Below are 59097 nucleotides of genomic sequence, written 5' to 3'. Positions count from 1 at the left end.
ATGTGCATGTGTGTGTCATAGGGCACAGCCAACCCATAGCACCCCCTTCTGTGCAAACATGGTGCCGCTGGCCCTTCCTGCCTCAGCTTCCTTCCCTGAGGTGGGTCTCCTTGGCTTGCCCCACACAGATCAGTGGTGGCAGCCATGGCTCAACCCTCCTCCAGATTGCCAACAAACTTAACCCCTCCTGGGGGAACCAAAGTCCAATTAAAAATCTCAACAAACAAAAAGATTCTTCTGCCCTTCAGAGCTTCTCTTCAGCTCATCCAGGGGGCCTGTTCCCTGGGCTACCTTGGAGTCTTTCCCTGCTCTGGCCCCATGCTGGTTCCCCTGAAACATTTGGCTTCCTGCAGGCCCTAGCTCAGGGCCTTTCACAGGAACCAGCCAGCCTGCCTGGGGTTCCACATTCAGATCTGTGCTACGTCCCAGCTTTTAAATAATCCCTTGGAGGAACACTTCTGTGGGCCAGACCCCCAAGGGGTCCTGCTCTTCCTTCACGTTAGCCCACGTGGCCTCCCTGCCTCCGAGACTGAGCCCCTGGGCTCCAGTCCTCCTGCTTCACCCCAGGAGCTCCATCCGGTGCTTCCAGCTGAGAAAGACGCCAGTCCAGAGACTTGCCCACCCTGGCAAGGATGTGCAGCAACATCAGGCAATGTTTTCAAACAGAGTCAGGTTTATTAGACGGCTGGAACCCAGCCCGGGAAGTCCCCAGGTTAGCGCTGAGAAGCAAAGGCCTCTTTCCAGCCACAGATCAACCCCTGCCCCCATGTGGGGCTGGATCAGGCCCAAGGTTGCAGGGAGAGGGATGCCTGCAAGGTGTTCCCCCTACTCCCATGCTTCTCATCCTCCAGGCTCACACTGTAAAACAAAATATCCTCCCTCTGGGCACACCCCCAATGGCTGACATGCTTGGCCAGTCCGGCTGCTCCAGCGGATGCTGCCTGAGTCCAGAGGTGAGCACCGGCCCACTGAAAACCAAAGCCCTTCCAGGACCCGAGTGGGGGAGCTAGCCAGCCCCACAAGGCACTTGGGAAAATCTTGGCCCAAGACTAGGAAGTGCAGGCAGGTCAGAGCTAGGGGCATTCGAATGGAAATATGCCTGCAGACCTCCCGCCGCAGCATGGACATGCTGGCACAAGGACACCAGGGCTGCTGGATGGTGGGCGCCATGTAGGAAGAGCACAGGAGGAGCCCTTTGTCTGTTTCTTCACAGCTGCGACCTCCCTGAGAGTAGGACAGGGGAGCCAGTGTCTGGAGATTGCAGTGCTCGCTGCTCCCAGGCAACCTGCCTGGCCTGTGGAGGTGGGCAGCCTCCCTCTGGTTGCTGGTCTGGACAATGAAGCTCACTGCCAGGCTTCATTCTCGTTCTGCCATTTACTGGGAGATGCTCTGGCTGAGCCCTTCCAGGCTGCGGGAGCAGTGCGGGCCCCAGCTTCTCATTACAATGTTCAGGGCTAAGTGAAACTCTGCCTGTCAGAGACTCTCCTGGAATCCAGCCAGCTGGGCATCCTGGGGCTGCAGGTCTCTGCATCATCCCCACCCACCCTGCTTAGCTCCCTGCAGGGGCTCCCCTACTCTGAACCACCAGGGACTTGGCTCTACTCAGCTGGCATTTGGGGTAGGACCTGGCAGGTAGGAGAGACAGAGAGGAAGGATGGCCCCACTCTGTGCACCAGGGATGCCAGCCCTGCCCTGCCCCAGAGGGGCCTGGATCCCTGGGTGATGGGGCCAGACCAGAATCTCAGATTCCTGGGTCCCTTTCCTCAGGATCCATGCTGGGTTGGCGTTACTCACCCAACATAGCCTGGGGGGGTGGTGGGGGGTGTTGTCACATCTGTTGTGCCACGGCCCTTCCCTGCAAGGAGACAGCTGCTGCGATCTCACAAGAGTTTGTGTTGGTGTCACAGCAGCCGAACTGAATCCTGTGGGGGGCGGTGTCCCTAAGTGGTGCTGCTCCAGCTCCCTCTGTTAATCCAAAAGCCCAGAAGCATCTAGGCCCAGCTCCTCAGTGTGATGCAGGCACCTAGCTCCTGTTGAAGCGAATGGTAGTGAGCCCTGATCTACACTACTAAGCTGGGTCCACGTCACTTGCCTTCAGAGCAGTGGGGACAGGCTCCCTCCGGCTTAGATCCTCCCTCCCAACTGCTCACCCCTCCTTCCCCCACCTGGCTCCATGCTGCGGCTTCCCCTCCCTGCAGCCACAAGCCCCGGCAGGGGCCCCTCCAGGATGGGAATGCACCTGTCCTCAGGAAGGCAACTCCTACAGATGCTAGGAAACAGCGGGGTGACAGGCTGCAGCAGGAGTCACCCCAAGACCCTGACTATCATCCCACTGCAAATGCACAGGCCAGCCTCTGCAGACAGGCTGGCTCCTAGGGGCTGAGGGGCGAGCTGGCTCCGTGCATTGCTGCACTGTCATGGGAACAGAAGCCATCTGTAGCTCGGGGACGGCATGGTTTCCACTCTAAGGTTTTTGTCTACACAGGACTTTCATCAGTAAAACTTTTGTCTTTCAGGGGGTGTGAAAAAAACACTCTCCCACCCCGAACGACACAAGTTTTACCGACAAAGAGCACCAGTGTGAACACTCCCAGGTGTGCACTGCCCACACACTGGGTGCCAGCTGTGACGGGGCCTCAGCCCTGCATGCCTTGGAAGGTGTCTGTGCGAGCACCCTGGGGCGCAGGGAGAGACTTGCAGAAGTGCTTGGCCCCCAGCAGCACCCGCTGAGAACAATGTGAGCCGCACATGTGTGCGCACAGGTTGTGCCATGAGTGTGCGCACCCATGAATGTGTGTTGTTCCTGTGCTTGTGCACGTGTGTATGTGTGTATGCATGGACAGCGGGGCTCGGAGGTTCTCCATTGTTCTCAATAGGAGCTGGGCTTTTCTGAAACACGGCCCTGTGGCAAGAGGCTCTCGGCGCTTGGTGCCTGCCGTGGTTCCCTCTGAACCCGTGGGCTTTGGCCTGTCTGGTCCCATGCGACGAGTGCCCCAGGCTCCGACCCACATGCTCGTCACAAAGACACCATGTTTACTGCCAGGCTGCAGGGGACCCTCAGAGATGAGGAAGGTTTTGACAAAACAGCTGCTGCATTTCTGGCTCTGCAGGGAGTCGTGGCCAAGCATGGACCTGGAGACAAGCTCGCTGTGACAGCCCAGCCCCAAATCCCCCAAAAGCCAAATGAGGCCTGAATACTGGTCCGGGGGCATCCCTTCTACTCAGCCCCCTGGCCCAGGGCTGGGCTTGCCAGCAGTCACTGGGCAGTGGCCCTGGGCAGCTGGTGCTACGCAGCAGCCAGAGCCCCAGGGAAGCCTGGGCATGTTGGGGCAATGTTCCACTGCTGGGATGGCAGCATGGGAATGATGGAGGGGGCAGCAAGGAATCAGGAGTGTGGGGGGTGGGTTCAGAAGGAAGCACCCAGGGACAGTGACCTTTGGATGCAGGGTTAGGGAGGGGAACCCCAGCCGGGCTGAGAGAGGGACTGAATGGGCCTCTCACAAATCCAATCACTCTCCACCCTCCTGGGGAGTGGAGAGCTGCAGGGGATTCACAGAGGCAGACGGCAGCTCCTTGGGGCTCCATTATCTGGAACAACATCCCTGGCAGACTCAGGACCCTCCTGGGCTGGATTCGTAGCAGGAAAGGGCTGCTGGGCTCGGGTCTGTGACAAATTTCTAGAGATAAGGTCTGGCTGGCAGGGTGTCCGAAGTGGATGGCAGCTGCTGGGGCGGGGTGCGTCCCACGCAGGGCCCGGGGCTGGCCGTCTGGGCCCACCAAGCTGGCTAAACCTCCTGCCAGTCCTCGGCCCCGTCCTGTGGCCCTGGCCTCAGCATTGAGTTGGGTGGCTTGTCCTGGAGTCCCCGGCGCTGGCTGATGGCACAGAGCAGCTCAGCGTGTTCCCGCTCCAGGGCCGACAGGCGGCGCTCCTACAGGGACAAAGGGCTCAGTCACCCCAGCCTGCTGCCCTGCTCCCCTAGCCAGGTGCCCAAAGCCAGCAGCACACCCCACACTGCACAGGGCTCTGATGCCAAAGGCATCTAGCACCATCGCCCTCCACTCCTGGGCAAGGTCTGGGGCAGCTCCCTTCATTCCCAGGGTCTTCCACACTCCACCCCAGGAGAGACTGCCCTAAGGGACCCACCCCAACCTCCCCTATCCCCTTTAGTGCTGCCTTCTTAGCCATCCTTCCACTCTGCCCTGCAGGAGCTGTGGCCGGACTTACCCCACTCCCATGAGGTCTAGGAGACAAAGAGTATCAGCAAAAAGAACAGGAGGACTTGAGGCACCTTAGAGACTAACAAATTTATTTGAGCATAAGCTTTTGTGGGCTCAAATAAATTTTTAGTCTCTAAGGTGCCACAAGTCCTGTTCTTTTTGCGGATACAGACTAACACGGCTGCTACTCTGAAAAGAGTATCAGGTGGGTCAGAGTGGAGGTGCTGGGAGTCAGGACTCCTGGGTTCTATTCCCAACGCTGGTAGAGAAGTGGGGGCTGGTGGGCACAGCAAGGACTACTTCACCCCACTAATATCTGCCCTCCCAGCTCAATGGCTCTAGGTATTTTCCTGCTCTCTGAGCGCTGAGCAGGGATTGGCCATAAGGGTGGAGGACACTGGTTCCTCTTGTCTGACTTACTGTGGGTGTAGGAGGAGCTCAGGTGCTGAGGGTCACCCATGGGCAGCCTTGGGCCCTGTCTGACTGGGAGCGGGGGGATGGACATCACACACTCTTGGGGCTAACTCCCCCTGCCTCCCCTCCTCCTCCCCACGCAGTGAAAGCAATGGGGCTGCACAGGCTGGAGCTGGGATCCAGCGTGCCCCATAATACATTGTGCATAGTGGCTCCCAGAATCCCCTCGGTTACTCCCTGATAGACCAATGGGGCGGAGCTGCTGGGCTCGTCAGCCCCAGGGGGCTGTGGACCTTACCAGACGCTTAGCCCTCTCCTCGCTGGCCTTCAGCTTCTCCTGGTCCTTCCTCCGGCCACCCTCTGCCGCCGCCACCCTGCAGGAGGGAGGGTGTCAATGAGCCCGCAGCACTGGGCACCTCCCTCTGCCCTGGCCACACGCACTTCACCGCCCCTGGACACCTCACTGCCCCATCCCCGGGAACCTCCCCGCCCCGGGCACCTCACTGCCCCAGCACCTGGCACCTCCCCGCCCCATGACACCTCACTGCCCCACCCCCAGGAACCTCCCCGCCCTGAGCACCTCACTGCCCCAGCACCTCGCACCTCCCCGCCCCATGACACCTCAATGCCCCACCCCCGGGAACCTCCCCACCCCGGGCACCTCACTGCCCCAGCACCTGGCACCTCCCCGCCCCATGACACCTCATTGCCCCGCCCGCAGGAACCTCCCCGCCCCGGGCACCTCACTGCCCCAGCACCTGGCACCTCCCCGCCCCATGACACCTCACTGCCCTGCCCCCAGGAACTTCCCCACCCCGGGCACCTCCCTGCCCCAGCACCTGGCACCTCCCCGCCCCATGACACCTCACTGCCCCGCCCCCAGGAAACTCCCCACCCTGGGCACCTCACCACCCCTGGACACCTCACTGTACCTTGCCCTGCCTCTAAGCAGCTAATCGGGCCACCGCCGGGCACCTCACTGCCCTGCCTTCTGGCACCTCCCCTTGCCCTGCCCCCAAACACCTCATCGCCCTACCCTCGGACACCTCATCGCCCTACCCTGGGCACCTCACTGCCCTGCCCCCCAGAACCTCCCCCTGCCTTGCTCTTGGGCACCTCCCACTGCCCTGCCCCCAAGCACCCAATCACCCTGCCCCTGGGCACCTCACCACCTTGATACCTCACCGCCCTGCCCCCGGCACCTCTCTCTGCCCTGCCCCAAAGCACCTCATTGCCCCACCCCCGGGCACCTCATCACCCAACCCTGCCCCCAGGCACCTCACCCCCTCTGGACACCTCACTGCCCTGCCCCCGGCACCTCCCACTGACCTGCCCCCCAACCACCACATCCCCGGGCACCTGACCGCCTCTGGACACCTCACCGCCCTGCCCCCTCCCCCTACCATGGCCCCAAGCACCTCATTGCCCAACCCCAGGGCACCTCACCACTCCGGGGGACCTCACTGCCCCACCCCCAGGCACCGCATTGCCCCACCCTGTCTCCGGGCACCTCACCGCCCCACCCCCTGGCACCTCATTGCCCTTCCCCCGGGAACCTCACTGCCCCGCCCTTGGACACCTCACTGCCCCATACCCGGACACTTCCTCACCCCACCCTGCCCCTGGGCACCTCACCACCCCACCCCTAGGCACCTCACTGCCACACCTGTGTGAATCTACCCCTGGCCCCCTCACCCTGCCCTGCCCCATGCACCTCCCCTGTCCTGGCCCCAAGCACCTCACTGCCCCGCCCACTGACCCATTACGGTCTTGCCCCTGGGCACCTCCCCCTGCCACACCCCTGAGCACCTCACTGCCCCACCCATGGGCACCTCGTCATCCTGCCCATGGCCACCTCGTCCTGCCATACCCCCGAGCACCTGAACACACCGCCCCTGGGTGGTGGAAATCCTGCTCCTGGAAAACCTCACCCCACCTCACTCCGCACTGTTCCTGGGGTACCTCCCTATATCCCCTGGTAACCTGCCCCCATTCCATCATGGGGCACCTCCCCCCACCTCACTGCACCAAATGGAATCAGAGTGTCCGAGGGCCCTGACAGCTCCAGAACCCGCCCCGAATTGTGCAGGGGCGGGAGCAACCATCCTGGGGCAGGTGACAGCCATCCTGCCCCTTCCCGGCCACTGTCAGCATCAGGAGAGAGCTAGCCCCGCCCTGGTGGGAACATGTGGGCCAGCTGCCATGGCCCTCGGCTCGGCCAGACCCACCTGGGCAGCATGTTCCAGAGTCCCCTGAGAGCCATCAGCAAGTGCCCAGCCCGTCCTGAATCAGCCAGGACCCAAGCTAGGGAGGGGCCTGAGCTGCTCCTGGGGACCCACTAGAAGCTAGTGCAGTGCGTGGAGATTCACTCTGCTCTCCTCGCGGCCTGGCTGCCCAGCATATGCCTGGGCCACGGAGGGGCACCCAGGGCTCTCTGCTGAGCCAGCACCCAGCGTCACCCAGAGGCTCAGCAGGGCCATGGTGCCACTGCACTTCCTTTCTCCCCGACGGGCTCCCTTACCTGGTGCTGAGGTTTGCCAGGTGGGTTTCCAGCTGCTCCAGCTGCCTCTGGAGTCTCTCCTCCTGCCCCTGGCTCTTGGCCTGCTCCTCCAGCAGTGTCTGGTTCTGGGTGACCAGCATTTCCAGCTGGCTCTCAAAGAGCCTCTGCTTCTTCTTGGCTTCCACCAGCTCCTTCCTCAGCTCCTCAATTTGCTTCCCATGCTAGGGGAGCCCAAGACAAGGTCAGCTCATTATGGGGCATGCAGCACTCTGCTGGCACAGAGTGGGCACCGCTCTGCCACCTGAGCTCCTTACCCAGCTGCACAAAGGCGGAGAGTCCAGCACAGGCTGGCAGCAGGAGAGGGGCCTAGTGGTTAGAGCCGTGGGGGCTGGGAGTCAGGACTCCTGGTTGTGTGTGTGAGGCGCTCTAGGATCCTGGCCTGGAGGCCATAGGGCTGAGGAAAGGATGGTGACGCATTCACCGCCCCCTACCAGGCTAATGTGGTGAGGTTGGGGGGATGGCACTGCCCTCCCCATTGCAAGCATGGAGGCTGGTTCTGTGGGCCGGGGTGGGTAGCAGTGATGCACCAGCACCCTGGCAGAGACTGGGCATTGAGGTGGGGAGAGGGACCCTGGCATGGCCCTATACTTGAACTGCTCTGGAGCCTATTCTGGAGCCTGTATTGCCTGGGGGTGCAGAGTGTTACCTTCTCCAGCGGCCGCATGGCGTACAGCTCAGTCTGCACCTTGCCCGCTTCCTCAGCATGGCGCTGCCAGGGCACCGTGGATTTCCGGGGCAGCGAGGCAGATTGGCGGAGATTGGATCGCCCCTAGAACACAAAGCACAGAGCCCTTCAGGGCGCTGCGGGCAGCACGGGCTGGCAGGAGGCCATGGCTCTGCCTATCAGTGACATGGGGCCAGATACCTCCCGGTTCCTCTCCAGATAGGCTGGAACAACTGGTGATTCCCGCTGGAGCCCATCACCAGACCCTACCCAGTGGCAAGGGAATGGGGACAATGATGGCTCCAGGCCCAGCCCTGCCCTGCCCCTCTCTGCACAGAATGGGCTCCGGTGCTGGCTCTCCGGGGCTGGGGTGGGGCCCTGGCACTGACAGTGCCCCAGGAAGGGCAGCCCTTGTGCTCCGGAGAGCAAGCTGTGGCTGGCCTCTGGGGGGGTGGGGGGGGGCACGAGGGGCGAGTGTGCTCAGCTCCATTCCCCCTGTCCTCAGTCCCCAGCAGGCATCAGGCAGAGCGCGGCCTCTTTGGGGGTGGCTCTGGCAGTGATCACTTTGCAGCTTGAGCAGCCTGCATGGATTGGAGAAAGTGCAGGCAGCTGGGTGCCAGGATCCCCTTTCCAGGTGGACTTGTACCCCCTTACCGGGTGGGCTCAACAGTCCCCCAGACTGGGGGCTGCTGGGACCCCCTTATCGGGAGAGCTCGGCCATCCCCCGGAGTGGGAGCTGCCCAGACCCCCTTACCAGGTGGGCTTGGATCCCCTTACCGGGTGGGCTCAATGGTCCCCTGGGGTGGGGGCTGCTGGGACCCCCTTACTGGGCAGGCTCGGCTGTCCCCCCGGGGTGGGGGCTGCCCAGTACCGCTTACCGGGTGGGCTCGGACCCCCTTACTGGGTGGGCGCTGCCCAGACCCCCTTACCGGGTGGGCTCGGACCCTCTTACCGGGTGGGCTCGGCCATCCCGTGGGCGGGAGGTAGAGGGGCGAGGGCTCCCATCATGACTCTCTTCTCCCTGGGACTCAACCAGATGCTCCATGCTGCTCTGCTTCTGCAGCCTCCGTCCTGCCTTGCTCTGGGCTGGCACGCTCTGGGTGCGCTGCACCTTCTTCCTCTCCCAGGCCTGGAGTGGGGAGGAGGGCAGCTGCTGTAGGTGCTGCTCGTCCTCCTTCCCCCGGCCCTTCTGGATGTTGGTCATGGAGTGGCTCTTGATCAGCGGGCTGTGCTTGCTCAACTCCCTCGGCGGCAGGAAACCTGGCTTCTCACTGGGGCTGAAACACAACGGTTGGGGCTGAGCACCACTGGACAGAGCTTGGAGCACTGTGCTGCTCGGGGCCCACAGCCTGGACCAGATTTCACAACCATCCCCTGAACCAGAACCTAGAATCGGAACTGTCTCCTGAACGTCAATCCAAAGCAGAACCATCCCCTGAACCGGAACCTAGAACCGGAACCATCCCTGAACCAGAACCAGAACTATCCCGACGCCCAAGCCGAACCAGAACCATCCCCCAAACCCAAACTGAACTATCCCCTGAACCCCAAACCGAACCAGAACCGCAATCCTCACCTGAACCAAAACCATCAACAGGTTTCAGAGTAGCAGCGGTGTTAGTCTGTATTCGCAAAAAGAAAAGGAGGACGTGTGGCACCTTAGAGACTAACCAATTTATTTGAGCATGAGCTTTCGTGAGCTACAGCTCACTTCATCGGATGCATCCGATAATAAATTGGTTAGTCTCTAAGGTGCCACTAGTACTCCTTTTCTCTTTGCAAAAACCATCAACGACACCCAAACCGAACTGGAGTCATCACCAGAACCAGAACCATTCCCCAAATTGGAACCAGAACCGTCAGCCGAATGCAATCAGAACCATTCCCTGAACCCAAACCATCACCCAAGCCCAAACCTCAAACTGAACCGGAGCCATCCCCTGAACCCAGCCTGAACTAGAGCCAGTCTACCAGCTACACTCACCCCAAATTCACACCCGGCCTGTCACCAGCTCTTCAAGCAAACCCCTGGACTGGAGCCATCTCCTGAATCTCCAACCCAGCCTGTCGCCTGAGTCTGCGCTCCCTGCTGTCCTTCTTACCTGTCCACCTGGCCCAGAAACCCAAAGCCACAGCCCAGCTTTGGTCCTGAGACTGCAGACCCAAACCCTCTCCAGGCCCGACACCTGAGCTGCCTCCTAGCACCCCACATAAGCTCAAACCCTCCCCTGGGCCTTATGATGGCCAGGCCCCACCCCCATGAGCCAGAGCACCATCACTTGTCTGATCCCCACTTGCAGGATCAGGCCACTCTGGAGCACATCTCGCAGGGAGTGGATTTCCCAAGACCCATCTCCCAACATTACCCCACAATGCTAAGCCCTTCTGGCAGCTCCAACAACCCTGTCCTGCTCCTGCTGCTGTCAACGACAGAACCCCCCAGGCCCATGGAGCCCTGCACTGCCTGGACCACCGCTCATGGGGAGAGGAGGTACCTGTCCATGCCGGGGCCAAGTCTGATGGAGACGGGCACTGGCGTCCCCTCTTTGATGGCATTGAGGATGGTTGGCAGGGGCTCTAGCTGCTCCCTCGTTCGCTGCCGGGAAACACAAAGGGAGAAAATTCACCACTAGGGGTTTGCCAACAGCAGTGTCCCTCAGTCTCGTGTGAGACAAACCCAGCTTGGCCCTGCCAGGTCTGTTGGAGGAGCTCTGCTCAGCACAGCTCTGACCGGCAAAGGCAGGGGGCGATGCCCAGCTGGGACTGGCTCAGTGCAGCTCTGACTGGCACAGCCAGGGGGCGATGCACAGCTGGGACTGGCTCAGTGCAGCTGTGACCGGCACGTCAAGGGGGTGATGCCTATCTGGGACCAGCTCAGTGCAGCTCTGACTGGCATGGCCAGGGGGCGATGCCTATCTGGGACCGGCTCAGTGCAGCTGTGACTGGCATGGCCAGGGGGCGATGCCCAGCTGGGACCAGCTCAGCACGGCTCTGACCGGGAAGACCAGGAGGCGATGCCCAGCAAGGACCGGTTCAGCATGGCTCTGACTGGCACGCCAAGGGGCCAATGCCCAGCTGGGACTGATTCAGAGCAGCTCTGACCGGCACGGCAAGGGGTGATGCCCAGCTGGGACCAACTCAGCACAGCTCTGACTGGCATGGCCAAGGGGTGATGCCCCGCTGGGACCAGCTCAGCACGGCTCTGACCGGCATGGCCAAGGGGTGACACCCAGCTGGGACCGGCTCAGCATGGCTCTGACCGGCATGGTCAAGGAGTGATGCCCAGCTAGGACTGGCTCAGCACAGCTCTGACCAGCATGGTGTGGTGTTTAGATGCTGCTTGTAAGTATTAGAGCTGGGAGCATTGGCTGTTGGGAGTCTGAAAAGACAGGGAACAGGAACGGGGGATGGGGGGAAGTTGAGGAGGCAGAGTGAGAGCTACTGAGGGTGCAGCAGCAGCTTGGTAAAGAGGTTTCCACTTTAAAAATAAAGTTGAAGTTTGTTAGTACCTTGCCTGGTTGCTACAACATTTTGGTGACAAGGATGGATCTTCTGCCTCTGAACCCACCTGCACCCTTTTTGCAAGGCCCAGGTGAGCCTCCAATTGCTTTTACTGCCTGGATCCATATGTCTGAGACTTATCTACTTGCAATCACTGCTACAGAGATATCTGAAGTAAGAAAGCGTTCTCTGCTAATCCACTGCCTTGGAGCAGAAGGGCAATGTATGTTTCACACTTTTCCCCTTGCAGACGATAAATATGAGATTGCACTCACTGCATTAAAGAACTTTTTTGTGCCAAAAGTGAATGTAGTAGCTAATCGCTACAGATTTTGCCAGCATGAGCAGAAAACAAGGGAGACTATAATGCAGTATATTGCTTCCCTGAGGAGTCTGATTGTAACTTGTGACTTTGGGAATACGGCAGATGAGATGATTAGAGACCAGGTCATTGAGAAAACAACCATGCTTCGTGTAAGAGAACGCTTACTTCTAGAACCACAATTTACACTAGAAAAAGCAATAACCATTGCTACCCAGATTGAGTCAGCTACAGCTGAAGCCAAAATAATGAGCATGGATACAGGAGGCACAATCCAGGCTGTGACTCCTTTGCAGAAAAGTTCACTATCGCTGCAGACAAACAATTACAAGAGGAAAACTAATGGAAAACCACCAAATCAGCAAATTCAAAATACAGTAAAAGTATGCTTTCACTGTGGATCCCCACAACACCTTGCAAGCTACACAGGATGTCCGGCAAAAGTAGCTCAGTGAAATCATTGCAAAAAGATTGGGCATTTTGCTAAAGTATGTCGCAGCAACCAGTTCAATCAACAGGTGCATGCAGTTACAATACCAGATGTTACTGTGCTGAGCGTGGACAAAATCACTACTGCACATATTCCAGAACAAATAAAGTGCACTGTAAACGTTTCCGTCATACCCTTAGGCAAATCACACTCTGTTCAGCTAATGTTGGACTCTGGCTCAGCAGTATTTATACTACCTGATTCCATCTATTTGCATTACTTTAAAGATGTGCCTTTTACTGAACCCAATCTTCACTTGGTGTGCTATTTGAAAAACCATATTCCAGTACATGGCTGCCTGCCAGCAATAGTTACTTTTGGTGATTGCTGTATAACTGCAGAGTTCTACATTGTCCACAAAGGCACTCCTATCCTTGGCAGAGATTTATTGGCTGCTTTAAATCTCAGGGTAGTTAATGGACGAATTGATCTTCCTCAGCAAAGCACTCTTGTGGTACACACACCAGTTTCAGCTGGGACCCAACACCAGGTTGAGGAGAAACTCGGCTGTGCTTATGGGTTTCCGCATAAAGTTAAAATGCAGAATAATGTGATGCCTGTACGACAGAAATTACAGCGCTTACCATTTTCAGTCAGGGAAGCTGTTTCAGAGGAACTTAGAAAACTTGTTCAAAAGGACATTATTGAAGAGATTAACCCCTCGGAATGGGTTTCACCTATAGTAGTGATGTAGAAGAAGGGTGGAGGCATTTGCCTTTGTGTGGACTTAAGGGAGCTAAATAAAGCTATTGTGATTGACAGCCATCCTCTTCCTCACATAGAAGAAGTATTTGCAGAACTCCGTGGAGCAAAGATGTTTTCTACTCTTGATTTGCAGACTGCATACGACCAGATTATGTTGCATGAAGATAGCAGAGACCTCACAGCATTTATTACACGAAGGACTATTTCATTTTAAACGTGTTCCATACGGTCTCGCATCTGCCCCAAGTGCCTTCCAAAAATGATTTAATTGATTCTGAAGAATCAGCATGGAGTTCAGTGCTATCTGGATGATATTATCATGTTTGGAAATACTGGAGGAGCATGACAATAACCTGCAGTCTGTACTAAACTGCATCAGCAAAGCAGGCCTCAAGCTCAATAGGTCCAAATGCAAATTTAGACAAACTGAACTCTCCTTTCTGGGGCATACAATTTCACAGGCTGGACTAAAACCTGATCCAGATCATATCCTGGCAATTTCAAATGCTCCTCCTCCACCAGATTTGCAAACCTTACGTTCCTTCTTGGGTCTTACCTCCTGGTATGCAAAATTCATTCCCAATTATGCTTCGGTCATTGAACCGTTACGAGAATTACTACGGGGAAGTTCAACCTTAGTGTGGACAACGGATGCACAAGCTAGTTTCGAAACAGTGAAAGACTTGATTGTACATAGTCCAGTACTTGCACTATTCACTCCTGCTTTGCCCACAATTGTAACTACTGATGCTTCTGATTATGGACTTGGGGCTGTCCTCACACAACTTCATGAGGACAACACAGAGAGGACTGTTGCATTTGCTTCAAGGACACTAAGTAATGCTGAGAGGAAATATTCTACAGTCGAAAAAGAAGCACGTGCTTGTGTCTGGGCTACTGAAAAATGGAGAACTTACCTGTGGGGCCACACGTTCAAGTTGCGCACGGACCACAGCCCTTTGACGACGTTGCTCACCACAAAAGGACAGGGAAGAACAGGATATTGTTTTGCTAGATGGTCTGCAAGACTACTCTCTTTCAATTATGAGCTGGAATATAAGCCTGGAAACCAAAATGTGGTAGCTGATGGCCTTTCTCGCCTGCCTTTGCCTTCACCAGATGGTCCACAGGAGGATGAGGATGTAGTAGTTGAACTTATTACAAGCACTCTTACTGCAGTCACAAGAGAACAATTTCAAGCTGCTTGTTCAGCGTGTCCAATTCAACAAAAACTATGGGAATTTCTGACAAAGAGATGGCCCAGTAACCCTAAAAACCTTGACTCAGTTTTGCTGCCTTATTTTAGAGTTCAGGATGAACTTTCTTTGCTTGATGGCTGTGTGCTATGAGGTACACACCCGCTACTTGTGCCAGAAGAATTACAGCCAAAACTCATACACCTGGCACACGATACTCATCAAGGAATTGTCAGAACCAAACGACGACTATGGAATCTGTATTAGTGGCCAGGGATGGACTCTCAAACTGAAGCACTCATAAAATCCTGTGTCACTTGCCAAATGCATGATAAGACAGCAGTGACATGTACCCCTCCATTACAGCCTGTTCCTCTTCCTGAATCTGCATGGGAAAAAGTGGCAATTGACATTGTAGGACCCTTTGATACTGCTCCAAGTGACTGCCGTTATGCCATCACCTTAATAGACTATTTCAGTAAATGGCCTGAGGTAGCGTTTACATCACAAATCTCTTCTGCTACAGTAATTAAGTTCCTCTCTTCAGTTTTTAGCAGGGAAGGTAACCCCAAAGAACTGGTTTCAGATAATGTTAGTCAATTTACTTCCCTGGAGTTTGAAACTTTTCTAGCAGAGAGGAACATTTTACACAGAAAGTCATCCTTATATTACCCTCAAGCCAATGGGGAAATCGAACGGTTTAACAGAAGTTTGAAAGAGAGTTTGCAAACGGCTAAACTGGAAGGGCGATTGTCGATAACCTTCACTACTGATTTCTTGCAAACATACCAGGCTACACGACACGCCACAACGCAAAGATCACCCACAGAGTTACTGCATGGGAAACAGATGAATACTAAACTGAACATTGCTGGATTGTTAAAGGCACAACCTGAGACCCCAGCCGAGGATGATGTGAGAAAAACAGTTGAACAGAACCAAGCAAAGTCTAAGGCTTTCACAGACAAGTGGCGGGGTGCTAAGGAACCAAAGTTTGAGTGTGGTTCCTTCATTAGAATACGAAAACCTGGAATTTTACGCAAAGGAGACCATCAATTCACAGCTCCTCTTAAAATCATAGAGAAGAAGGGACCTTACACCTATCGACTTTCTGATGGGCAGGTATGGAATGCTTCTTATCTTGCACCTGCCTATGCACCAAGAGGAGATTACGCCAACGCCAAGCCTGCACTGGATGACTTCACCGTAGTATCAACACAACAAGACATTGCACTGGAACCGGGGCTTGAGAGACGGCCTGTCAGACCCAGACGACCACCTGTCTGGACTAGGGACTATGTTATGTAGTGTCTACAGTGTTTTCAGTGTAATATTTCTGCCAACAGTACAGTGTCTTGTTTCATATTTGTTCCTGTGGTTAGATCAACAATGTTTATTTTAACTGGGAGAGTTTCTTAAGAGAGGAGGGAATGTGGTGTTTAGATGTTGCTTGTAACTATTAGAATTGGGAGCACTGGCTGTTGGGAGTTTGAAAGGACAGGAAACTGGAAGGAGGGGGGAAGTTGAGGAGGCAGCGTGAGAGCTACTGAGGGTGCAGCAGCAGCCTGGAAAAGAGGTTTCCACTTTAAAAATAAAGTTGAAGTTTGTTAGTACTTTGCCTGGTTGCTACAACACATGGCCAGAGGACGATGCCCAGCCGGAACCGACTCAGCATGGCTCTGACTGGCACACCCAGGGGACAGAGGTAACAGATGCTTATCTCCCTGTCTGGTTGCAAGCGTCTGGCGTATTGTCTGCTTCCCAGAGGTCTATTTTCACATTTAACTGGATGCTAATCAAGATTGCAAAATCAAGGTGAGAGGAAAGCCATAGAAGAGTCAATCAGCAAGGCTGTTCTGTTTAGGAATAAGGATGAAGGACTGCTCTGATGTATCTAGGGGTACCAAGAGATGCCCTGGATCCTTCACTGAGGTGGCAATGTGGTTTGCTTCATGAAAAAAGGTCACAACCAGCCTGGCTGTCAAGCTCTAGTGAGCAATACTTGATTAGCCAGGAGAGTAGCTTGCTAACTAAGTCTAGGCCCTAGAATGTGTTATGATTGTATTTGATATGAGGCCATTAGTTTCCAATCCTTCTCCTTGCTATTACTCAAATCTGTGCTTTGTTAAGTGAAACTATTGTGGATTTCACTCTAGCTATATCTGTGCTGTGTGTTAAACAGAGCACTGATCTGAGGTGGGACTGGTAAGCAGGGGTGGATTGTTCCTTTGGAAGCAGTCAATCTGAATACTGCAGTTTCCAGTGGACCAGGGGCTGGACACTCCAGGGACACACTCAGGGGCTTTGAGGGCTGGGGTGTCCCAATCGCTAACCGGCAGAGAGAGCAGGGTCTTCAGAGGCCTAGAGGGCAGTGCTTGTGTTGCCAATGGCTGATGGAGTCAGGGAGCTGAACCCGGCAAGATGCCACCCAACTCTGGGTACCGGTGTAAAGTGTCACAGGGGCAATGCCCAGCTGGGTCGGCTCAGCGCAGCTTCCATCAGCACATCAAGGTGGCGATGCCCAGCTGGGTCCAGTTGAGCATGGTTCCAACTGGAACAGCCACGGGGAGACAGTTCCCAGCTCAGACCAACCCAGTGCAGCCCATGCAGGTCCTACGGTCTCCGCTGATGGAGCTGCTGGGTAGACCCCTCAAGGATGCTGGCGGGTTCCAGACATACACAGTGACACCGGCCGCTGGCTGTGGGACCCTGCCATGGATAAGCCCTTTCTACCTTTTGGCCACAAGGGGGCAGATGTGCTCTGTTAATGCACTCCCATCCCACCAGGGGCGCCATTTCAGATTTTGGTAGGGGCACGGGGGAAACTTTAACCGTGATTCCAAAGGCTACTTGGGCACCTGAAAACTTTATTGTTTTTTTGCAGATAATAACTTAGATACAAAAAGAAAAGGAGTACTTGTGGCACCTTAGAGACTAACCAATTTATTTGAGCATAAGCTTTCGTGAGCTACAGCTCACTTCATCAGATGCATACTGTGGAAAGTGTAGAAGATCTTTTCATACACACAAAGCATGAAAAAATACCTCCCTCCCTCCCACCCCACTCTCCTGCTGGTAATAGCTTATCTAAAGTGATTACTCTTGTAAGGAGAGTGATCACTTTAGATAAGCTATTACCAGCAGGAGAGTGGGGTGGGAGGAGGTATTTTTTCATGCTTTGTGTGTATGAAAAGATCTTCTACACTTTCCACAGTATGCATCCGATGAAGTGAGCTGTAGCTCACGAAAGCTTATGCTCAAATAAATTGGTTAGTCTCTAAGGTGCCACAAGTACTCCTTTTCTTTTTGCGAATACAGACTAACACGGCTGTTACTCTGAAAATTAGATACAGTGCTCCTGACATAGAATCATAAAAGGTCAGGGTTGGAAGGGACCTCAGGAGGTCATCTAGTCCAACCCCCTGCTCAAAGCAGGGCCAATTCCCAATTTTTACCCCAGATCCCTAAATGGCCCCCTCAAGGATTGAACTCAAAACCCTGGGTTTAGCAGGCCAATACTCAAACCACTGAGCTATCCCTCTCCCATCAGATAATAATATCTAATTCCTATATAAAGAAAGAAAATTTAATAAATATTAGACCCGCTCAGCTCTAATACTTGTTTTGACATCTTGTGTCAATTCACTTAAGGCAGTGGTTCCCAAACTTTAACAACCCATGAACCCTTCACTAAAATGTCTAGTCTCATGAACCCCCTCCTAAAAATGAATATTTCCAGGGATTTTCTCCCTTACCTCAGCATAAATTATAAAAGCAGTGATCTTGGATATTTGTTTTTATGACATGCTTATTACACACTATTTATTAATTATGATTTATCATCACAGTATTTTTATTACATTATGAAAATGGCAACTCTTCCAAGATCTCACTTTTGTAGCTTCCAAGATCTCACTTTTGATTAAGCCTGTTATAAGACAAGGCTCCTATCAGAGGCGCCAACAGAAAAAAGGGGTGTGGGGCCTGGGGGGGCACTGCTGAAAAAGTGGGGGGGCACAGGGGCCGAGGGAAAAAAGGGGAGGGACCTGTGGGGGGGCGCTAACGCGGGGGCCGCAGGTGACCCTCATTGCCCCCCATACTGGCACCTCTGGCTCCTATGTTTCATCAAGGAGTATCAGATGTGAAACAGCATGAAGGTATTTAAGAAGCCAACTCGAAGAGTTCTTCCTACACAAGCATTCAGGTCTTCAGCAGTCCAGGCAAACAATGCACGCTAGAACAAAGTTTAAACTTGTTCTTCATAATAATTTAAAAACAAGACTAGCAGCCTATTTAATTTTAAAAACAGCAAAAAATATCCACCTCCCTTTCTATTTCGCAAAAGGAGTCTTGAAGTTTAAATCTCCTCAGTGTGATAGATATGCTTGCTTTGATCTGCTTCACTCATGGAAGTCCCCAAGGTTCTGGGCTGCTGGCCCTGTGCTGCCTGGGGTCCCTAGGGACAGCTCTGTCCGCCATTAAGGAATTTTTTCTCGAGAACCCCCTGTAACATTTTGTTAACCCCCAGGGGTTCACGAACCCCAGTTTGGGAACCACTGACTTAAGGGACACTGGTCAGGTTTAAAAAATTAATGTATATGCTTACTTTGTTACTAACTTTTGTTTACAACAATTGAAACAATTGTAGAAAAACCTAGATGACTTTCTATCACTTTTTTCCAGTTCATCAAGCTTGGAATAGATCATTTAACTTTTGGAAACATCCTATTAGGGCAAGGCCCTGTGAGTTTATACTGCACCTGCCTGGGGCTCTAGAAGAGTTACCCCACTACAAATAATAGAGTAGAAAATGACTTTAAACAGGAGTGAAACTGACACTTTCAAGTCACTTTCATAGTATTGTCAACCCCAAATGTTCAAAAATCAAGAATTAGGCTCACCAAAAATCATGAGATTGGCTTTAAAATAATGAGATTATGTAAAATAATAGATGTGGAGTTCTTTTTATTCACATTCTGCTTTTTGAGCCTTTAGGGTGCACTGGGGTCACATTTTGAAGCTTTCTCCACAGCCACAAGGGCAAGAAACTTCATTTTTCTTTAAGAATGAAGGCTGAAATCATCACATATCACTTGACTCCAGGAGCTGGGGCTTTAAGGAAAACAATAATTATCATGAGACTCATGACGAAATCATGAGAGCTGGCAACACTGCACTTCTGTTTAAAGGCAAGTGACTTTCCAGAAGGCTCTGAAACACAACACTCCAGCAACTGAATTGCAGTTTTCACAGGAGAGTATTTTAAATCAAACACCAAGAAAATTCCACATTTTAAAGTCCGAGGGAAAATTGAGACTTCTGAGGTCTATCAGGGCCATTGCAGGTAGGAAAAGAAAATAAAGAGGCACTGGATCTCTGGGCAGCTCTTCCTCTTGACAGAAAGTTGGAGGATCAAATCTTCTAGTCCTTAATCAAGTACAACTTCTATTGTCATCAGCGCCTCCACTCCTAGTTATAAACATCACAGTGACCATGTGATAACATGTGGGGTCAATAACTACACACTTCATACTTAAATATCTGAGCCATCTATCCAGAGTTACACATCTGATATGCACTGGCTCAGGGACTACATTTTCTGGGATATTCTGAACAGTGCTGAGCATACAGATTGTGCCCAGTGAATAACACAAATCATGACAATAATGGTTGATTTTATGGACTCTGTGGACAAATTTCTGTTCTTTGTTCTGGAATTGGCCTGAATACAGCTGAAACCTTAAGAATTTGATATATAATCACATCTGATATTCATATGACACTTTCTCATTCCTTCCTTTTCTCAAACTCAGGACAAAACATGACAAAACAAATGGTTTTCAGTTAAAATATAAAATTGCATAGCAGCTATTGCTCTACAACCCAGCACAGCACAGAACCTGCCACCCCTCGGGGTTAAGTGTTCTCCTCTCACCTGAATCTCATTCTCTTTCTTTCTTCATCCTTCCTGACCTCTGTGCTGCTTTTGATACTGTCAACCATGACACTCTTCCCAATCACCTGGGACCAATTGCTGGAATCTCAGAGAACTGGCCTTCTTGGTTTTGCTCCCATCCATCAGAGGCCTCTTTTTTGCAGCATGCAGCAGAGAGAAACGCTGGTCCAGTGGATAGGGACCTAGCCCTGAGAGACCTGGGTTCTACTCCCCCCCAACCCCTTGGACTTCCGTGTGACCTCAGGTCAGTGCCTTAGGGACAGAGTTTCAAAGGTTTTTAGGCACCCAAAGATGCAGCTAGGCATCTAGTGGAATTTACAAAACACCAAACCATAGAATCATAGAATATCAGGGCTGGAAGGGACCTCAGGAGGTATCTAGTCCAACCCCTTGCTCAAAGCAGGACCAACCCCAGCTAAATCATCCCAGCCAGGGCTTTGTCAAGCATGACCTTAAAAACCTCTAAGGATAGAGATTCCACCATCTCCCTAGGTAACGCATTCCAGTGCTTCACCACCCTCCTGGTGAAAAAAGGTTTTCCTAATATCTAACCTTAAACCTCCCCCACTGCAACTTGAGACCATTACTCCTTGTTCTATCATCTGGTACCATGGAGAACAGTCGAGATCCATCCTCTTTGGAACCCCCTTTCAGGTAGTTCATAGAATCATAGAATATCAGGGTTGGAAGGGACCCCTGAAGGTCAACTAGTCCAACCCCCTGCTCAAAGCAGGACCAAACCCCAATTAAATCATCCCAGCCAGGGCTTTGTCAAGCCTGACCTTAAAAACTTCTAAGGAAGGAGATTCTACCACCTCCCTAGGTAACGCATTCCAGTGTTTCACCACCCTCCTAGTGAAAAAGTTTTTCCTAATATCCAACCTAAACCTCCCCCACTGCAACTTGAAACCATTACTCCTTGTCCTGTCCTCTTCTACCACTGACACTGCGCCTGCCCGCCTGGCAGGAACAGGTGTAGGAAGCTGAACACCGGGGAACCGCTGTGAGAGAGACCGCACACAAGATCATATATGCCCCTCATTTCCTCCCACACCTGAGCCCACAGGTGCCAGCTCAGCATCACCTGGCCCCAGAGGAGATGGCTGAGCAGCAACCCACAGGCACCCTGTGCCAGCCCACCAGTGGGCTCCTGGCTTTGGGTATGGGGCACATGGTGTGTCACACTGAGGTGTCCACCAGGGGGAGCTCTGCCTGGGTCAAAGACTGGTAGGGGCAGTGATCTGGGGCAGAAGCCAGTCAGACTCAGACTGAATTTTACAAAATTAATTTCATTCAAGTTCTGCCCTGGCAGGAGTTCAGGAACTGAAGCTCCAGTCAGCTGTGATTCATGAGTCAGGACTCATGGGTCCTATCCCCAGCTTCTGGAATGGAGTGGGGGCTAGTAGTTAGAGTAGGAGCGGGGAGCCAGGACCCCTGGATTCAATACCCAGCTCTGGGAGGGCTCTGCCAGGGACCCCCACAGCTGTTTTGGGCCAATATCCTGCTCTGCAGAGACACAGGTTGGGGAGGGAGGTGTTGGTTTTTCTTTTGGGGGAGGGGCAGCCCAGTCTCACATCCCCACTGAATGTTTCTCTTCCTGGGCGGAAGAGGAAATTGCCCCCTTATCGCTCTCCTCCCCAGTCATGATACACTTGCTGCCCGCGGAGGGGGGACAAACCAGTGGCTGCAGGGGTCCACCTGGTGGGTCAGAGCTGATCCCGCCCAGGTGCTATTTAAGCTGGCAGGTGAGTCAGGGCATCCGCACGAGCCCAGCCTAGAACCATCCTCTCTGGAACCACCTCTCAGGTAGTTGAAAGCAGCTATCAAATCCCCCCTTATTCTTCTCTTCTGCAGACTAAACAATCCCAGTTCCATCAGCCTCTCCTGATAAGTCATGTGTTCCAGATCCCTAATCATTTTTGTTGCCCTTCGCTGGACTCTCTCCAATTTATCCACATCCTTCTTGTAGTGTGGGGCCCAAAACTGGACACAGTACTCCAGATGAGGCCTCACCAATGTCGAATAGAGGGGAACGATCACGTCCCTCGATCTGCTCGCTATGACCCTACTTATACATCCCAAAATGCCACTGGCCTTCTTGGCAACAAGGGCACACTGCTGACTCATATCCAGCTTCTCGTCCACTGTCACCCCTAGGTCCTTTTCCGCAGAACTGCTGCCTAGCCATTCGGTCCCTAGTCTGTAGCTGTGCATTGGGTTCTTCCGTCCTAAGTGCAGGACCCTGCACTTATCCTTATTGAACCTCATCAGATTTCTTTTGGCCCAATCCTCCAATTTGTCTAGGTCCCTCTGTATCCTATCCCTGCCCTCCAGTGTATCTACCACTCCTCCCAGTTTAGTATCATCCGCAAATTTGCTGAGAGTGCAATCCACACCATCCTCCAGATCATTTATGAAGATATTGAACAAAACCGGCCCCAGGACCAACCCCTGGGGCACTCCACTTGACACCGGCTGCCAACTAGACATGGAGCCATTGATCACTACCCGTTGAGCCCGACAATCCAGCCAACTTTCTACCCACCTTATAGTGCATTCATCCAGCCCATACTTCTTTAACTTGCTGACAAGAATACTGTGGGAGACCGTGTCAAAAGCTTTGCTAAAGTCAAGAAACAATACATCCACTGCTTTCCCTTCATCCACAGAACCAGTAATCTCATCATAGAAGGCGATTAGATTAGTCAGGCATGACCTTCCCTTGGTGAATCCATGCTGGCTGTTCCTGATCACTTTCCTCTCCTCTAAGTACTTCAGAATTGATTCCTTGAGGACCTGCTCCATGATTTTTCCGGGGACTGAGGTGAGGCTGACTGGCCTGTAGTTCCCAGGATCCTCCTCCTTCCCTTTTTTAAAGATTGGCACTACATTAGCCTTTTTCCAGTCATCTGGGACTTCCCCCGTTCGCCACAAGTTTTCAAAGATAATGGCCAATGGCTCTGCAATCACAGCCGCCAATTCCTTCAGCACTCTCGGATGCAACTCTTCTGGCCCCATGGACTTGTGCACGTCCAGCTTTTCTAAATAGTCCCGAACCACTTCTTTCTCCACAGAGGGCTGGCCATCTATTCCCCATGTTGTGATGCCCAGCACAGCAGTCTGGGAGCTGACCTTGTTAGTGAAGGTTGAAAGCAGCTATCAAATCCCCCCTCACTCTTCTTCCAGGAGCCTTTAAAAATCCCACTAGGTGCCTAAATACCTTTCAAAATCTGGCTGTTAGTCTGTGTGAGCCTCAGTGCCCCATCTGTACAATGGGGATAACAGCACGGCTCGACCTCACCGAGGGGCTGTCATGTGAGACACTCAGATACTACGGTATTGAGGCCACATAAGTACCACAAGTAGAGGGGGAACTTCTCTATACCACTGCTATCCCTTCCCTGGGCTTTGGCCCCTTCTTTTCACTTATCCCCCTCACATCTTCCTCTTTTCTGAATGTAACCTTGGCTCAGAAGGCTTGGCTGTATGTCTTCTGAGTCCCCTGCATTCTCTCTTCAATCCCCCCCACCCCCTGGATTTTGTTCATCTGACGACTTCCAGATCCTTAATTTAATTACCAGCCTTTTCTTGTCTTAATCACCCTGCCTCTGTCCGTAAACAAAACACTGACTCCCTGCCACAGGGACACAAGCTGGGAGAAGCACCTCTGCAGAACTCACATTTCACACTAATGCTGAGCAGCTAAGAGCGCCGCCTGGGAGCCCCCCTCCTGTATGAAACTGGGGGGCAGGGGGCAGCCCCCCTCTGCCCTACCTAACTGGCGCTTTTGCATCCCACCCCCAGCCTGCAGTACCTGGTCCAGGCTGGTGAATATGTCGCAGAGCAGCGAGTGCAGGGTGGAGAGCTCCAGCGCCAGGTCCACGTAGCCGTCGTAAGCCACCAGGTGGGCGCTGCTGTCCGGGTTGGCCACGCTCTGTAGGAACAACTTCATGCGGCTCCAGTTGTGCTCCAGGAATTCGTTCATGAACCCCATGTACGCCTCCTTTTCGCCGAACCTGCGGGAGTCACAGTGCCACGTGGGCGTCACGCACACGGCCCGGGTGTCCCGCACACGGCCCGGGCGTCCCGCACACGGCCCGGGCGTCCCGCACACGGCCCGGGTGTCACGCACACGGCCCGGGTGTCCCGCACACGGCCCAGGCGTCACGCACACAGCCCGGGTGTCCCGCACACGGCCCGGGCGTCCCGCACACGGCCCGGGCGTCCTGCACACGGCCCGGGCGTCACGCACACGGCCTGGGCGTCCCGCACACGGCCCGGGCGTCACGCACACGGCCCGGGCGTCACGCACACGGTGGTGCTGCGCGGGCATCGCACAGAGGGCATCACAAAGGGCACAGGCGTCACGCACACGGCCCGGGCGTCACGCACACGGTGGTGCTGCGCGGGCATCGCACAGAGGGCATCACAAAGGGCGCAGGCGTCACGCACACGGCCCGGGCGTCACTCACACGGTGGTACTGTGCAGGCATCACGCACACGGCACAGATGTCACGCACATGGGGGTGCTGCGTGGGCATCACGCACGTGGCCCGGGCATCACACACACAGCAGGGGCATCATGCGCACAGCGTGGGTGTCACGCACACAGTGTGGGCGTCACGCACACGGCACGGGTGTCATGCACAGGGCGGGGCAAGCACATTCCCACACATCCACACAGGTGAGCTCGAGGAGCCAGGGTCAGGTGAGCTGGCCCGTGCTGAACAGTCCCACACTGATCAGCTGATCTGCAGGGGACAGCACGCAGCTGGTGTGGGGTTGTGACTAGCATTGCTGGACATGGGAATGCCACAGCCTTATGCTGCCCTCTCTTGGTGGAGGAACCACAGATACAGGTAATCACGCTGCCCAAGTGCCCCTGCCCATGGGGGCATTACAGCCACATCTCCCTGCCTTCTGCCCAGTGTCTCTGCCCAGCTGCTGGGTGAATGGTCCAAACAAACCATAGGAGAAAGTGAGAAGCTGACTCTGCAAGGGAAACTGAGCCCACCCCCCACGCTGCCAAAGTGATGTGCCCTGGCTAGCACTTGGGCTGTCAGGGCTACTGGGAACCATAGCCAAGAAGCCGCTGGTAGCTGAAGGATGGCCCTGTGGTTTGTGTAGGAGTTAGGAGACCTGGGATCAAGCTCCTGATCTGACACAGACTCATTGTGTGGCCAAGTCACTCTGTGCCTCAGGTCCCCTCAGCCCCATGGAGACAGTAGCCCTGTCCCAGGGAGATGAGGGAGGAGAAGGGCACTGGTGACTGTGAGGTGCTCAGGGACTATGATAATGGGGGGCAAATGTGTGTGAGGGGGAAGCCCAGGGGTTACACAGCACTGGCCTTTTGAATTGCTCTGGAGTGCACCTGCATTTCGAGGTGACCCACCTGGGGTTCCTGCGCGGCCTTTGCTAGTTGAGGAGGCTGGAAGGGTTTTTCCTGCTTCTTTTAATAATGTGACTTTGGGCCCCTGGCAAATAAGCGGATCCTGGCACCATGGGCCCCAGGGCCGGAGCCCAGCACCACAACTTGAAGGCCTGAGTGATGGAGATTGGGGTTGGGGGTTGTTCAGGCTCTTAAAGCTCTTTGGGGCTTGGGTTACAGCTCTTCAACTTGGGCCAGAGCTCAGAGTGACCTGGATTCAGCCCCTGCCTGCTAGGAACCTCCCAGCCCACATCTCCCAGTGGCTCAGGCCAAGCACCAAGCCCAGGGGTAGGATCCAGCTGGGATCACCCGACATTTCTACAGAAACCCCCCAAAGTTTCTTCATCCCCCAGGGAGATGCAAACCCAGCACCTTTCCCCAATTCCTTTCCTTGACAGAGGCCCTTGAATTGCTAGTAGGAAGGGGAAGACCCAGGCAAACTGAGGTAAGGGACTTGGAGTAACACGGGGCACAGCCTAGATCACTCACCCAGAGCTGGGTCCACACCACACAGGGCAGAGCTGCTTGCAAGATACAGACAGGACCGCCCCACAGAGGGGCAGAGCCGAACTGTGATACAGACAAGATCACCCCGCAGAGGGACAGGGCCGTGCGCAGAGCTGAGCTCTGATCCAGATGGGATCACCCCACAGAAGGGCAGAGTCCTGGGCAGGGCCAAGCTGTGATATAGATGGGATCATCCCACAGAGGGGCAGGGCTATGGGCAGAGCTGAGTTGTGATACAGACAGGATCACCCTGCAGAGGGGCAGGGCCCTGGGCAGAGCCAAGCCATGATACGTACGCAGCAAAATTGGCCAGGTTCTGGATGACTTTTGCCACCAGGGTGAGGGTGCGGGAGGTGGCATCATCTGGGTACTCCTGGGTGAGGCCAAACAGGCTGGGGGACATGATGGCCGGGCACAGGAAGCGCAGGAAGAGTGAGGCCGAGATGAGCCGCTGCCCAATGTCCTCCTTGTCCCGCTCCAGGCACTCCCCCTGCCATGCTGCAAAGATCTCGCTGAGCTCAGCTGGGAAGGCACTGAGGAGACAGGCACAGACGGTGAGGGGGAGGGGGACAGTGCCAGCTAAACACCAGCATCTCTCAGACAATCCCTGGCAGCCAATAGGACCAGAGGTCCTCGCGGTGCCTCCCTGAGAAACAGCCTGGGGAAGAAGGGGTTAACCTCCCCATGTCCACAGGGGCCAGTGCTGCCCCTGGGGTCTCAGAGCCGGACCTCACCCCAATGTTCTGCTCATGCTCCCATGTCCCTTGTTCCCCCTGAGGTCAGGCATGGCAGCCCATTACTGTGTTGGCCCAGCTCCCACCCAGATTCAGGGTGATGGGAGCTTAGTGGGCAATCCTCCAGACCCCCCCCCCCAACTCTAGGGACGTGGCTCTTGGCAAAACCTGTCCAATAGTGGCTCCCTCCCCTTGGGGCTGCCCCACGGAACACAGGCTCCCTGTGAACGGGCAGCCCTGAGGGAGGCTGTTTGGGGTTCTGCTGCCCCTGCAGTGGCCTTAGCTGGGGAGAAACAGGCCCCATGGCCACCCACCAGGACACCCCACAGAGCCCACAGGAGCTGAGGCGGGGGAAATCCTTCCTGTGGCCCAGCCCAGCTACTGGGGTCAGGAAAGGAGAGACATTAGGTCAGCGGGAGTTTTGGGGAACCCACAGTGCGGGCTTGGGTCCCTAACTACACCTCAGTGTCAACTGGCAAAGGGTTCCCTGGTCTGTAACAGAAACGCCTACCAGGCCTGACAAACTCACTGCACCTAATACATTGTTGTCATAGTATTTATCGGCAGAGAGTGTCATGTGGGATGTCAAATGAAAGCTTATAGCACATTGGTCATTGTAAGCACTGGGAGATGTACGTACAGTCAGTGCGTAAGAAATTATGTGTATCTACTACAGTACGTTCTAAACTATGGAACCAGGCAGAGCTGACGCACAGGTTTTCTGCCAGACACAGTATGTTTCTTCTCCTACCTCTGATGTAGATGATGCATTGTAAAGCCAACACAATGGGGACCCCATTTAAGTGTGAAAGTCAACACGAAAAACAGGTTGACAGGGGGCTATGCAACAAACAGGAGTGTGGGAACATTCCCTGGGACCAGAACCCCAGGAAGGGAACCACATGGGTCAGCCTGGATTCGGGGGACAAAACAGTGAGTTTGGGGAAAGCTAAAGAGAAGCAAAAGGACATCTGAGTACTCATTTGCTGAGGAAACCCCTTGAAGGGGGTGGGGAGTCATGAAACCCTGGATCCTGGTTGTGACTGAAAACTAGCAGCTCTGTCAAAGACTGTATCCGTGGGAGAGAATCTACTTTATTAAACAAGAAAGGCCACCATGCGTGAGTGTGGGCCTGGGATTGCAGTTCATGTTTTGTTTCATCTGTGTACCCAGTTCTGCCTCCAATATTCTCACGACTCATCCGAGTCTTTGAATCTTTGTAAATAAACGTATTTTTGTTTTATCATAAACATACCTCAGTGCTGTGGTATTCGGCAGTGTGAATCCTCAGCTGAACCAAACCAGCTGGTGTGTGCACTGTTCCCTTTGAGGGACAGCGAGCCTAGTAATGCCGGCGAGTGCCCAGTGACAGGGGCTGGATATTACAGGACTACGCTCTTCAAAGGGAGCTCAGGGATGGGGGGCCCTGACTGTTAGCCTACAAGCACAATAGGACTGGCAAAGTCCTGAGGAGACGGTGCGAGTGGCTGGAAGGCTGGTGGTGCCAGGGAGCTGACTCCCAGCTACCATAAGAAAGACTCCTTTACACTGGAGGCAACAGGGTGGCAAGAAAGCATCACAGGGCTGCTGGGACTTGTCCATGTGGGAGGACACTGAGCCTCTGCTTACCCCTTTCCTTTCCCCCAGCCAGGCAAGCCCAGCCCTGCGTTGCCCCCCAGGCAAGACTGGCCCTGCTTTTGCCCCTCCCTCTCTGCAAGCCAAGTCCCATCCCTTCTCCCTCGAGCAAGCCCAGCCCCACGTCCCCCGAGGGCTCTCCCTCACTCGCAGGAGCTGGTGATTCTCTGGAAGACCTCCTCGCATGCCTGCCGCAGGTTGTTCTGGTTGTCAGACAGATCATTGGCTGCACACTTGCTGGGGTCAACCTCACAGCTGTCCTCCGACTCGTAGAACTGGGCAATAGCCTCCCCTGCAACACACATGGAAGAGCCCAGAATGACATGGAGCCTGGAGGGTGAGGGGGAGGTCCAGAGATGCAGTGCCAGGACTGCGGCCGGGCAGGATACAACAGGCATAGTACTATCCAGCTGGCCATTTGGAGACCCCCAAAGAATGTGCCCCCTTGTGTGTGAATATATGAGAGTCCACATGCACGTGTATGAACATACATGTACAAGTGGGCTCATGTGTGTGCATGTGTACAAGTGTGTGCGTTTGTACATCTACAAGTATGTGTGTGCACAAGTCCGTGTGTGTGTGTTTGTACAAGTGTCTGTGTGTGCATGTATGTGCATGAGTGGGATTGTTTAGCCTGCAGAAGAGAAGAATGAGGGGGGATTTGATAGCTGCTTTCAACTACCTGAAAGGGGGTTCCAAAGAGGATGGCTCTAGACTGTTCTCAATGGTAGCAGATGACAGAACGAGGAGTAATGGTCTCAAGTTGCAGTGGGGGAGGTTTAGATTGGATATTAGGAAAAACTTTTTCACTATGAGGGTGGTGAAACACTGGAATGCGTTACCTAGGGAGGTGGTAGAATCTCCTTCCTTAGAGGTTTGTAAGGTCAGGCTTGACAAAGCCCTGGCTGGGATGATTTAACTGGGAATTGGTCCTGCTTCGAGCAGGGGGTTGGACTAGATGACCTTCTGGGGTCCCTTCCAACCCTGATATTCTATGATTCTATGATTCTATGTGCACATGCAAGAGTGTACATGTGTGTAAGCATGTGTGTATGCACACGTGTACAAGTGTGCATGTGTGGATGTGTACAAAGGTGTGCGTGCATGCACATGTACATGCATGAGTGTGTACGTGTGTTAACAGCTGCACTCTATTGCTGCCTTCTGCTGGGTGAGGTCTGAGCCTGGCTAAGAATGACATTGGCTGCCCCTGCCCCATGCGTGGCCAGAGCCGGGACTCTCTGATCAGAGCTGAAGGGCCAAAGCTCAGCCTGATGCAAATGCACTTGGCCATGGGGGCTGAGGGATCAGGAGGGGGACGTCAATGGCAGAAGAGAGAAAGCTAAGTGCTGCAAGGAACAGGGCCTGGAGGCCCATCTCGCTCCAAAGCCAGCATCCTCTCTCTGCATGCCCCCCTGCAATGCGTATTGCCTGCCACTACAAACTCACCAGTGCATTAGCTGGCCCATTACCCCCCCTCCCCATGTGTTAGCCAACTGGCCCATTACACACACACACCCCGTGGGCTAGCCGCCAACCCATTTCCCCCCCAGCCCGTTAGCCAGCTGACCCATCTCTCTCTCTCTCACACACACACACACACAGACACAGACACACACACGTTAGCCCATCAGCCCGTAGGTCCCGCACTACCAAGCGCATTAGCCAACCGTTACCATCCCCCGCAGTGTGTTTGCTGGCTGGCCCGTACCCAGCATGTCCAGCAGGTACTGCCCCCCAACCAGCTTCATGTACTCGTCGATGGCCTTGGTCGCCAGCGTGTTCTCACGGAAGATCAGTGCCTCTCTGTCGTCGAAGCGGTTCAGCTCCGCCACCCCCAGGTCGATGAGAAATGCCTGTGGGGCCAGAGGGGTTGGGGTCATTGGGATCCAGACTTTCCACCCCTGACCCCAGCCCTGGGCTCAACCATGCCCCATCCCTGCAGCACACACTCAGCCTGGAGTGCTGCAGCATCGCCGGGTTGTGTTTGGCTGTGGGGTGAAGGAGGGGGTGCTGCTAATGGCCATTTGCCCCTCCAGGCACCGAGGGCAGCAGCCACCCACTGTGCAGCTGGGGAAGGACCCTACCTCCCCTCCCCCCGGGGCCTGTGAGTGACTCACTGCCCAGCACATGCCCCATCACAGTGCCACCCCCAGTCCTCCCCCCCAGGCAGGACAGCCCTTCCTCTCTGGGCTGAGCCCCCAAGTTATACCCCTGGAGGTGATGCTGGGCAGCCCACCACCCACATCCTGGGGCAGCAGGGGGAATTCCCCCCCAGAGCCCTGCAGAACAGCTCCCTGCCCCCCTGCAGCAGGTTGTTCCCGGGCTCCTGCCCCTCGGAGCACAGCAGGGCTCGCTGGCCCACATGGGGGCTGCTGAGCCGGCTCTGGCTCAGGCTCTCCTGTACGGTTCAGATGTCCTGGGGCTGAGAGAGCCCCCAGTGGCTCGGCCATACCTTGGCTTTGCCCGTGCTCTGCAGCACATGCACCAGGGCACTGGCAAGCTCCTCCTTGTGGCGCACGGCGATGGCAGGCTCCAGCCCGGCGCACAGCTCTCGGTAGTGGAAGGTGATGTACTCGGCGAACTCCTTGTAGCTCACGATGGGCAGCACCTGGATCTCCTGGTAGCGTCCGCGCAGCCGCAGAGAAGGTGCCCGGCTGGGGGCAGCTCCACCCAGCAGGTACCATTTCTCCAAGGGCTGGCGTGAGGCAGCCAGCTCCCCCAGTGGGATGGTCACGGTGCCCAGGGGGCTGGTCTCCCGCCGCCGCCCCTCCTCCTCCCGCAGCACACTGATGCGCAGCTCCCGCACCGCGGGCAGCGTGGCCAGCTCGAAGAGCTCGCCCCAGAAGAGGGCCCCGCCCGCACCTGCTGGCTTGGCTGTAGTGCGGGCGTACAGGGCGCCATCCAGGTGCAGCTGGCAGAAGTAGCGCCTCTTGGGGGGCAGGTCTCGGGCCTCATACACCCAGAGACTCAGGGTGTTCTCCACACGCTCGCAGTTGTCCTGGGGAAACGGCACAGTGTGAGGGGTGCAGACATGCTTCGGCAATGCAGGCGAAGGGACAGCTTCCCTGCTCATATGGAGGGGGAGCAGCTCGCGGGGAGGGAGAAAGCTGGGGTGCTGTGGGGCAGGGCAATGGTAGGGGGGCGCTGAGGGACCAGATGATGTGAAGGGCAACTGGCAGAGCGTGAATTCCTTGTGCCCGGTGCAGATGGGAGGGCAGCTGACGTGTGGGAGGGACACAGCCGCTCCCCAGCTGATGTGAGGGGGGAAGCCATTTCCCAGCTGGCATTTTGGGGGGACATAGCCATTTCCCAGCTGGTGTTTCAGGGGGGACGCAGCCACTCCCCAGCTGGTGTTTTCGGGGGATGTAGTCGGTCCACAGCTGGCATTTTGATGCCATCTCACCTTGTTGGGCTGCACAGTTCTGCGTAAGTTCTCAATCCACCGGTCCCGCTCAGCCACCGACGTGCAGCCGAAACAGCGGCTCCCCTCAGCGTTGATTATCTGCGGGATGGGGATGGGGAGGTTGTCAGTGGGGGGATGTGAGGAAGCGGGACTGTTCTTAATGTTTCCTCTGAATAGTGTGGGGTGCCTCAGTTTCCCCTATGCAGTTCTTAAGTGTCTAGGTGGTGGGATAAAGGTGTATGATCATTGCAGCGCCCTACAGGGCAGGTGTGTGCAGGGGTCTGGACACAAAGAATGGCCAAGACCCTGTTTCCTGGAAACTGATGGCCTGGCCCTTCCCCCCTGCAAGGTGAGAGCTAAAGGATTGGAGAACAAAGGAATCCGGTGACCTCCTGGCCCGGGAAAGGGACAAAGCCCAGAGGAGGAGGGGCTGGAGAGAGTTTCAGTTTGGGGCTGGCTGGGGACATGGAGTGAAGCGCAGACAGGGTTGTCTGGCTCACTGCCCCCCAAAATGGACCCAGCTGAGGGGTCCTGTTCTCTACACCTACAAGCTCTGTTTTAGACCATGTTACTGTCATCTAATAAACCTCTGTTTTACTGGCTGGCTGAGAGTCACATCTGACTGCGAAGTTGGGGGGCAGGACCCTCTGGCTTCCCCAGGAGCCCGCCTGGGCGGACTCGCTGTGGGAAGCGCATGGAGGGGCAGAGGATGCGGAATGCTCCAAGGTCAGACCCAGGAAGGTGGAAGCCGTGTGAGCTGTGTGTCCTGAAGACAGGCTGCTCACAGAAAGGAGACTTCCCCAGAGTCCTGCCTGCCTTTGTAGGGAGCAGTTCCAAAGCATCACCTGGGGACTCCGTGACAGGGGAGCACAGCTGCTGTAAAGCGCGGGGACCTGGTGCTGGGACATGCTGGGTCAGTGGCCAGCATTGCCATGGGGGAAGAGGGGGAATCTGCTCAGGCTTGTCCTGCGCTCCAAGGACAGGGCTGGTGCTCATGGGTTGGGGCCGGTGCCTCGGAGCTAGGGCCTGTGCTGCTCCATAGGTGACCTGTATTCAGTCCTTGCCCTTGGTGCCCCAGGGCAACAATGCTCTTTGGCCCTGGAGGGTCTGGTCCCTAGGGTGCTGTGCACTGGGAGGTGCCCTGGGAGCATGGGGGAGGCAGGGAGACCTACCCCGAGTCCCTGGCCCAGCAGCAGCATTACCTGGAAGCAGAACTTCTCGCCCAGGATGCTGCTGTGCAGCGGGCGGATCACTACGTCCTCCCCACTCAGATCCAGCTCAGCTGCACTTGGTGCAGGCAGCAGGGACTCACGGGAGCCATGCCGGCTCGGCAGCCTGGGGAGGAGAAGGAGCCGGTCACGTCCCGCCCAGCCCTCCTGCCGGTCCCTACCCAATCTCTGCTCACAGCAAGGGGGCCTAGTTCAGAGCCTCTCCTGGAGCAGTGATCAGCACTTGCCCATGCCCGCCCCCTCCCCTGGTGCCCAGAGCACTGGGGTGGCCTGGGGCAGGGGGGTTCTGCTGCCGTGGATAAATGTTGCACAGGATCCTTTGGCAGTGCTGTACCCAGTTTCTCACTGTGCAGAGTGATTCCACCCATCTGCCCACACCCCGGCCTCGGGGCGGGGGGGGGGACACACTCGCAGCAGGGCCCCTGGCGGACATGGGGATGACCTGCCCTAGGCCTGGGAAGGGAGGAGGCTGCAGGGTGGTGGCAGCTCCCAGGGGCATCCACACTTTCAGTCCTGTCTGGGGGGGAACCCCCAACACCCTGCTCACCAGGGGCTGCTATTCTATTCTATACCCTATACAGGGGAGCTGAGGCATCTTGCTCTCATGCCAGGGGCAGCAGTGGTGTACCTGTCACCATCCATAGGGGGTGCTGTTGGGGAGTCGGGCTTGGATGCAGTCCGGCCCTTCCGTTCTCTTAGCCTCTTCCATAGCAGCCCCTAGGATGAGGAATAACCAACAGTAACAAGGCTCTCATGCCACTCAGCCAGTGCTGAAACATAGCCACCTGCGGGGTGGGGGCAGAGAGCAGAGCTACCCTGACAGCTAAAGGAGGGGACCGGACAAGGGCTGTGAGCCCAGGACAGTGCTGGAGGGCCAGAGAGGCAGGAGGGAGTCAACCAGGCCAGCTGAGCACCTGGGAGCCTGCATGGCCGCTGGGCTCAAGGTCCAGGTCTCTGTGTGCGCCTACATAGCCATATGGGCGTGTGTGAGCGTCCTTGGGTGTCCCCAGGGAGGTGTGTGAGCGTCTCTGGGATCTGTGTCCCTCTCCGGAGTTATGTCCATGGGGTGTGACACCTGGGGCCTGTCTCCTCTCCCATTCCCAGCTCCCCGGGTGGGGGCAAGATTCTAGTCCTACCTCAGCACCTGGGATTTTCTTACCTTCACGTTACTGAACTGGGAGCCGGTTGACATGTCGCTCTCGGTGCCTCTCCCTGGGGCCCGGGGGCTGGGTGAGCTCTTCCCCTCGGAGGAGAGATCTACAAGAATCAGCCAGACTCAGCAAAAGATCCCAGCCCCCTGGGGGGTCAGCTCAGGGAGGGGACTGGAGAAGGGCTGTGAGCCCAGGACAGTGCTGGGGGGTCAGAGGGGCAGGAGGGAGTCAACCAAACCAGCTGGGTACCTGGGAGAGGGGCCCTGGAGCCTGAATGGCCACTGGACTTGGGGATGTCACTGCACACAGGACTCCACCCAGCTCTTCCGGTGCCCCTCTGTCCTGGTCTGCAGCCCCCTGGTATCCCAGCTGTGGGCTCTCCCCACAGCTCAGCCGGTGCCCCTCAATCCTGATCTGCAGCCCCCTGCTAACCCAGATCAGGGCTTCCCCTGCAGCTCTGTTAATGCCCCTTGGCCCCAACCCATAGCCCCCTGCTATCCCAGTCCTGTCCGTCCCGTCCCCCACCTAGATCTTCTCGTGCCCCTCAATCCTGAGCTCTCAATTGCCATGCTGAATCAGAGCGGATAGAAGTCTCCCACCACTGACTCTGGCCAGCACCAGATGTTCCCAAGAAAGATACAGAGCTCCCCTTCATGGCCACCTCTGGAATAACTGGCCTACAAGGGCCGTTTACCCCAACCCCGGCCCTTAGGGGGCAGCTCAGGGACCAAAGCAGGAAGGTTTGGTCCCTTCTGCCTTTCTCGGTGACTGTTCTGGCTCTGAGCTTCCCCTGGCCCCTGCTCTGTGTGGCATCCCCCCCCTCCCCCGCAGCCTCCACATCCATCACCCCTGGCGTGCACCGCTCCCCTCTCATGCAGAATTGATTCCCAGGATCCCTGGAGCTGCCCGTGCGATGCTGGGGCTGAGAAGGCTGATGCCGGTGTGTAGACAGAGGAGTTGAGGAGCAGCAGGCCAGGAACCGGCCCCAGTGTCCAGTGATGGGCTCCCCAGTGCCGGATCCAGCAGTAAGACTCCTCCCTACTGCTCCTCGATAGCTCTGTCTATACACTGGCATTAGCCCTCCCAGCCCCAGCATCGCACGGGCAGCTCCTGGGCACTCATGACCCCCGAAGTCCCTTCCAGTCACTGCTTTCCAAGATGCATCCCACTGCAGCCCAGCAATGGGACCTGTATCCCCCTAGGGGCCGTGCAGGTCCTGCCTTGGGGACATGGTGAGGCCCTTGCTATGCAGGGGAGAGCAGGGGATTCCTTGCTTGTTTGTTTGCCTGGGGGAGTCTCCTAGGCGAGGGGAGTCTGGAGGATCCTGGGGGGCAGATTGTGGGGCTGCCATTTAGGCATGTCTGACCCAGGGCCGGAGCCTCCCAGGGTGGGGGGCAGGAATGGGGTTACCGCTGCCCCTGGAGGGGATCAAGCCCCCCCAGTCCCAGTTCCTGCCCCGCTCCCCGCATCAGTCGAGCTGCTCTGGGAGGAAGTGGGGGGTGCAGAGCCAGCCGCACCGACAGGAAGAGGCTCAGCACAGAGCACCAGCGCCTGAGTGCTCAGAAAGCGTCACCTGGGGCTCAGCCACCCTCTGCAAATGGCCCCATCCCAGATCTGGATGCCCTTGACGGGAGCAGAGGGAGAGCAGGCACGGGGGGCAGGGCTGAGGAGGGGATCGGACACCTGGAATGGGGAGGGTGTGATGGGAGAACAGGAGCCTGGGGAGGGGGGGAAGGAAGGGTGTGGGGAAGTTAATCACTGGGTGGGGGGGGGGAGCTGGGCAGGGCAAGGAGTGGGAGAGCTGACCCCACTGTGGGCTGGGCAGGGCCAGTTGTGGGAGAGCTGGCCCCCTGGGAGGGGAGGACAGGGCAGGGTGGGGGGTGTTAGGCAGGGGAGGGTGTGGGGGAGATGACCCCACTGGGGGCTGGACAGGGCAGGGGGTAGGGGTATTAGGCAGTGCAGGGGGTGCGGGAGCTGACCCCACTGGAGGCTGTATAGGGCAGGGTGTGGGGGTGTTAGGCAGGGCAGGGTGTGGGGGAGCTGAACCCGGTATCAAGTGGAGTGCCCCAAGGGTCGGTCCTGGGGCTGGTTTTGTTCAATATCTTCATAAATGATCTGGAGGATGGTGTGGATTGCACTCTCAGCAAATTTGCGGATGATACTAAACTGGGAGGAGTGGTAGATACGCTGGAGGGGAGGGATAGGATACAGAAGGACCTAGACAAATTGGAGGATTGGGCCAAAAGAAATCTGATGAGGTTCAATAAGGATAAGTGCAGGGTCCTGCACTTAGGACGGAAGAACCCAATGCACAGCTACAGACTAGGGACCAAATGGCTAGGCAGCAGTTCTGCGGAAAAGGACCTAGGGGTGACAGTGGACGAGAAGCTGGATATGAGTCAGCAGTGTGCCCTTGTTGCCAAGAAGGCCAATGGCATTTTGGGATGTATAAGTAGGGGCATAGCGAGCAGATCGAGGGACGTGATCGTTCCCCTCTATTCGACATTGGTGAGGCCTCATCTGGAGTACTGTGTCCAGTTTTGGGCCCCACACTACAAGAAGGATGTGGATAAATTGGAGAGAGTCCAGCGAAGGGCAACAAAAATGATTAGGGGTCTGGAACACATGACTTATGAGGAGAGGCTGAGGGAGCTGGGATTGTTTAGCCTGCAGAAGAGAAGAATGAGGGGGGATTTGATAGCTGCTTTCAACTACCTGAAAGGGGGTTCCAAAGAGGATGGATCTAGACTGTTCTCAATGGTAGCAGATGACAGAACGAGGAGTAATGGTCTCAAGTTGCAGTGGGGGAGGTTTAGACTGGATATTAGGAAAAACTTTTTCACTAAGAGGGTGGTGAAACACTGGAATGCGTTACCTAGGGAGGTGGTAGAATCTCCTTCCTTAGAGGTTTTTAAGGTCAGGCTTGACAAAGCCCTGGCTGGGATGATTTAACTGGGAATTGGTCCTGCTTCAAGCAGGGGGTTGGACTAGATGATCTTCTGGGGTCCCTTCCAACCCTGATATTCTATGATTCTATGATTCTAACCCCTCGGGCAGGGCAGGGCAGGGCAGGGAGTAGGGGAGCTGACCCCCAGGGGTGGGCAGGACAGGGGATGGGGGAGCTGGCATCCAATAGGCAAGACAGGACAGTGTGGGGAGCAGATGGTACCCAGCCCCTTCTCAGAGCAAGGGGGTGGGGTTTTTTAAAGGGTCAGCACCAAATTTAAAAGTCATCTGAGTTCCCAGCACTTGGTAGGACCCTGGGGACAACCATGGGTCCCACTCTGTCACACGGCCCCTTTGGACAGCAGTGCCATCCACTGGTGGGTGGTGTCACTGCCCAGCTCTCAGGTACTAGCCCTGTGCTGCAAGATTTGGGTTGCATGTGCTCCAGGGAAGGGGGTTCACGCAGGCACTAACTGCTGGATTTGGGGTTCATACCCAGAGCATAGTAGGGGTGAGATGAGACCAAGCCACATCTGGCAGGTGCACAAAGCTCGGTGCCATCACAGACAGGGAAACAGGGAGGGTCAAGTGACTTTCCAAGGGTCCCCCAGAAAGCCTGGCCAAGCCAGGGATAAAACCCAGGAGTCCTGCTCCCACTTTCAGGCCCTGACTCCTAGACCATGTTGCCTTCTGGTCACAGTGCAATCAACACAGCTGCAAAATCAATAAAACCAGTCTCTGCTCCCATTAGTAATATAAAAACCTCCACATGCCCCCAGTTCCCCACCTGCCAAGTGTCCTGGCACTGCATCCTGCCTGTGGATACAGTGGAGCTATCCCTGCCCCTGTAATGCAGCCACCATTGGGGTGGAGCCCAGCAGCTGCCAAATAGCGTCTTTTGCCCCCATGACGTCTCTCCAACAGTCTGCTCTGAGCTCAGGGGAGGGACAAAGGACCAATTCCCAAACGGAACTGCTAGAGCGGACCCCCTCCCTGCCCCTGCACCCCCCGTCCAGCTGGCGTGCTCCCCTTCAGGCCAAACTCAGCCCCAGCAGGAGCAGCTGCGGCTGGCAGGGGATGGCTCCTAATGCCCCTGCTCCCAGCGCCAAGGGGGCAGGTGCCTGGGGGTGGGAGTGGCTGGGGTGCCCATGGAGGGCAAGCTGGGTGGGGCTGCCCTGACTCACCTCTCCGTGTGGCACAGAGCAGCCAGCACCACGACCCCATCGCTCCAGCTGATCCCTGGACTGGGGCGTCTCCCCCATCAGTGCCGAGGCAGCTGGGAGCCCCGGGGGGTGGGGAGGGGGAAGGAAGCAGCCTGGCCCTATCTCTCAGGATCAGCACACGCAGCACAGAGGAAGCCATGGTACACCCAAGACATCTCTGCTCAGAGCGCTTCCTCCCCAGAGCTGCATCCGCGCAGCCCACAGCAGCATGGCTCACACACAGCACTGGGCAGGGGGCTACAGGTGGCATGTGGGCGTGCATGTATGTGAGAGTGCACGTGTAAGCGTACATGTGTGAGTATGTGATTGTACCCATGTGTGAGTCTGAGTGTGCATATGGGAGTGTGCATGTGTGTGTATGAATGCACGCATACACTTGTGTGTGTGTACATGTGTGTCAGTGTGTATAGCACTGTGTCAGGGCTCACTCACCGGTGTCCCTCCGGCTGCCCAGGGACAGCTGAGCGTTGGTCTCCGAAATGGAGCTGCCAGTTCTGTTCCGGCTCTTGTACAAAACCTGGGAGTAAGGAACAGAGACTAGAACATCAGCAACTGACTGACCCCGCTGTCCTCCATTCCTCCACTGGGCCTCCCTCCCTCTTTCCCTCCCTGTCGTCCCCATCCCCTCTGCCCAGCCAGCCTCCCTCCCTCCCCATGGCCTCCATTCCTCCACTGGGCCTCCCTCCCTTTCTCCCTCCCTGTCGTCCCCATCCCTCTGCTGGCAGGTCTCCTTCTCTGCCAACCCCATGGCCTCCATCCCTCCACTGGGCCTCCCTCCCTCACCACAGCCCACATCCCCTCTGCTGGGCCTCACTCCCTACCGCTCCCATCCCCTGCACCTGGCCTTCCTCCGCATGGCCCCCATCCCCTCCACCCAGCCTCCTTCCCTCCCTGCCACCTCCATCCCCTCTGCCCAGCCAGCCTCCCTCCCTCCCCATGGCCTCCATCCCCCCACTGGACCTCCCTCCCTCCCCACAGCACGCATCCCCTCTGCTGGGCCTCACTCCCTACCGCTCCCATCCCCTCCACCCAGACTCCCTCCCTCCCTGCCGCCTCCATCCCCTCTGCCCAGCCTCCCCCGCTCCCTGCCACCTCCATGCCCTCCACCCGGCCTCCCTCCCTGCCACCTGCCCAGTCTCTCTATTCCCCATGCCCTGCTCACCCCTCCATTGCTCACCCCTCCATTCCCCAGGGCAGAGTCTCCCCCCACCAGCCCTCCTGGGCAGTGGCTGCTGTGGGGTAGCTTCTGGTATTGGGTCCTCCCCCATCCCTGACCCCTGGTGCCTCTTCCACCACAACAACACACAGGCCCAAGAAGGTACCCCAGCCTCCGGCAGGGGGTGCAGGAACCGGCTCAGCCCCAGGGCAGCAGGTTCAGCCCCCAAGGGAGCCCCTGGCAGACTCTAAAGCTGCCAGGTAGGGAATCCTGGGGCTGAAGCAGGGGTGTGAGGAGCCCTCCACAGATCCAGAGTCCAGTTGGGAGCACAGTGATCAATGGGGCGCAATGCTGGGAGCAATGTCCCTGCCCCTACCACAGGCCCCTCAGCTCCTCATCCTCTTCCCCCCTCCACCCCACTTCCGAGGCCCCTCACCTCCTCGTCCCCTCCTCCCAACCCCCAGGGCCTTCATTTCCTCATCCCCATCCTCTCATCCCACCCCTCAAGCCCCACACCTCCTTTCCCCATCCCCCACTCTACTCCCCACAGGCCGCTCACCTCCTCGTCCCTGGCCATCAGCACCAGCTGTCCATCCACCAGGGAGAAGTTCGAGACATCCCAGACAGGGACCTCAGGGGATGGGGCCAGTGGAATCCGCTGCACGGGGCGCACACCATCTGGGGGGAGAGAGGCAGCTCGTCAGGAGGGTGACACGTGGCCTCAGGGATCAGATCCCCCAACATCTCCCGACTGCTTTTCCACACCCGCCTCAGTCCACCTCTCCCCCGTCCTTTCCATCCTTTCCCTCCCCTCTCTGTATACTCTTCCCCTGCCCCACTCTTCCACCTCCCTTCTCCTGTTCAGGTTTTTTTTTACCATGCCCATCACTGTGGGATCAGTGCTGCAGTCAGGCTCTGGGCCCAGATCCCCACTGTGCTGCACTATGTGTGGGTGGCTGCCCCTGATGTAAGAGGCCCACAGACCCCACCACACCAAGCCCCACTCTGGGTCTGCCCTGGTGAGTTGTGTGTCTGTGCCCATCCCCTTTGGGCTGCACGCAGGCTCTGACAGTGGCCCTCTCTCTATAGATTGGCCTCGCAGATCAGCGCCAGGGGACCTGGGGGACTTGTGGCAATTGGCAAGCCAGGTTATTGGCGGGTAAGGCAGGCCCAGTGTTCACCAGCAGTTAGGGCCTTTGGAAGGCACTGGGGCAGGTGCTGCCCAAGGCCTGGGAGTCAGAGCTTTCCTGGGCACCTCCCCCTGAATTCATGCTCCCAGCCGGCAGGGCTGCCCTTGCTCCCAGCAGCAGCGTCAGGAGCAAGCAGCCCATGTCTGGGCTGGGCTGGAATAGAGGGTGTGGGGACCGCGCCCCTCCTGTCCCCCCGGGGCGGGGTTCCTGCCTGCACTTGTGCATTTCAGGCGTGGACTGCCAGGGCATGGAGCCGGTTACACTGGAATCGGTGGCAGGGGATGGGGGCGGGCGGCTGCAGGTTGTTGGGCACCTGCCGTGCCCAGGAATTCAGTGCCTGGAACACACCCACTCTAGTTTCTACACACACGGGGTGGTGCCTGGCAGAACCAGCCACGGCGCACATTTAAAATACCACTGCACCCTGCTCTAAGGGGATCCCTAATGCTGAGTGTGGAGCCTAGAGCAGTGTCTGGATCCACAGGGTCGGTGCTAGGCCCCCAGCTGTGAGCCAGTCTCTTAGAGGAACTCCATCACTCTTCCTCGAGGGCAGGCCACGCAGCCTCACCTACTCCTGAGACTGAACCGCTGGGCTTCAGCCCTCCTTCTTCACCCCAGGAACTCTGCTCAGTGAGTCCAGCTGAGAGAGACTCTGATAGAGATTTGTACATGCTTCAGGGATTAATGCCCCTCACCCCATAAAAGTTACAGTGACACACAGCGCTGTCAAAACAGTCAGGTTTATTAGTCACCTGGAACTCAGCACGGGAAGTCCTTAGGTCAGCACAGAGAAATGACGGTTAAAGCACAGACCATTCTGGTTAGCCCAGATCCCAGCCAAACTGAAGTGAACCTCATGTTCAGCCTCTGTTTGTCTCTCAGGCTGTCTACACTGCACTTTTGTCAGTAAAACTTTTATCGCTAAGGGATGTGAAAAAACATTCCCCCGACTAACAAAAGTTTTATCGATGAAAAGCACCAGTATCTCCCGCCAACAAAGCTAGTGCTGCTTGTTGGGGGTGATTTTATTATGCCGGCAGGAGAGCTCTTGCCTGCCAGCAAAGAGCAGCTACACAGGAGACCTTTGTGCCGCTGTAAGGTATGCAGTGTAGACATAACCTTAGTCTGACCTCCTTGGTCAGTTCCCAGGTGAGAGTCCAGCTTCTACCAGAAGCCAACATTTATCCCCTACTTCAGACCATCCCAGTCCTTTGTTCTCAGGGGTGGGAGGGGGGGCAGTCTGGTCTGTGCTCACCTTCCCTGCTGAGAGAGTGGATCCAGGAGTTATTGGAGCTGGCATTGTCTCTCTGGACACCATCCTGATCTGGGTCAGATTCAACTGGTTCCTTAATGACACTATTCATTCCACCCAGACAGGGAGGTAACATACACACACCTATGCCTCTTAGCCTTCCCTGACAGCAAACTACATGTCTACACTACAAAGTTTTGTTGACAAAAGTTATACCACTTTAATTAAACTGCTGTTGCATGTCCACACTAGCTCCTTGTGCCTGCAGAGCGCATCCACATTAGCAGCTCTTGCATTGACACAGAGAGCAGTGCACTGTGGGTAGCTATCCCACTGTCCAACTGGCCGCAAGGTGCTTTGGGAAGGGTTTGCAATGCCTCATGGGGCAGGTGCAGTGTCACATTATGCAGGTTTCTCAATCCCATCATTCCATAGGCCTCCTACTGGATTGCCAGAGCTTTTCAACTGAAGTGTATGTGTGGGGGAGGGGAGAATGTGTTATAGGGAGTGTGTGTGTGTATTGGGGGAAGAGTGTGTCGGCGTGCTGTTTCTTTAAGTTCAGACAGCAGCCTGAGCAACCAACCCTGGTGGAGGGGGATACCCTCCCACATCAACAGGGGAAGGGATAGCTCAGTAGTTTGAGCATTGGCCTGCTAAACCCAGGGTTGTGAGTTCAATCCTTGAGGGGGCCATTTAGGGATCTGGGGCAAAAATTGGGGATTGGCCCTGCTTTGAGCTCCTGAGGTCCCTTCCAACCCTGATATTCTATGATTCTATGAACCCCTGGCTCTGTACAGCACAGGTCTCTCTCCCTCCGAGCAGCAGCAGCGGCCAGCTCTGCCTGCCTGCTGATTCCACATTAATGGTTCTGAAATTCCCTCTGAGTTCTCCCACAGCCTCCTCAGAAGCTCTGTGAGCTCTCCAGGCTGAGGAATGTCAAAGCTTCTGGGAGCTTTGAAACTGGAGGGGCGCATGCCTGCCCAGTGGCCGAGATCAAAACAGTGAGCAAAGCGGTCATGATAGGCATTGTGGGATACTGGGGGAGGCCAGTTATAGCAACTTAACGAATGGCAGCATCTACACCAGTGGTCACCAACCTGTAGATCACGATCAACTGGTCGATTGGAGCCTCTGACAGTTGATCGCGATCTCTGGCCGCTAAAACTCTGGCAGCACAGAGGGGCTAAGTCAGGCTCCCTGCCTGCCCTGTCCCCACGCTGCTCCCAGAAGCGTCCAGCACACCCCTGCGGCCCCGGGGGGGGAGGGGCAGGGGTAGGGGGTCTCTGCGCGCTGCTCCTGCCTGCAAGCATCGCCCCCGTAGCTCCCATTGGCCGGGAATGGGGAACTGCAGCCAATGGGAGCTGTAGGGGCTGTGCCTGCAGGGAGGGGCAGTGCGCAGAGCCATGTGACCCCCCAGGGGCCGCAGGGGCATGCTGGCTGCTTCCAGGACAGGCAGGGAGCCTGCCTTAGCCCTGCTGCGCCACCGCTCGGGAGCTTCCCAAGGTAAGTGCCACCCAGCGGGAGCCCTCACCCCTCCTGCACCTCAACCCCCAGCTCTGAGCCCCCTGCCAGAGCCAGCAACCTGTACGCCTTCCTGCACCCCAAATCCCCTGCCCCAGCCCTGAGCCCCCTCCCAGAGCCAGCACTCCACAACCCCTCCAGCACCCCAAGCCCCTTCCCAGAGCCAGCACCCAGTACTCCCTCCTACACCCCAACACTCTGCCCCAGCCTGGAGCCCCCTCCTGCACCCCAACCCCCTGCCCCAGTCTCAGCCCGGAGCCCCTCCCACACTCCAAACCCCTCAGCCTTAGTCCAGAGCCCACACCCCCTCCCACACCCCAACCCCCTGCCCCAGCCCAGTGAAAGTGAGTGAGGGTGGGGAACAGCAAGCCACCGAGGGACGGGGGATGGAGGGAGCGGGGCGGCGCCTAGGGGAAGGGGTGTGGTAGATTCTGGGTTGCACTTAAATTCAAAAAGTGATCTTTTGCGTAAAAAGGTGGGAGACCACTGGTCTACCCTGACACTTTTTCATCAATAAGCTCTGTGCCTCTCGTGAAGGTCGTTTTATTTTGTCAGCAAAACAGCAGAGTTTTGCCGCCAAAAGTAGCTTTCTAGTTCATACACCTCCCCTGCTTTGTCAGCAAAAGCTGCCTTTTGCTGACAAAACTGTTTAATGTAAACAAGTCCTTTTTCCGCCTCTGGGTAGCCATGTAACATATAGGGGAAACTGAGGCACACACAGGCGTCATAAAAAATATTACAATTCCCACTTTCTCACAGGCAAGCAGTGGTCCAAAGAGCACAGTCCCAGGCAAGATCTGCCCTCACTGAGACTTGAGCAGGCCTGATTTCCCCTCCTGAGGCTCCTGCCAAAGTTTTTTGGGTTTTTTTGTGGGGGGAGGGCAGGAGTTAGACAGAAAAACAAAACTCTACATTTCTGTCTGGTGGGAATAAATAATAATAACTATAACCTAGCTCTTATCTAGTGCGTTTCATCTGTAGATCTCAGCGATTAGTATTCCTATCCCCGTTGCCTGGGAGGGGATAGCCAACCAAGCCAATGTACAGTGGGGCACATGGTGGCTTTGCCACAGCAGCAGGGAGCAGTGAGGTCCATCTTCAGTGCAGGTGCAATGTGCCTGCCCTTAGTCGCAGAACCCTGTGGCAGGGGAGAGCTCGGGAGCTCCTTGCTGGGACCTGGGCCTCTCCTGATCCCGTCCTAGGGAAGGTTTCCTTTGAGCTGGGGGTGCTATGCCTCCCGTGCGGGGGCAGCTCTCTGCACACGAGAGCCAGCCTGGAGCCCCAGTGCATAGCGAGATGGCCTCACCAACAAAGACACACAGGACGGGAGCCAAACGTGTTGCGTGCCTTCCTGCACATCAGCAGCACCACAAGGTGCAGGGCACCCAGCAAGGGGCGGAACTTCCAACCAGCTCCGCCCCCAGCAGCTTCCAGGCCCTCTGATAAGGCGATCCCCTCTCCCCACACCGACGAGGAGGCATGTGACTGGCCGGAGCAGGCTTCACCCCCGCCTCAGTCCTGGCCTGGCCACAAAGAGGAACCAGGCTTGAGAAATCGCAGCGCAATGCACAGCAGAGATGCCCTTCCCCACCGCCCTGGCCAGGCCGGGCCCCTTTCTGCGCCTCTGGCTTAGACCTCAGGCAGAAGGAGTCTCACAATTTTCAAGACTGAGCGCTGGCCCCAGGACCCCCCCATCCAAGGGCAGTCACCAAGGCCATGCTCCCTGTGAGCTCCTGGCCGGCCTCCCCCTCCTGTGGATGTGGGAGGCAGAGAGAGCAGGATTCTGAGAGGAAGCAGGGACAGAACTTCTTGGGAATACACTGACTAGGAGCAATGACTGCTCCCCCTAACGGAAGCTCAGGCCAAAGGGGAACAGCATGGGCCCACGCCCATCACTATCATCCATACGAGGGGACGCAACAGAGCGAGGCAGAACGTCCCCAACACAATATGGAACCTGCCATCTTGTGCTACAGACCCTGAGCTCAGCCCAGCCAGTCCGGGAATCCTGACATCGGTACAGCTGGCTGAGCTGGCAGGACTCCCAGAGAATCATAGACTATCAGGGTTGGAAGGGCCTCAGGAGGTATCTAGTCCCACCCCCTGCTCAAAGCAGGACCAACCCCAGCTAAATCATCCCATCCCCCTCTCTGTGCACATGCAGCCCTGGAGAGTCAGCCTTGGCCGTTCTGTGACCAGGACATACTGAGTGTCCAGCCCCAGAGCTACAGTTCTCTCCAAAGACCCCGCCACCCATTCCCCCAACCCCAGGGGCCTAGCTATGGTGTCCTGGCCAAGTCTCCTCTTCAATTGACCCAGTGTTCCAAAACCAGGACTCGTCTCCATGTCCCATCCGAAGATTTTGTGCAGTGTGTCTGTGTGGTGTTAAACAGCTGCTGCATCCCAGCCCTGAGATGGCTGCATTTCAGTGGTGGGGGCAGCGAGGTTTCTTGGTGTGTTTAGCACTTGGGGACGTGCGCTGGCAGATGGTGTTCTAGAAACACTTGCTAGGTGTATCCGGAGGATGGAGGTGTCTGGCACTTTGAGGCCCTCCAGCATCTAGCTTCTGACTAAAAGGAATTGTGTGTCTGCCATTTTTAGCTGCCCAGGTCTCAGGATTAGTCAGTCCCCGCTGCCTCTCGGTTGTGAGATGACTCACACAAGACACAGATGGCTCCTCATGGCACCAACCTTCAGATCAGCCCTTGCTGGAGCACCAGCAGAGTCCTGAAGTGCTGTGCAAATAGGTCACAGCCCTGTCTGAGCCTTGCCGGGCCCCAGGAGAGCAAAGCCCCAGCCCTGTCTGAGCCTCACTGGGCACCAGGACAGTGGATCCCCAGTCCTGTCTGAGCTGTGCAGGGGCCCCAGGAAAGCAACTCTAGGGGCTGCAGCCCCCATAGTATTCAGCATCCTCTCTTCTCTGCAAGTCCATGCTGCCCACCTGACCCACCCCTCCCTCGAGGGCTGTGCAGCGAGACGTCCTGCACACCACAGGCTGATCCCAGGGAATGCGGGTTCATGGGCTGAGTCGGGGCTGGGGATGCCTGAAGAGATGTCAGCAGGGCAGGTGGGAGCAGCCCTAAAGGGCTCTCACTCATTGGGGGCAGGGGCAGGCCACAAGCGACACATGAAGGGGGCCCCTCTTCCACAGAACCCTTGTTCCATAGGAAGAACAGCTCAATGTCACTGATGCAGGGGTGGGAGGGGAGACTCGCTGGAGGAGAGGGGGCTGGGCAGGCAGTGGGGGGGCTGGGAGGAAGGGCAAGAGCTCCCAGGAGTGCTGGGGGGACGTGAGGGGGAACTGCCGCCAGGCGGTGACTGTGACATGTGGCAGGGAGTGGGAGGGGGGCTGCTGTGACACTGCTATGCCCGGCGGGTAGGGGGGCTGCTGTGCCATCAGGCTGTACTTTGTGAGACACTGTTGCGGGGTGGGGGGGTGGCTGTGCTGATCTCATAGCTATCTTACTTTGCAAGTCTATCCACAGGCACAGGGCCTGCCTGCCCGTATAGACTCCACAGGGACCGGGACTGTATGCTGATATGGACTCCACAGGGACCAGAACTGGGACCACCTGCCTGTATGGACTCCATAGGGACCAGGGGTGCCCACCCACATGGACTCCACTGGGACTGGGCCGGGACCCACTTGCCCACGCATGTGGACTCCAGAGGGACCGGGAATGGGTCCGCCTACCCATATGGACTCCACAGGGTCTGGGCTGGGGCCCACTCATCCCCCTGTATGGACTCCACAGGGACCAGGACCGGGCCCACCTGCCCATTTTGACTCCACAGGGTCCGGGACTGCCTGCCGATATAGACTCCACAGGGAACAGGACTGGGCCCAGCTGCCTGTATGGACTCCATAGGTACCAGAACTGCTCGCCCGTATGACTCCACTGGGATGGGATGGAGCCCATTCGCCCACCCTTATGGACTCCAGAGGAACCGGGAATGGGCCCACCTGCCCATATAGACTCCACAGGGACTGGGCTGGGGCCTGCTGATCCCCCTGTATGGACTACACAGGGACCGGGACTGGGCCTGTCTGCCTGTATGGATTCTATAGGGACTGGGCCAGCATGCCTGTATGGACTCCACAAGGACTGGGCCTAATTGCCTTTCTGGTTTAACACAATGGTTTCTGCTCATTGAGTCTCACTACCCCTGAGCTGGAGCAGAGCAAACGAGAATAGGCCTGAGCTCCCATCACCCAGCAGAGACCAACCCTTGAGCTGTGTGGCTGAAAGCTTGATCCTGTCTTGGCCACTGGCCAATGCTCAGAACAGCGCCCAGGGGCCACAGTTGAAACGCGGCTCAAAACACAGGCAGCCCACGTCAGGGTAGCAATGGTAGCATCTCCCCCCTGCAAACCTGAGAGAACATCATGAGTGCAGAGTCCCTGCTCGAGCAGGAGCCTTTGCTTTGTTCTGTCATGGTGAGCTTAACATGGTGACGGGCGCTGGCCTAACCCAGCCCTGGAGATGGGGTCCTGCCTGCACAGAGCTGGCCCCACCAGACAGCTCTGCGGAGTTCGCTGGGCGTTCAGACCCTGACACCTCTTCAGTCTCTGGCTTCTCTGCTGAGCCTGCCAGCAAGAGGGGCTCATAAAGGTTTAACTGAGCCCCATCCCACCACAGCCCACTGCCTGGCCTAGCCCCAAATCCATCCTGGGGCTACCTTCCCTGGGATTTGTATCCAGCTCCAATGCACACTCCAGCTCCATAGCTGTAAGTAGATTGCAAGGCACGTAATTGACCCCCGGAGGCTGCCTATGTGCCCCACTGCCCTCTGCTGGAAACAGTCAGAACTTCAACCGTGTGTCACAGCCCCGCTGTCGCTAACAGAATCCTCTTTACTCAAGCCACAGGGCCCTGAGCCTCTGGAGCAGGGGCATTTCCAGTCTCTCCCTGATGCCACCGTGACCTTCTGGGTGGGGCCACTGCTCTCAGCAGCCTGCAAGATTAGAACTCAGCTCGTGGGATCAGGGCTTGGGAGGTAGCTGCTTGTACCAGAGGGAAGAGGCCTCGGCACAGCCAGAACCAGAATGCCTGTGATGTGGTAATGGGCTGATCACTCGCAACAAGGTCCCCTGTGCAGAGAGTTGCCAGTCACTCTGCGGAGCAAATTGCCATGACTGAAACAGGAGGGGGCACGGAACAGCAAAGGGGCTATAACCCAGGGAGTGGTCGACTGAGCACACGTGGCCCCACTGTGAGACTGCTGGGATCCCCGACCCACACACACCACACACAGCCCAGCTGTGCCATGGCTGAGATCCCCGACCCACACACACCACATATGGCCCAGCTGCGCCACGGCTGGGATCCCTGAACCACACACAACGTGCACGGCCCAGTTATGCCACAAATGGGATCCTCGACCCACACACACCACCCACAGCGCAGCTATGCTACAACTGGGATCCCCGACCCACACACAGACCTCACATGGCCCAGCTGTGACACGACTGAGGTTCCCGACCCAAACGCACCACACACAGCCCAGCTGTACCACAGCTGGGATCCACGACACACACAGCCCATCTCTGCGACAACTGGGATTCCTGACCCACACACACCGTACACGGCCCAGCTGTGCCACAATTGGGATCCCTGACCCACACATACCACACACAGCCAAGTTGTACCACGGCTGGGATCCCAACCCACAGACACCACATATGGCCCAGATATGCCATGACTGGGATTCCCGACCCACACACACCGAACATGGCCCAACTGTACCACGGTTGGGATCCCTGACACACACCACACCCGGGCCATCTGTGCCACAACTGGGATTCCTGACCCACACACACCGCACACAGCTGAGCTGCACCACGAATCGGATGCCCGACCCATACACACCACACACAGCCCAGCTGTGCCACAATTAGGATCCCCGACCCGCATACACCATACACGGCCCAACTGTACCACAGTTGGGATTCCCAACCCACCCATACCATACACAGCCAAGCTGTGTCACAACTGGGATCCCCAACAACACACACAGACCAGCTGTGCCAAGTCTTGGACCCCTGACCCACACGCATTTCACACGGCCCAGCTGTGCCACAACTGGGATCCCTGACCCACACATTCGTCACACCGCCAAGGTGTGCCACAGCTGGGATCCCCGACCCACAGACACCATGCATGTCCCAGCTGTGCCACGACTGGGATCTCCACCCCCCATGCTCTGCACATGGCCCAGCTGTGCCACGACTGGGATCCCCGACCCACACACACCACACACAGCCCAGCTATGTCACAGCTGCGATCCCCAACCCGCACACAATGCACACGGCCCAGCTGCGACACAACTAGGATCGCTGACCCACACACACCCTACACGGCCCAACTGTACCACGACTGGGATTCCTGATCGTACACATCACACACAGACCAGCTGTGCCACATCTGGGATGCCCGACTGAAACATACCACACATGGCTGAGCTGTGCCACAACTGGGATCCCTGACCACACATGGCCCAGCTGTGTCACACAGCCCAGCTGTGTCACACACACCACACACAGCCCATGACCCACACGCACTTCACACAGCCCAGTTGTCCCTCAACTGGGATGCCAGAATGAAACATACCGCCCACAGCTGGGATTCCTGACCGCACACGGCCCAGCTGTGTCACCTCTGGGATCCCTGAATGAGACAGTTCACACGGCCCAGCTGTGGCACAAGTGGGATCCCTGACCCACAGAAACCTCAAACAGCCCAGCTGTGCCACGGCTGGGTTCCCCAACCCACACACAGACCTCACACAGCCCAGCTGTGACTTGGCTGGGATCCCCAATTCACAGACACCGTACACAGTCCAGTTGTGCTACGACTGGGATCCCCGAACTTCACACTTCACACGGCTCAACTGTGCCACAACTGGGATCTCCGACCCACACGCACCACACACAGCCCATCTGTGCCACGACTGGGATCCCCGAGCCACATAGACCTCACACAGTCCAGCTGTGCTAGGACTGGGATCTCCGACCCACACACACACCGCATACTGTCCAGCTGCACCATGGCTTGGATCCCTGACCCACACACATCACACACAGCCCAGCTTGTCATGACTGGAACTTCCGACCCCCACACACGGCACACAGCCCAGCTTGTCACGACTGGGATCCCCAACCGACACACACTGCACATGGACCAGATGTACCCCCAACCCACAAGCATCTCACATGGCCCAACAGTGCTACGGATGGGATCCCCATCCCAGACACACCTCACATGGCCAAGCTGTGCCACAACTGGGATTCCCAACCCACATGCACCCCACATAAGACCAGCTATGTCACGGCTGCGATCCCTGACCCACACGCACCACACATGGCCCATCAGTGCCACGACTGGGATCCCCGACCCACCCATACCTCACATGGCCCAGCTGTGACACATCTGGGATCCCCGACTCATACACACGCCATATGGCCCAACTGTGCCATGGCTGGGATCCCCAACTCCCAGACACTGCACACGGCCCATGGGGACCCATGACCCCCACGCACTTCACATGGCACACCTGTGCCACAACTGGGACCCCCAACCGACACACACTGCACACAGACCAGCTGTACCACGCCTGGTACCCCCAACCCACAAGCCCCTCACATGGCCCAGCTGTGCTGCGGATGGGATCGCCGACCCACACATACCTCACCTGGCCAGCTGTGACACGTCTGGGATCCCCGACTCATACACAGACCTCACATGACCCAGATGTGCCACGGCTAGGATCCCTGACCCAGACACATGCCATACGGCCCAACTGTGCCACAACTGGGATCCCCAACCCACACACACTGCACACAGACCAGCTGTGTTACAGCTGGGATCCCTGTCCCAGACACACCTCACATGGCCTAGCGGTGCCACAAGTGGGATCCCCGACCCACACGTTCCTCACACGGCCCAGCTGTGCCACAGCTGGGAACCCCGACCAACAGACATGATACATGGCCCAGCTGTGCCATGGCTGGGATTCCTGACACACACGCACCTCACACGGCCCAGGTGTGCCACAACTGGGATCCCCAACCCACACACACCACACTCAGCCCAGCTATGCCATGGCTGGGATCCCCAACCCATACACACCTCACACAGCCCAGCTGTGCCATGTCTGGGATCCCCGATCCCCACACACAGGCCAGCTGTTCCATGACTGGGATCCTTGACCCACACCCAGCACACATGGCCCAGCTGCGCTACAGCTGGGCTCCCCAGCCCACATGCACCTCACATGGCCCAGCTCTGCCACAACTGGGATCCCTGACCCACACAGACCTCACACGGCCCAGATGTGCCACGGCTGGGATTCCCCGACCCACCCATACCTCACATGGCCCAGCTTTGGCCAGTCTAGTTCCAATTGCCCCACTGCCCTGGATGCCCGTTCCCTCGCTGGACACAGCCCAGTGCCAGAGCGTTCAGCCCCATGCTGGACACTTCTTACCTTTGGCTGCCTCCTGAGGTGTCTGCTCTGCCTTGGGCCCACTCTCCTGGCTCCTGCGGTGGGACTTGGAACGCAGGTATTTTCGCAGGTTCAGCTTAATGCCCTCTTGGCCCTTGGGCTCCTTGGGCACCTTGGTCGGGGCAGAGAACGCTCTCTGGAACACAGACCTCCGAGCGGCCGCTTTGCTCTCCACAGGCTCTGGGGGCTCGGTGCCTGGGCTGCTCTTGGCCATGCGCACCTCAGGGGCGTCAGTCTCAGGCTGGCTATGAGCGCGCTTCCAGTTATGCAGTTTGGCCCAGCGGCTGCTGGCAGGGGGCATGGGGCGCCGCTCAGGCTCCGGCTCCCTCTCCCCGCCCTGGGGGCCTGTCCGCCATTTGTAGGACGTCAGCGGAGACGGTGTCTCAGGTGCGGGTGGTGGTGTTGTCTCCTCCATCTGCAGAGCAAGAGTGAGGTGCATGGGACTGTGCCGTGACAGTGACGCATGGTCTGGGCTGGAAACGGGACCTTGGCTCTGGAGCCACCACTTCCCATGGGAATGGAGGCGGCAGGGGATGGGGATGAGAGTGGGCAGCAGAGAGTGGGTGGGAGAGGGCATTGGGGATGGGATGGGGCAGCAGAGAGGGGGTGGGATGGAGGCAGAGGGGATGGGACGGGGCAGCAGAGAGAGGGTGGGATGGAGGCAGAGAGGATGGGGCAGCAGGAGATGGGATGGGAAGGGCGCATTGGGGATGGCATGGAGTAGCAGAGAGAGGGTGGGATGGAGGCAGAGGGGATGGGATGGGGCAGCAGGAGAGGGGGCAGGAGGGGGCATTGAGGATGGGATGGGGCAGCAGAAGAGGTTGGTGGCATGGGGAAGAAGGCATAGGTCAGCAGGGGAGTGGGCTAGTAATTGGAGCCTCTGAGATTCTGATGTGCCCAAGGTGCTTCTGACTGCCCACCAGCCTCTGATGCAAATGTATCCATGAGTTCCCAGGGCAAACCGGGTACTAGGGGAGTGGAGGGACTGCCAGGGGTTATTCTGCACTGCCAAGCCCTTGGGGGCACACATGTGACTCACGCAACAATAGTGCAGCTCGGCTGCGCTGGACTGGGCATGGTGCAGGGCCTGGTAGCAAAGGATAGGGGTGTCCAAGAGGGACAATGGGGGCAGATGGTCCCCCTGGTTTCCCTGGGCTGTGGGCTGCCCCACTGGCTCCCAGGGCTGTGCCAGCTGTGCCATGTGCTCTGGAGCATGGCAGCCGGCAATGGGTGGCTGGGGACAGCTTCTTTCCTTCCTCTCCTTTGGTGGCGCAGGCCTGGCTGGTCTCAGTGGAGGAACCCACCAGCGCCCACAGGCAGGTCCGAGCAGGCTGCCTTTGCACGTGTGAATCAGGCTCCCGCTCAGGGCTGGGCCCAAAGAAAAGAGAAGGGCCCCTGCTGCTAGTGGCAGTGAAGGGAGCTCTCCTGTAGCTCATATGCATAACTATACACACACACCCTGCCCAAAAAACCAAAAGCGTCCTGATTTGTCACACTGGCTGTCCGGTCACCTGAAGCCCAAGCAGCTGAGACTTGGGATGCTGGAGTGCAGGGCGCTGGCTCTAGTCCCGGGCAGGGTTGGGCTGTTTGTGGTGCGTGGATTTGCCCCTGTCATGGGCATCAAGAGCCTGTGGGGAAAGCGCTGGTGTTGCAGCCCGTGGGAAACCTAAGGTTTGTAGCTCTGGATGGTGGGTGCCCCCACGGGGTCTAGGCCAGCTACAACCTGGCAGCACAGCAATGGGAGAGGGTCCTGGTGGGGACAGCAGGGGATGCGGGAAGGCTGGGGGCAGGGTAGCCAGACTAGAGGGGTCTCCCTGGGGCACCTGGCCAGGATGAGTGCTGGCTGGGGGAGGGGCCCTGGTGCTCTGGGTCTCCCCCTGGCACCAGGGAAGGTGCACGCTGTGGGAGGCAGCACGGCCCCTCCCTGCCCTGCACAGAACCAGTCCTTCCACTTCCCAGGCTGGGCAGAGATGCCAGGCTGGGAGAGGTGCGACGCTCAGGCCTGGGCTGAGCAGCCTTTGCCATGGGGTGCAGACAGCGGCACTTCCGCTCCCTCTGGCTCTTATGCTGCTGCTTCCCCTCCCCCCCCCCCCAGCCGTTTCCTCCCCGGCACCTGGCCCTGCGCTCAGTCAGTTTCTGATGTAAATAAAAGGCCCCCAGGTTCCTGTGGCTGCAGGGGGGAGGGGGCAGTCCCTGGGGGCCTTTGCCCCCAATGCCAGAGCGCCTGGGGGCCAGACTGGAGTGAAAGGAGGGACAGGGCTGGCCACAGCCCACAGGCTGCCCTGAGCACGAGGGCTCCTCACCGGGTACCAGCCCCTTGAAAGCCCCGTGGGCCCACATGTGAGCCACACCAACCAGTGGGGGAAGGGACACAGCACCCTTACATGGGCCGCCTGGCCAGTACCACACACCAGGGTTCTGGGGCCCAGACACCTTACGTGCCCCCAGATCACAGGTGGTTCTGCCCCTCTGCCCACATGGGCCCAGTATGTGACCCAGCTGGCACGGGGGGGACCAGACCCCCTTGCCTGGAGTTCCTGGGGCAGGCAGGAAGCAGCGCCCCCTCAGGTGCTGCTGACATATGTGCCGGTGGTGGTGGGTGGGGGGTTTGCAGGCACGCGGGCAGATGGGGCTGGGTGCCAGCCACTTTCCCCTGTTTCCCCAGCAGCACTGAGGGGATGGAGCTGACAGCTTTCCCTGACCCCCCCCTCCCAATCTCTTCCTCCTCCTCCCCCCCATGTCCCCTCCTCTTCTCCCCCAGCCTCTCCATATCCCCTGCTTCCCCTCCTCTCCCCCCATCTGCCCATGTCCCCTGCTCCCTCCAGCCCCCTTCTATCCCACCCCCCAGTCCTCTGCTCCCTCCAGTGCCCTCTTCTCCCCCCAGAACCCCTGCTCCCCTATCTCTCCATGTCCCCTCCTCCCTCCAGTTCCCTCTTCTCCCCCCAGAACCCCTGCTCCCCCATCTCTCCATGTCCCCTCCTCCCTCCAGTTCCCTCTTCTCCCCCCAGAACCCCTGCTCCCCCCATCTCTCCATGTCCCCTCCTCCCTCCAGATCCCTCTTCTCCATCGCCTCCCACCCCCCCCCGTTCCATCCTCCCCCTGGGCTCCTGCTCCCCTCATCTCCCCAGGTCCCCTCCTCCCTCCAGTCTCCTCCTCCCCGCGGGATCCCTGATCTCCCGCATCTCTCCCCCTCCCAGGCGCCCTGCTCCCCCCTCCGGCCACCCGTGCCGAGCGGCTCCCACCCAGCAGCAGCAGCCCGCGCGGCGCGAGCGGTACCTTAGCTCCCTGCTGCCGTCCCTCGCTCGCTCTCCGGCTGGTCTGCCCCGGCAGCGCTGAGCCGTGGCGAGGCCCATGTGATCAGGCAGCAGATGCTAATCTCGCCCTCACCTCCGCCTGTGGCTGAGCGGTCCGATGGCATCTCCGCTCCCAGCAGAGAGGGGGTGGGATGTGGGCAGGGGAGCTGGGATGGGGCAGCAGGAGAGGGGATAGGAGGGGGCATTGGGGATGGGATGGGGGCATGGTTCTGGCTGGGCCCAGGCCCATCAGGCTGGGTGCTCTCAGGCACATGGACTGGGCTGGGACTATGCCAAGCTGCACCCATGCCTGGCCCCATGACAGGCTCGGCAGAGCCCATAACCCCATTGCCCCCCTCTCCCCCTGCAGGCACAACCCCATTCCCCCCTTCCCCTGCAGGCACAACCCCCCTGCCCCCTCCTCCTGCCAAGGAGTTAACAATAGGCGTCATCGTCGTTAGGTTTCAGAGTTAACAGGACCAGGTCTCTGTGAGCTCCTATATGGGGCTGTGCATACTCCAGGAAAGTGCAGCTTGGGTCACACACCACACTAGCAAGGTATCTTTGCAGTCAGAAGGACCCAGACTAGGTTATTTTAAATGGAAGTTGAGATCCTGCGGCAGAAGATGCAGCCACCGGGGAGTCAGACACCAGAGGGACTTTGCAAACCGTCAGCTCTTCAGTGCCCCATTGGCCCAGACAGCCTGGTACTGCCGGGGCAGCTGGCCCATTTGCGCCACCTCTGCGAATTTGCTGCGGTCCCTCACCAGTGACCCTGGCATGGCCGGGGCTGGCACGGTCAGTCTGTCCACAGCTCCCACTGGAACTGCTGGCATGTCAGACAGCAGGAGACCGGGACGTGGAGCGTGGCACCAGCGGGGCATGGTGGCAGGGAGGGGAGCTCCGAACTGCATTTGGCCAGGGACTGCGCTTCACTGCAGGAAGCGCGAGGAGCCACCACAGGTGAGCTCCTGACAGCGGTACCACAGCGCCCCCTGGTGAGTTTCCAGGGAATTCGAACTTGCCTCCTGGAATGGCAGCAGCACCTGGAGCCAGGACTCCCCCTGCTTGGCACCGCACCCTGGCACAAGATGTATTTAGTGCAGAGGGCCCCAAGTGGTATCTAGGGTGCTGGGTTGGCCTGGGGCACTGGCTTGCCTGCAGTGCCAGCTCCCCCATGTTCCCAGCTGTTGAGTTGCCCTGGAAGAAGCTAAAGCACTGAGCACATTCCAGGCAGGCAAAGGCTGGAGCTCCTATGGGGTTGGGGTATGGAGTGGCAAAGAGGAGGGGTGTGGGGCTGGAGAGCGGGGTCAGTTGCTGGGTTAGGACTAGACGGATGTGGATGTCGTGGGCCATTTTCCAAACATTGCTGCAGAAAGCAGGTGCAGTCTGTGAAACACCCCATTCTTGTGAGGTTTCTGCCGCCTTGGATAAATCTGGAGAAGGATCCCTCCAGTGTGACTCAGAACCAGAACCTGGATCAGCCCGCCCCCCTCCCAAAAATCCAAAGGGCTGAGGCTCTGGGTTTGGCTCATTGCGGGCTCTTTTGGGGCCTGGGGCCAGGCTCTGCCCCTTCCCAGTTGGGCTGCCCCACCCTGACTGAGCACTCCCAGACACTGACAGCACGAATGCCAGGCATCCACTGAGGGTATTGACATCCTGAAGGGATGCGCCGTGGGAGTGGGGGGCGGTGCCGTGCCAGCAGGGTTGGATTAACTTTTTATGGGCCTGGCGCCAAACATATTTGTGGGCCCCCGTGGGGAATGAAGGGGCCAGGGGCAAGAGCACAGTGGGGAGGGTGGATTTGATTTAAATCATGATTTAAATCACCAGTCAGGAAGATTCAATTTAATCATAGTTTTCTACATCAAAGTGCATCCTTGTTGGTTGTTATAACCTTACTATATTAGGGTGAGGAATAGCTCAGTGGTTTGATCATTGGCCTACTAAACCCAGGGTTGTGAGTTCAATTGTTGAGGGGGCCATCTGGGGTAAAAATTGGGGATTTGGTCCTGCTTTGAGCAGGGGGTTGGACTAGACTGAGGTCCCTTCCTACCATGGTATTCTATGATTCTTCACAACTCAGAGATAGATGTAGGTTTCATTTTTAGAAGGTACACACTATACATTTTTAATCAGTGATCTATTTTGAAAACTTTTCAAATGAGTTTTACAGCTATATCTGAAAATGAATGATTGTTTGGTTATTTCATTTACCAAAGGTAACTGAAGGAGATGTTTATGAAGTCACTGGGAGGTGAACAATCTCCAGTTCAACAGGTTAATCATTAATATTTGGATGATTTTCTTGCCATGCTGTATTAGGAGGAGAACATCACCAGACAGACATTTAAATTGTTTTATTTAACTAAAACAACAACGTTAAGTATTCTGGATTTTTTTCTTCAACAGCAAACATAATATTTTAACAAAAAAGCATACGTCCCTCACTTCTCACATTTATCTCCAGACGACTTCTCCTTGTCCAGATCTATTCTACCCCCCAACAATCTTCTATTCATTGAACTTTTTGAAACTTTTCACTTTTAGAGAGAGGTAAGTGATTGACTCTGTGTATACAAATTTGCAGAGGGACAATAAAGTTGAGGTCTGTTATTTCTCACCTCTATATATTATTTATTTATTTTAAAACATTTTTGCTGTTAACAAGCATGTTACCTCTGGAGACACAAATCCACAGTTTATAACTGCAAAACTAAGTGTCTCTGATGGTTTCTTCTAGACTGAGCACTGAGTCCCATTGGGGTAGATAGAAAGATTAACCTAAATAATCTTTACAGAAGCCTCTGGAACCCCATAAAATTGGGTCCCTAATCCATGAACTATTAGAACTCATTTACAAAACTTTTCTTAAACATTACATGAATATATTGTCTCATACTATAGAATTAGAATTTATAATCCCTGTTCCATGATGAGATATAATGTATCTTAATTAAAATGATATTTAGAAAGGTTTTTTCCTCAAAAAGCATTTCATCAAAAAAATCCGATTTAAATAAAAAAATACGATTTTTTAATTTTTTTAAAAAAATCATTGATTTCTATCCACCCTGGCAGCAGAGCATGGTGGGTGGGGAAGGATTGGTCCTGAGCTGGAGCGAGGCAGGGGCCAGGGGCAAGAGCACAGTGGGGCATGGGGGGAGGATTAGTCCCTGCTGACAGGAGCAAGGCAGGGGCCAGGGACAAAAGCACAGTGGGGCGGGAGCTAGGGTTGGTCCCTGGAGCAAGGGAGGGGCCAGGGGTAAACTGCAAGCGCAGCAGGGCTGGGGAGGGGGTAAATAGGATCTCCCCCCCCGCCCCTGCCCACATAAAGCAGGCACCTACCTTCTCCCTGGTTCTAGCCCATTCTCTTCGTCTCTCTCTGCACTGAGCTGCCCCTCCTCCAGTGTGACAAAGTGGGAATGTTTTCAGTGTTTTCTCTGAAGACTGTGTGGGTGCCTCAGTTTCCCTTATGCATTTCTTAAGTATCTAGGTGGTGGGATAAGGGTGAGTGATTGTTGCAGAGCCCTAGGCAGGTGTGATGCTGTCTGCACAGAGAATGGCTGACAGGGGTGCAGGGTCTGGCCAGGAGTTAGGGTGAGGGAGGAGGCTCAGGGTTGGGGCAGGAGGTTGGGGTGTGGAGCGCTTACCTGGGGCAGCTCCTGTTTGGTGCGAGGGGTGCAAGTGGGAATGGGGGGGGGGTGCAGGAGCTCCCATTTGGTGCTCAGGGTGGGGATGGGAATGTGGGGGAGTGCAGGGGTCAGGGCAGGGGGCTGGGGAGGGTGAGGGGGGTACAGGATTCAGGGCAGAGGGCTGGGGTTGTGGGGGGTGCAGGAGTCAGGGATGGGGTCTTGGGAATGTGGGGGGGAGCTCATGACAGGGGGCTGGAGGG

At 56.7% G+C, this 59097-nt stretch overlaps 1 protein-coding gene across 2 annotated transcripts; it reads right to left on the bottom strand.

Moving 5' to 3' along the window:
- Nucleotides 1-653: 653 nt before the first annotated feature.
- On the bottom strand, nucleotides 654-55238 carry RASAL3 (RAS protein activator like 3). 2 transcript variants are annotated; one of them, XM_048834269.2, is made up of 19 exons: nucleotides 55186-55238; nucleotides 51892-52324; nucleotides 40001-40119; nucleotides 38718-38802; nucleotides 34125-34222; nucleotides 33594-33682; nucleotides 32939-33071; nucleotides 31737-31835; nucleotides 30786-31331; nucleotides 30042-30186; nucleotides 28478-28622; nucleotides 26258-26494; nucleotides 23841-24042; nucleotides 10352-10452; nucleotides 8809-9133; nucleotides 7839-7961; nucleotides 7154-7353; nucleotides 4931-5006; nucleotides 654-3929 (listed from the first exon to the last, which is right to left on the bottom strand). In XM_048834269.2, exons 2-19 carry the CDS (start codon nucleotides 52322-52324, stop codon nucleotides 3786-3788), a joined length of 3300 nt encoding a protein of 1099 aa, XP_048690226.2. In that variant the 5' UTR covers nucleotides 55186-55238; the 3' UTR covers nucleotides 654-3785. The 2 variants fall into 2 exon arrangements, with proteins under 2 accessions (XP_048690226.2, XP_074977700.1); XM_075121599.1 differs by lacking the exons at nucleotides 38718-38802; nucleotides 40001-40119; nucleotides 51892-52324; nucleotides 55186-55238 and adding an exon at nucleotides 38247-38320.
- Nucleotides 55239-59097: the final 3859 nt, after the last annotated feature.

The sequence above is a fragment of the Caretta caretta genome, chromosome 20 (assembly GCF_965140235.1).
Source record: "Caretta caretta isolate rCarCar2 chromosome 20, rCarCar1.hap1, whole genome shotgun sequence".
In the NCBI taxonomy this organism is placed as follows: Eukaryota; Metazoa; Chordata; order Testudines; family Cheloniidae; genus Caretta; species Caretta caretta.
This window is presented reverse-complemented; position numbering and strand designations above follow the sequence as displayed.

Excerpts from the sequence above, each read along its gene's own strand:
- RASAL3 (XM_048834269.2), bottom strand. The coding sequence starts at position 52,324 with ATGGAGGAGACAACACCACCACCCGCACCTGAGACACCGTCTCCGCTG. Across the intron at positions 24,043-26,257 it reads AACCTGGCCAATTTTGCTGC|GTTCGGCGAAAAGGAGGCGT; the intron begins GTACGTATCATG and ends TGACTCCCGCAG. Across the intron at positions 7,962-8,808 it reads GGGATGGCCGAGCCCACCCG|GGGCGATCCAATCTCCGCCA; the intron begins GTAAGAGGGTCC and ends TTTGTGTTCTAG.